Raw genomic sequence first — 72089 nt, forward strand, 5'->3', positions numbered from 1 at the left:
CCTGAGGGTGGGGGAGGGGACGGGAGAGAGAGGGAGAGGCAGGAGGGGGGGGAGGAGAGAGAGGGAGAGGGGAGGGAGGGAGGAGGGAGGAGAGAGAGAGAGAGAGAGAGAGAGAGAGAGAGAGAGAGAGAGAGAGAGAGAGAGAGAGAGAGAGAGATCTGACCTGGGAGTCCTTAACAGTTGTGTGTTGAGGACCAAAGACCAAATAAAAACCAAATGGGCCATGTTAGAAAGGGGAGATTTCTGTTCAGAAGTGTGCAACACACCACACGGTAGAAAGAAAAAAGACAGGACCAGATCTTCATGGTCAGTGAGGGTGGAAAACACGTCAGTTTCTCCAACATGGATGCTAAGAACAAAGGCCTCATTTGGAGAGAGGTTTACAAAGCCCAACAGTGCAACTCCAGACCATAAATGATCTCCACCAGTAGAAAGAGGCAGATTCAGTGACTTATCTTTAAAAAGCCACTATTGAGACAGTCACTGCCATTTCTGTCCCAACACAATGTCTCCTGCCTTTTAACGAGCCATAATCTACCCCGTGGACCAGAAATCAGTCTATGAATGGCAAACAAGAATTTTGTTGATTCTGGTTTAAGTGTATATGTATGTATGTATGTGTGTGTGTATATATATATTTCAGACCTGCAAATATTGTCATCACTTCCCCCTTTCTACAGATGTTTGGACTTAATTAGGAAATGTCCAACTTTTTACAAAGTTGGGGAATGCCACCTCAAAATCTGTTTAAGTCTGGTTTTAGTTACATAGCTATATATATGCATATGGAAGGTTCTCAAATGTCTCAAAAGCAAGACTTGTTTCAATTTGTATTCATTAGCCAGGAACAGATAAGGGTTAAAAATAAAAAACGGGGTTAGGGATTTAGCTCAGTGGTAGAGCACTTCCCTAGCAAGCACAAGGCCCTGAGTTCGGTCCCCAGCTCCAAAAAAAAAGAAAAGAAAAGAAAAAAAAAACAAAACAAAAAACAAAACAAATAATCTGCATTGTTCTTGATTATGACAACCTAGTTAGAAACATCACACACGAATCAGAAGACACTGACCTTTAGTGAAATGCATTTCAGTGCTATGTGTATGACTATTAAGAATATCTAACATTTCTTTAAAAACAAAGAAAATGAATTTGTGTCCAGGAGCCCAGTGGAGCGGTTTTGAGGGTTTTTCTGCATCTGGGGGAGGCGGGGAGGTGTTACTGCAGTATCATGAGCATCCCAGGGGCTCTCCCATTAGGCTCCTGCAGACAGGAGGGAATACCTCATTTTTCTGAGTCATTTAAGTGTGAAATGGAAAACCCACCATCTGCCTTGGCAGCACTCTGATTTATGGGTCCTAGGACCTCCTTTCCCTTCAAAAACCCTCAAGGTTTCAGTTTGTGCTGGTTTTCACTTACCTACATTAAATGTCAAGATGCATCGTTTCCTTGTTCTGAAACAGTTTGGGCTGACTTGGAACTCACCATTCTCCTGCCTCAGCTTCCCGAGTACGGGGATTAGAGGCCAGTGACACCAGGGCTCGGTCCAAAGGTTTTGTTTTTGTTTTTTTGTTTTGTTTTTTTAATATTTACCTAAAATAAGTTCATCACACGAATTTTTAAAAACATCTTTTAATAAAAGTAATATTTTTTCCAGGGCTGAAGAGATGCCCATGGTTAAGAATGCACACTGCTCTTACAGAGGACACAAGACTGGTTCCTAGTGCCCAGTTGGGTGGCTCACAACTGATGTCACTCGGAACTCCAAGGAGATGCCACACTTCCAGCTTTCTTAAGTACTGGCAGCCCAGTCACATATACATAATCAAAAAAAAAACAAAAAACAAAAAACATAAGAACAAGTCGTTTTATAAGCAACTTTCAAATAAGCAGAGAGAAGGTGGCATTCATCGTATTGGAGCTTTGCCAATCTCTGTGCCTTCTGGTTCCACCAAGGATGGCTGAGTCTCACTTCTCTTGGTCTTTTCTGGGGCTATGACATCACCTCATCTACCCCATGTGAAATGTGCTAAATAAGCTATGAGTGGAACTGAAAACAGTCACGGAGCCATAGCGTTCATGGACTTCAGAGGCTCTAAGACAAGTAGTCTTCATTTCACATTTTAGAAAGCTACTACTCCAGCGGTCAGGGCAGCAAGGAGGGAACAGGTACGCCAGGGATCAAGGAACCAGTCAGAGTGGCTAGGTCCTGGCACAGCACACATGCCTGACAAGTCCACCCCAGGGATAAGGATAGTAACCAATTACGTACTAAACTAAGCGAGCACAACAGGAGGCCAAGGCCTGAGCAATATAAACCACAGGAAGAAGATGCAAGGACCCAGGACAGTAACTACTAACAAACTCACTAGGTCTATACGTCACCAACGGCAAGCATGACAGTAAGAACCCATTCAGAAGCATCAGTAGACACCAGAGCACGTAAGGACAAACAAGGTATTTATAAAAGGTTAACTTGACGCCCCATCAACTTGTCAGCTACAACACAGGTTAGCTTTCGAGGGCGAAGCCTGGCAGGGCCACCACCTCCAAGCAAAGAAACATCAAGAAAAATAATCTGCTCCCTTCACAGTAACATCCTCATTTTTTCCCAGCAGGTTTGTGTCCACGTCGTAATGAGCGACATTTTATGGCAGCTGCCTGGGAATAGGAAGCAGTGAAGTCGTGAAGATCAAAGAAAGGGCCTGCACCGAGAAAACCACAAGCAGCTTAGGAACTGCCTGGGACTCAGCTACAGCGGACATTGCTGAGGAAGCTGCAAAACTGGAAAGGGTCTCAGAGGTGGACATCAGGGTATAGAAGCTCTTTGTTTAGTTCCATGTTCTCCTGCAAATTAATATGTATATAAGATACTGCATTTGAAAAGACAGTGCAAACTTATAGAAGCCACACTGAACCGCAGTATTTCAGAATGAGTAGGGGTCACTAGGCATGGAGGCACATGCCTTTGGTCTAAGCACTGTGAGGAGATGCTAACGGACCTCTGTGACTTACATAGTAAGCTCCAGGACAACTAGTAAGACTAGCTGTACATAGAACTACATAGTAAGACTCAAATATAGACGTGAAATGTTTAATGACTAAGTTTTAATTTCCTTAGAACAATATCTTAGTCAAAATCTAACAGACCAAAAGAAAATCTAGAAAGAAAAAAAGAGCCTGAAATTATGTTCTTGAAGCCATACATCAGAGTGCTGAGAAGTTACAGAAGGTACACCAGGCTCACCAAACAATCGAATATAGTCCCCCACGCTATAAACCACCGTGAGCATCACTTCCCCACATCAAGTGCTACCTCACGCACACAACTTGTGACCTGCGACAGAACACCTTAAAGTCAGTTTTCAAATAATTTTGGGAGTCTGACACTGGAGGAGGCTGTTAATAACCTAAACCAAGCATCTGGTCCGACATTGCTTTAGGACCCATGTAAGTATGGAGGGCTGTGGACAGGAAGCAGTCTGCAGTGATTAGTTACCTGAGTTATGACCCAGGTAGGGATACACAAATAGCAAAGTGTTATCTAGATGTGTCCATGGTCTAAGCCAGTCTCAACCTTCCTATTGCTGCGACCCTTTAATGCAGTCAGTTCCTTACATGATCTGTTTTTAACTGCAATTCTAATGAATTATAATGTAATGTACATATCTAACATGGAGGATATATATTCAACCCACCGGCTTAGGCAATCAGAATTTCAATCTTGTCTTACGAGGAAAGCGGACTGTTCTCATCAGTGTGAGTGGCTATCATAAAATCTGGTTTTGTCTTTAATTTCAGAAGGATTTTTCTGGGTTTTTTTTAGCCCAGGCTGGCCTTGAATTTGCTATGTAGTCAGAGCTGTTCTTGAACTCCAGATCCTGACACCTAAGTGCTAGGATTACAAGTGTGCAACATGACGCTTGGGAGGATAGCCTGAATGGAAGACCAAGTTCTTCAGCCTTTGACTGGCAGCACAGCTCACAGTGACACCTTGTACACCAGCATAGCTAATCCCATTCCAACAGTCCAGTCTTTTTAGCCTTGGACTGAAGCTCCATTAGCGTTCAGTTCTCCAGCCTTTCTCATAACAATGTCTGAATCTTATTGTTCCCATGCTCCTGGAGAATGGTGACTCAACACAAACCCTTTTAAGAGTTTATGCTAAACGAACATGGAGTTTCCAGTCTTTACACCATGGCTCTCCCGAGTTCTCATCCACACACCCATCAAGTGTCTGAGACCAGGAGTGGTGGAATACCTAGAATCCCACCTGAGGGGCTGGCGGAGGAATGGAGACAAAGCCACCCAGATTACATGCTGGTTAACAGGCTAACCAGAGCCATGTAATGAGGTGTACACTCATTCTTCAGTTTTCATCTAAGCCACACCTATGTTGACCGTGTACTTTTTGTCTCACCTAAAAGAACAGTGTAAGAATATTCAGAGGTCTTCATATTGAGTACTGCAAGTTATCTGCAGATAAAGCACAGGAATTGAGCAGGTTATGCAGATATTTTTATGTCAGTGGCTTAGGCATCTGGGGTCCTTGGAGTGCAGAGATCCTAGAAGCAACTTCCCATGGGTATCAAGGAAAGATGAGCAACCCACGGGGAAATGCTATCCATCATATATCCAAGGAAGGAAGCCCTGAAAACAAAGCCATTTAAAGGCAGTTAAACAGGAAACAGCTTGACTGCAGCAGAAGGCACAAGCCTGGATGACAGCTTTTCCATGTGTTCCTGGAGGATGTTAGGATGGCAAAGACCACACTACACCGCGTCTTCTTTGGTCTCAGGACCCTGGGGAGAACATAATCTGAGACCACAGTCACATGAGCTCCATAGATTCCTGAGCCTCCTTGCAGTTCCCATTACTGACAGTGCTTCTTTGACAAGTGCAAGCCTCTGCCCCACCTCATCAGTGCACTCCCCATTTCCTCTGCAAATCAGTAGCAGAAAAAGACCCTGAAACCCAGACAGTCAAACCAGCCAAACCGCTCTGCTCTTGTCTCTCATCCTGCACTGTGATTGCTGGCCTATTTCCAGGTGCACCTACTAATGCTAGTGTGCTCGGGACCAATTCTCATCATCCTATTCCAAGAACAAGGACTGTGAAGCAATGGAGAGACTTCGAAGCAACCCAAGGCCAGGTTAACATACCAGGCACAAGATGCTCCTAGTGGATTTAGGAGCTTGTGACATCCACATGAGAGCCAAAGTAAGTGAAGACCTTAAGTCATGTCTCAGCATGGCAAGATAGAAACCAGAGGAAGCACAGCCAGAGAACAGGAAAGGTTGAACATTTTCTGTGACAAATTAGGAGCTATTTTGTTCCAGTTGATCCAAGTGATCAGCAGCAAACCTCACTAGCACTTAACAGATAAATGAGCATATGCAAAACTACAAGGACAATGACATGTGTTTATTCCCACCCCACAGAACCTGATTTCAGTATTGTTTAAAAATGTGAAGTCTGTGCCTTGCGCCACTTTTAATCCCAGCTTTCGGGAGGCAGAGGCAGGGCAGCCTGATCTATACAGTGAATTCCAGGACAGCCAACGCTACTCAAGAAACACTGTCTTGAAAAAACAAAAAAAAAAAAAGGTAAAGACCATTTTGTGGCATGCAGTGGTAAACCAGATTTTACTTGTGTGGCTATTGCTTTCCAGCCTGAACCAGGAAATAAAAAAGTGTGATTGGGGGGGGGGGAGGATAAGGAGGGGAACACCCATATAGAAGGGGAGGGGGGGGGATTAGGGGGATGTTTGCCCGGAAACCGGGAAAGGGAATAACACTCGAATTGTATATAAGAAATACTCAAGTCAATAAAAAAAAGAAAATTATAAAAAAAAGGAAAAGAATTATAAAAACAAACAAACAAAAAAGAATCATTAAAAAGAAAAAGTGTGATCAGAGGTTTGGGGATTTAGCTCAGTGGTAGATCGCTTGCCTAGCGCAAGGCCCTGGGTTCCGTCCCCAGCTCTGGGGAAAAAAAAGTGTGATCAGGAGGTGCCCGCCCACTTGTCAGAAAGCGATCTCTGCTCTCAAGTTAGAGGTGCTATCACTTTTGGGCTGGGTCCCGGAAACGGAGGAATTGGTAATTCTGTGCCATCTATTAATTTAAATGCCTTCATGAACCTTTGTGAGTTATAGCCTATCAGGTATTCCACCACTGTGCCCATGTGCTAGCTGAGAACCATGACCCTGCAGCTGGCAGGATCAGCTTCTACTGAGGACAAATACTGGTGATGGAAACATCACTTCCCATCTAAGCTTGTATAGAAATCTTTTAAAAAAATGAGAAATGCAATATCAGGTGTGTTGAAAATACTTTATAGTCAATTCTCTGGAATCCTAGCCATCTAGTACAAGAAAACAGGGTGGAACATTTCAGTACTTTTAAACAAAAATATTTGACTAGAAGATGGCAAAATAATCGTACAAATATGAATTCAGGCTATTTCCAATAGAGTAGATAAACAACAAAAATAAGGATGCCAGCATATCTCAAATACAAGATGCAAAAGCCCAAGTCACCTCTATTGTTAAACATAGTTACCCAAACTATCTAATTCAGCAGTAACAGCACAAAAGCCGCTTTGCTCATGGACGGTGTTTCTGCTGCGGAAGGAATGGTCACACTGGCCCTGTTGTCCTCTGGGGAAATCATTACTCCTACTATCTGCAGGTTTACGTTCAAGGACAGAAGTTCCATGCCACCAACTTCTGCTGTCACTTTCCAAGGAGAGATAACAGCTGCTATTTTTACAAGCTTCCTGTGTCGTCTTATGCTAACATTCTGAGCAGTAAGGAGCAGTCAGACAAATGGAAGCATTCTCCTATGCCACTTGAAATGTGTTACCGTCTTCCCAACCCACTGCCGCTCTGTCCTCAAAGAATGTTGTAATCTGTGTCATTCTCCTAAGACATCAGCTCACATGATCCACTGTAAAGCACAGGGGCAATACAACATCCAACATCCTACCACGTTTACGGAATAAATACATGGAAGTTAAACATGGCACAGCATGAAGGAAAATCACGGTTTCATTTATTTTCATGAACAGGTTATGAGCACACGACGAGAAAGCTTAAGAGTCATCACCAAGTGGTGGTGGGCACGGGACAAGAGACTGTCCAGGGGGTCTGCAAAGCCATCTCCTTATACAGCATCAGATGGTGGGAAGCGTCACGTCCTTCAATAGTCTCCTATTGAACATTTATGTTCAGTAAAAGATTCGACAAATTCAACAAGCTGATACTGGGCCCCTCTTTACAATCAAATAACAATGCCAATGACGGAGTTTCCAAAGAAAAAGCAAGATGAGCAAATTCCAAATAAAAGCCAACACTGTGATTGAGATTTTTCTTTTAATATGCGACGAAATAGCTTGATTGTATATTTTCCAAAGTACTTTCCAGCCACATCTCCCAACCATACAAAAGTTTGCTCCCATCTTTGAATGCAGTAAAAGATGCTGGATTATAGTTCCACCCACCTTCTCTTTGAAAGCAATGTAATACTAATGGATTTAATGGCAATACATTCTTATCTAATAAAGAAAAACATCCACAAGTATCAGAAACCCAGTTTTGAAAGATGTGCGTTCATTTTGAACTGAATCAGCTTTTGTGGTGTTTTTAAAGGCAGCAGTTTGACTCACAACTTGCTGATCAAACACATTTCTACTAAGGAAAGGGGAGGGAAAGGGAGTAAATGCAGCAAAGTTTCTTCATTGGCCCCAAAAGTGCTAATTTCACAAAGGGATACACCGAAAGCAAACATGCAATGGTTGTTTTAAGTCTTTTACTGCAACACAACAGTGAAGTAAACAGTAATCAGACACCTACCAATCCCCCAAACAACACAGAATGTAAACAGGAAAATAACTCTGCCTATACGTGTACAGCTTCTCAAATCATGTTAGATAGAGGGGCTCACATTCAATAATCAAGAAATTTTAAAATAGCAGTAATTATTTTCATTTTAAGAAAAAGCCCCCTTTCTGCCCTCCCCACCCTAAGCACTCAACATGAAGAATGGGCTTCCTTCTGCATCAATTTCATACTCATGTGAAGCAGCAACAATGACTATCAATAATTTGGCATTTCTGTTTACAGATGCTCCAATGTTTCCCCCTCAATTTCAAAAAGCCATTATCCAGTGTTGCCATAAAACAGACTGTAGACTCTAGGTAGCAAAGATTCTTTCAGAAACCAATGTAAGTCAAAGAAAAGAGAAAGCAGGGCATCACACTAAATTTCTGGATCTAGTACACTAGAAAGAATGAAACCCAGGAAAAGTTACCTACTGCTTAGAAGAATAAAGACCTGTAAAGGCGGATGTTTGGTTGTATAGTATTTTACACTGTGTGGATCTGCAGCATCTGCTGATTGAAGCAGACATGCACTGTATGTATCCCTGCCCTATATCCTAGCTCCCCACCCCCACCCCCACCAACCTACTACCGTATACCAAATATTGTGGATATGAGCCCAAGTCACCCCAGACAATCCAGTGAACAAGGTTAGTGTAATGCACTGGTGTGAGTGTGAGGTACAAAAGAGTCCCTTCAGTCTTCATCAAAGTTCTGCTGTAGAAGAAAGTTGGCAGCCAGATTCTCGTTCTTCTCACAAGCAAAGTATGCTTGAATCACAAGTCCTTCAGGAAATCCTAATGCCTTTAACTGGAAAAGAAGGAAGCAATTAAATCCAGCTCATCAACTATGGTGGATATAAGTCTGCTTTACATACTGGGGATTGCGACAAAGAGCACCATGGAAAACGCTCAACAAAATCACACAAGGTCACTCTCACTGGAACCTGGATTCACTGTTCAACACTCTTAGGGTGGAGAGAACATTTATAACAAACCAAAATATTTTTTTAATGCTGTTCTGAGTTAAGGAGATTAAATTAACAGGCACTCTATGCTAAAAGTATGCTCTAATACCTACACTAAAAACCAGTAGTTAATTGTCCTGATTTAAAAGTAAATGAGCACAAACAAATATGGATATCAAATGGCTTTAGTAAGGGAAGGTTTAAGAAAGGGAGAGAGCATGTGGAAATACCTTAACTTGCACATCAACTTCTTGTAAAAGCAAATGTTTCATTTCTTTTTTTTTAATCAAATATATTATTCACTTTACATTCCAATATCAATGTTGCATTGCTTAACAGGCCTGTATATTTCAATGCTGCTCTTCAGTTCCTTGCCTTATCAACACTTTATAGTAGAAAAGTAGATGATCAATTACAGTACCATGATGTATTGTGAAATAAAGACAACTATGCTTAAATTTATAGCATATTTGAATCATCAATATCAGTTACTGAATCTCATTTAAAAACTCGACTAAAGCCCTTAAAACCTTCAAATCAACTATTTACTATATAGAATCATTATTTCTTAGATGAATACCCCCCTCAACTGTCTCAAAACCTTTCTCTGACACACTAAAGACTATTAAGAACTGGAAACAACAAAACAAAAACAAAAAACAAACTAAAAAACCCAACCCCAATTCAGCACAAGAAGCTATTTATAAATTAAAATAGAAAACTTCAAAAATGAATTTGTTAGAGTTAAGTTGTGTCCAACTAGGGTAGCTGAAGTAACAAGAAAGAGTTGGGACAATTCAATGACATACTGTGGTAAGACATAAACTTGAGACTTAAAGTCATACAATAACCAAAAGACAACTAGAATGGCTTTAGTTACTAGACAAATTTGTTACCAGAGATGAAGGACATTTTTACAACTAAAGGGAGGGGGCCAAGAAAACAATGATAGATAGATATAACGAGAGGCCAAAAATACACCAAACCAACAGAACTACCACAGAAGAGAAAAACCAGCAATACTGTTGTACCCAAGGACTTCAATGCCACCACTATTAGTCACAGGGTACAGTCAGACAGGGCACCAACAAGGAAATCAAAGAAAGTAACCAGCATTATAAGGCAACTAGTCTTGACAACAGGAGAATGTTTAATAAGAGCATATTACTGTCTCAAATACTCAGTGCGTATATGGATACATGTGTGTTTCTTTAATAATTGGATCTACCTTAATAAATTAAGAGTAAAACTAACCACTTAATATTAACAAGAAAATCAGTAACATTTAAAACAAAACAAAACACCACCTGAAAAGAGTGTGGCTGGAGTGGAGGGCAGGGAACTTCAGGAGAGAAAATATCTTTCAATGATAAAAACAAAAAACAAACAAACGAAACCCACAAAAAGATCATTAACTGACAAACATTTAAGATGACCAGGAGGCAAAGAAACCTAAAGATTCAAGGAATAAATTTAGAACAATTCCTACCTTTTTGACAAAGGAAAGGTGTAATGAAGTACGTAAGCACAGGAGTTCCCCAAGAAAAATGAAGGTTCGTATGGCAACTGATAGTCTATCAACTCCTTAAACAATCAACACCAATTCTTAAATTCTTCCAAAAAGAATTTAAAAAGTAAACACCCTTTACTCCTGTGAGGCCCCAATTCCCCAATATTAAAACAAGATATCCACGACCAAGAAACTACAAAGTAATAGTTGTTATGAATACAGGTATAAAACCCTCAACTAAATATTAGGAAACTGAACAAAACACCTTTATTTAATGGACAGTGGCCTTTATCCCAGGAATGCAAATGTTCCTCTATATAGAATAAATTATTTGTAAGAATGGAAGATGATCCTTTGATACCTAGAAAAAGTATTTAACCGTTATGAGACAATCCTCACACCGTGACACTGAAGGGGAACTTCCCTCACCATCGAACTCCATGGGAATAAACTAACACATGAGTTCAGCAAGTTTGGGGGACTGTAAGATCACCGTGCAAAACCAAGCTGTACTTCTACACAGCTAATAGTGAACATTTTGAAATTAAGAAGAAAAAAATCCCAACAGCATCAAAAAGAATAGCTCTTAGGAATAAACTCAAATGTAGTACACATTTTTAATTTTTAATTACTACAGCTACTGTATACCATAGAACAAGCCTTGGTAAGCATTAAGTTGTTTCTTTGTTTTGAAATGATCTTACTACACAGTCAGTCTCAAGGCTACAGCTCCCGGGTGCTGGGATCACAATGCTGCTCCATCTCACTCAGACGGTTTTAAGGTCTCAGGGGGCACAGTGCTGCATGCTGCAGTCCCAGCACTTGCAAAACGATGGAGAAGAATCAAGACTTCAAGGTTATCCTCACCAACGCACCAAGCTGAAAGCCCCCACAGGCTACTCTATATCAAGACTGCCTCAATAACAAACTCACAAACCAAAGAGGGGAGAAAAAGATTCAGGACATTTCTCATATCCACTTCCAGGATAAGTAGAATAAGGGCGCTAAAAACTCAGCCAAAACCTCTACCCCAGACAAGCTGATCTGAGATTTACACAGAAGAATGAGGGATCTGGAACAGTGCTCCACACCCTTTGTTTTCATACTTGTTGATAAATTATTCTCTGCCAGAAAAATGAGCCAATTCAAGCCAAATTAAAGTATAAAGGTAGGTTTCAACCTGGGGGGAGCTCTCAGGCAGGTTCACCAATCTCACAAGCGGGTAAGTGAAGTTGCCATGCAGATAGAAGACAGGAAGGCAGTGTTGATGAGATAGGGGGAAAGTGGGAGACAGAATGCAGAGAGGAGAAATGCAGAAAGGGAGAGAACCAAAACATCTGGATTATATAGTGAAGAGCCACTGGGTGAGAGGAAGCCCAGCCCATGGTGGGGTATGCCTGCTATGCCCTGAAACAGACAGGGCCTGAGAAGCCTGGTATACTTTGGTATGTTAAATATGCACTTATTTCAGACCACTTGTCCCAAGCCTGAAATTAAAAATCTGCAATAAAGGTAGTGAATGAGGAGTAAGGTATTGGCCTGGGTGGCTATGGATAAACATAAATCAAAGGACTGAAACTGAGCCCCCAAACAACCCTGACACATCCATGCACCACTGACATTTTTATAGGAACCTATACCTTCAAAGTCTTTTCAACAAATGGTGTTGGGATACATGGATATCCACACGCAAAATGGCAGACAGGCATACTCCATACCAAAAGAACTCACAAGGGATCACAGTCCTACACATAAAGGCAATCTGTGGATTCTTTGGATGAATTAATAAACCTGACTTTCACTTGGATTAAGCAATGATCTAGAAAATACCACAAAACAGACAAAAATCAGAGAAAAGAAAAGCTACAATGAGAAACCAACTGAAGCCTAAGTACAGAAGAAAATTAAAGCCAGACATGGGCATGCACGTCTTTAATCTCACAGCAGGAGAGGCAGAGATCTCTGTGAACACAGGGCTCTATCTGATTACCATCTCAAAACACTTCATAACAATGTGAAAACAATGTCAAAAGTGAGGGAGAAATGGGAGTTACTCATCACAGAATCACAAGGTAGGCTATTGCAGGGCCCAAGCCTGTACCAGTCCACTTGTTAGGACATAGAGTTATTATGTTTATTATCTCTCATGTTTATTATACACTACTCACATGTAATTCATATAGATATTTAACATTTTGGGGACAGTAGTAAAATCTGAAGTATGAAAAATGAATGATTTTGAATTAGTTATAATATTTAGTGCTTTAGCCAATTAACAGTCATACTTGATTTACTCAAGAAGGTACTTTGCTGCTATTGGGGCCAAGAAAGGACAACGCAGGGGATGTGGCTAAGAGTTATTAAGTCTTTATCGCAGTCCCTGGGGCAAGGGACAGAGAAATGCCACAGCTGCATGCCAGCAGGAGCCACTGGCCCAAGGTGCAGAGTGGTGTAAGTACAGTGACCAAGGAACTCAACTGTACCCAAACTCACCCGTTCTATAGCTTCTTTCTCCTGAGGTGTTACTTGGATGTAGTTCATGTGCCCACTGCCAGCTTCTGCAATTCCTCCACCGCCTCCACCTCCACCTCCTCCACCTCCACCACCTCCTCCTCCACCTTGACCACCAGCTTCCTGAACCGGTTCATTTAGCATCTGAATAAAATGCTCCTGGTGTTGGCTAATTTGCTGTAGTGATGTAAAAAACAGAAGAAATAACACATAATTACTTACTCCTAAATAAAAACAAGAAAAAGATTAGCCAGGCGCGAGGAACCACACTAATTCCATCTATTGGAAGGCAGAAACAGATCATCTTAGACATGCCCGAGTCCTATAGGAAATTGAATTTCAGACCAGCTCTGTCTAAAAGAGTCAGAAAGTTAGTTTTAAGTGATTTCTTACATTATTATTAAAGAAACCCAACAGTTCTGAAACATAAAAGGAGAGAATGCAAATTCTTTCAAATACTCCACTCAAAAACCAACAATAAAAAGCTACCACGGGCCTAAGTAGAGAGCTTACTCTTTATGTATAGTTTATTTTCCCCACTAGGCTATTCTGTGCCTATAACTCAACTATTTTCTGGTCTGGGCATGAAGCATGCCCACAGGTAAGTTTCTAAGAGGCAATGTCCACTAGTAGCAAGCTCATGAAAAGCAATTCACAACATTAAACAGCCTCTCGGATTCCCTAACACATAAATGTACCTGGGAAATCCGAGTGAGGAGACCAACCTCTCCCATTGCTAACGTAAGTAGTTAAGCAATGCAAGCTGATTAGTCTTTATCTCGGTTCGTTCCTCAGTATGCTTACCTAGAACACAGGCTCTGGTTTACCTGTAGTACAGAATAAAACAACATTCAAGCCCATTTTCCAAATTAATATGGATGAGTCACCTGCAGCAACTGAGGGTTCTCCCGGCCTATCTGCTGTAGCAAAGCAGGAAGCAAGGAGGGGTTCTGCTGGATAATTTGTCTCATCTGTTGAAACTGAGGCTGATTCCGTAAAAACTCAAGGGGGTGGCCTGAAATATAATATACAAACATTTCAAAACAAAAACAGTAAGTAGATGTAACAGCAGGTAGTTAAACAATGACTTAAGTTCTCGTGTTATAGAGAAAGTAAGTCACAAACTCTCCAAACTCCAATGTGCCTGCCACCATTGCTCTAAAAAGTTATACTGCTTCCTACTAGCAAAAGGATAGACTGCTGAGAGGCAAGCCCACCCACCATGCCCTGTGAACCATCACAAAAAAGATGGTGTCCTATATCAAAATAAAAGGTTGTCATGTTATTGCCTGTGCTCACAAACAAGAAACACATGCATGTTTATGGGTATCTAGTCCTATATTATGTACAATAATGAAGTGAGACTCAGGGACCACAGTTACCTAGGAGGTGGCATCCTATAAATCTGAGCCAGAGCTATGCCTCCTCTTTGCACTACATGAGTCTCAACTGTTTGCCAAAATGAGAGCAAGACGCTATCAACCTAAAAAAAAACCCCAGCTTTTTAGAAATCAGCTTGCTACCACCAGCACTGCCGCGTCTCTCTATGTACCCTGGCCATTTGAGAACTCTGCTGCGAAGACTACGTTCCCCATGTTCCCTCAACTCAGATGTGTGTCTACCTGTGCTTCCCGATACTGGGATTAAGGAGTGTGCCTCCACACCCTGCCTGAAATGGTAATTCTTAGCAAGGTAAGACATCCACTCAAAAGTCAAACAATTCAAACTGTGAATACACATTTTTTCCAGAGTGAACTACTAGTATAAGCTCTGACAACACTGGTATACACTAAAAGCCAGAGAATCTCTCCTCTTTGAGTGAAGAAACATAAAGCTTATCCAAGTGTTCTGGGAATGAATCTTAACCAGTGAAGTACTTTCCATTAAACAATCTTACACTAAAAGACCATTCTCCACCTAACAGCTACTTTACCTCCAGAAGTGGTGGTTGTCGTTGCTGTTGTGGTCGCTGCAGCTGCAGCCACTGCTGGAGACTGAGGAGTTCCAGTACTCACAGCCTGGGGAGGAGGATCAACCACGGCCTGACTTTCTCTGTCTCCAGGGATTCCCTGCCAACACAATTTCAAATTTTAATCAATCTCAATGTAAATCAATCAATCTCTCTCTCTCTCTCTCTCTCTCTCTCTCTCTCTCTCTCTCTCTCTCTCTCTCACACACACACACACACACACACACACACACACACACACACACACACACACACACAAACACACACACACGAATCTTACAAGTGGCCCAGATACAATGCTGTAGTGCAAGGGAGCATTGTTCAACAGAATTTTCTAGTGACAGATGCACTGTCCAGTAACAGCCACAACCCATGTTCAAATGAACTCTAAAAGTATCAGTAATTAAGGCGTTCAATGCCCATGGGTTCCAGGCGACTTTTGCTGCAGAGGTTTTCATAATCTGTCATTCTGTGAAACAAAGGACTGTGTTTACACAAACCAGGCAACTGGTGGATAAGCGACCAAGTCTCCTCTACTGACCTAATGCTTCTAAACAAGTATCACCTAGAAAGTGCCACACATAAAAAGAAAAACTTCAAAGATGGACAAATTGGTATGTAGTGTTAATAGTTTATATTTTGAATTTCTGTATGTTTCAAACATTTATCTTTTGAAATTAGTACAATTTAAAAGGTACACTCAGATTTTCTATTTTGATGCACAAGATTTGATGCACACAATTATACCCATTTAAAAATCCATCAAATTTTTAACTTTAACAGATGGTAATGAGTTCATTTCCTATTAAACCAAGGCCAAATTCCTTTTCTTAAGGAAGAAAGATCAGTGACTAACAGGGGCTATACTACAGGCATTCAAACAGCTATTTTTCACATGGAGTTACAAGACAATTAGATTCAGAGTACAGAACGTGGCATGAAATTCTCAGACGGAAAAGTTAATGCTGGCTCCTCCTAATTTTGCTCTAAGTACGTCATAAGAGACCTAAGGTATCAGTCTGTTCAATTAGAGTTGCCTTCACCTGCGCTTCATTAGCATGAAAGGCACCAACTACCCCAAACAAGAGTCACTTCCTAACTCACCTCACAGCATTTAAATCATTTCAGAATCTTTTCCAGAAGGTTACCTTATAGCAAAATCTCAATATTGGGTGGGGATGGGAACCATCCAGCATATAATGCTTTCCACTGAATTGTTAACTCATTTATTAAAACCTTAATTTCAAGAGTTTGAAAGAGACAAGTAAAACACAGTTCTCACCATTAGAAGATATTCCACAGCTCTATCAGGGTTGTTGAAGCTGGCTCTCAGGGCTGCAATTACTTGTTCTCGTTCATAGCCCATTGACATGATCTCAGTTACCATATTCTCGTAAGACTGACCTGTCACTAAACAGGTGTGTGGGGAACAAGGGGGGAGAAAAGTACAGGAACATTCAACATTCTCCTCATAGTTCTTGACTCCATGATGTTAGTGTTTCATATTGCTACGCTAGGCAAAGACGATTAACAATGTAGTAAGTCAACGTCACATTCTAACTCCCAGAACCCATAAATATGTAATCTATAAATATGTATGACAAAGGGAAGTGACCTTTCAGGTGGGCCCAATGTCATCAACAGGGTCCTTAAAAGTAAAGTGGGACAGAAACAGGGTTACAGACAATAAAGACAAAAGCACTGCTGTTGTTTTTTGCAGGTGGAGAAGGGGTCTGCAAGCTTCTAGAAGTGATAGGGAACTAGGTTCTCCCAAGTCTCCAAATAACATACAGTCTTCCCGATTCCTTGGTATCAGGCAGCAAGATTCAGGTCAAAGGTTCTGACCTACCAAAAATGGCCAGATAACTTTGGTAACTTACAAAAGTAATAGAAAACTAGGAGGTTTTATATGCATAGTAGAAATCCCAGGTACAGATACAAGAAAGAATGTACAGGTCAGGGAAGGCAGCCTGTCAAAAGAGACAGGGGAGCCAGCACCTGGGGATCATTCTTACACTCCCATTGGGAAGACTGCTGCTGTGCACTGAAGACCAGTGTTATCTACACAAGTTCAAGGACAGTATGAGGCATAAAGAAAAATGCTATTGCACAAAAAAACCAAATCCACAGCTATATATATTTTAAACAATCAATTCTGGTGCAGTAAGACTGTGTTTTATCTTTCTTTTGACACCTTGTATATTTCAAACTAATGGGAAACAAAGGTTGGAAAAGTTACAATTTCAGACCAGGTTGCAAGTATTGTACCTGAGTCACTAACATCCCCAACCTTCCCTGACGGACAGTAGCTTGCCCGAATGAGAGCTGCTCCCTCAACTCTCAACTCACCTGTCTGTAAAACTATTTTCTTTTTTTTCTTTTTTCGGAGCTGGGGACCGAACCCAGGGCCTTGCGCTTCCTAGGCAAGCGCTCTACCACTGAGCTAAATCCCCAACCCCGTAAAACTATTTTCTTTCCCACTTGTGTTATGGCACCACTGCATTGCCACGTCAGAAAGTGGATTCATTATGGTCTCCCTTCTCCACCCCCAACTCTGCCCTCTAGTTTAAGTGACCAGCAGCCATGTTGTCACCTATGAACAACAGCAAACACACTGGTGCAAGCAAGTAAGGGAACAAAGACTTGGAAGGTTGCAGATTTCCCCCTGGAAGTTTACATAAACAAGTCTGCAAGTTCAGAGGGAAATGAGTAGCATTAATTCATGTGGGAATCCCACATGCATGGTATTCCGCTATTCCCACAGCTTAAATGTTTAACTATGGCCTAAGCCAGAACCACGGAAAGCACATAATTAGTCAGGAACAATATTTTACTAGAGTGCTTGAGAAGAAGGGTTTGAGACATACACAGAACAGGAATGGGATCACAAAAGCCAAGTGGGAAGTTAAAGAAACGAATTCAGCAGAGCAGAGACCCAGGGATTATAAAGCTGCCGTGGAATGTCCAGTGATATAAAGGCTAAATATAAGGGGTACTAGCATTCCTGTGTGCTGGCTCCTTGATCAAGTCATAGATTGTTTTGCTTCCTACAGACTGAAACATGAGCAAAATATGCCTCTTCTTAAGATGTGTGTAAGTAAAAACATCACCAGCAGCAGCAGCAGCAGCAGCAGCAGCAGCAGCAGCAGCAGCAGCAGCAGCAGCAGCAGCAGCAGCAACAAAAGGCATCATCTACTTGGCTCCTGCTCAACAGCACCATCTTGGCGATACTGGCAACAACCAGAACCGTTAGTAACACTAGGGACAAGTACCAACTGGCTCCAGCTCTGAACCACAGAATGGTTACCATTCTCTAAGTACTCCTCTTGTCTAGTTCTTCCAATGCCTTTATAACAATTCTCTATAATTCATGGCTTCCTCTGTATGAAGTAGTATGCCTTCTGTCTCATGAAGGGATGTTTACTGAAAGTATTTGGTGGCAGTGTCGTCCCAGGACAGTTTCTCAAAGATGAAATTCTGAATTTAGTATACCCAGGTAATCTTAGGCTATTTAAAACATCTACATTTTTGTCTCTACATACAATGAGGGTATCAAGGAGTTAAAGCCCAAGTAGTTCATTCAGGACCAATGTGTTATCCCAGGGGTTTTTAGAGCCATTGGAATGCTGCTGGGAAGCCCAGAACCCAGTCAAACAGACAGCTTCAACTATCCCAGTCTTTTGACTACTATACCAAAACAGAAACATGAATAAACAATAAAAACATTAACCGTACTCCAGGGGTTTAATCATGGGAGGGAAAAGCTGACAGTTTAGAGATGAAGGGAAAGGAGAAAGCATTATTAAAACAGGTCAAATCAAAGACTGGGGCAAGAAGACCTTTTTACTATGTGCCCATGTAAGCAACAGGAGGCAGCTGGAAATCTAGAAAGACAGCAAAGTGAATGAAGACTGGAGGTGAACAAGCAAATATGAGGTACACAAAAGAAAATGACAAGGCCTTCCAAAGGCACTTCTGTAATAGGCCATCCACAGACCAAACCTGTTAAGACCACATAAAGTTCACATTGGAAAATAATTTGCTTCAAAGGAGGTACTTAACCGCAAGAAGAGATTTTAAAGAATTCAGTAAAGAATACATCAAAGTCTCTAGTACTAACAATATAAGTAAATCATTTTAAAGCTTAACTGTAAGTGGTCGTGAAGCTCACACTGTCAGTGTGGTCTAGAAGAAGACACTGCACATCTGACAAGGTGTTTTCTAAGACACTCACCAAGGGCACTTGTTGCATCTTCAAAAAGATTTGACCGAGAAGAATCTCCTGGTGTACTGTAAAGAGTTTAGAAAAAAAATCATTTCAAAAAGTTTTGCATAACTCATTTTATAGTTACTAATTTCTAAGGGATATGTTTAAGTATTAAAGTGTGTGGGCAATCCAGTCTCGTAAGAGGTTATGTCCAAAGTTGTACCTGTAGGATTTATAGTTAAGGAAAAAATTTCAATCTTAAGATTTCTGAGAATTCATCAATGCAAACAACATCAAAAGGCTATAAATATAACACCCTTAAAACTCTTGCTCTAAGAATGAAAACAGCACTGCAGCTAAATTACCCCAGGAAAACAAGCTGCAGCAGCAGAACATTGAAAGTAGTATCTGGGGGTTGGGGATTTAGCTCAGTGGTAGAGCGCTTGCCTAGCAAGCGCAAGGCCCTGAGTTCGGTCCCCAGCTTCGAAAAAAAGAAAAAAGAAAAAAAAAAAAGAGGAAAAAAAAAGAAAGTAGTATCTGATAAAGGAGCACACACATAAACCAAGTGAGGTGGCCACGTCTTTCAGTGAGGTTTTCTATGAAAGTTTTCAACAACTAATTGGGAAAGAAGGCACACAAGTTATATTGCATATGCAAAAAGAGGTGGTTGTATAGATCCTATGCTAACCTAAAGAAAACCTTAGGCATAAGGTCCTAGGTTAACCAGCAAAAACATGCATGCAGACATGCAAGTTTCTGTTCTGTTGAGAAATCGATGAAGTTCAAAATTAAAAGGCTGACATACAAGATTATAAAACACCATGGAGCTGCTGACAGTGGATATACACAATCGCTTGATGTGAAGCTACCTAGAGGAATGAAGAGGACAAATGGGAGGAGCAATTAAAGGAGGCTGAAGTTATGCTCAGTGTACAATATTTATGATATTAAGTAGCAGGTAATTACAATCCTTTATTTTCATATCCCAGAGTGTAGGTATGTGTACCGCATGTGTAATGCCTTGGAAGTCAGAAGAGACATTAGATTTCCTTGGCATGGAGTTACAGACCATGTGAGTGAGTCACCATGTGGGTGCTGGGAACTGAACCCTAGGCCCTCTGCCAAAGCAACTAGTGCTTATAATTGCTAGGCCATTTCACCAGCTCCACTCTTACAAATTTTAAAGTGACAGTAAGAGTAAAAATTATCACATGCACTCCATACATTTAAACTTCTCTCCAATTTCAGCTTTTGAGTTAAATGCGTTTGTGTTCATAGGTGTCTGCATAGGCACAATATACACAGTGGGCAAAGGACAATGAGCGGTGGCTGGTTCTCTTCTACCATATGGGCCAGGCAAGTAAATCAAACTCAGGTTGTCTGGTTTGGAATCCAGTGCCTCTATCCACTGAGCCACCTCCTCACCATCCCTCATTCCAACTTTTAAGAGCAGAAACAATGCACTCAGGAAAGTACCAAGCATAACACCCACAAGGAAGTTACTTCTTAAAACATTAAGTATGTGGAGGACAAAAATTTCAAAAGGCTCTTACAAAAAAACAACCACTTAATATAGCAGTTTTCTATTTTAAAAAATAACTAAGGGTTGGGGATTTAGCTCAGTGGTAGAGCGCTTGCCTAGCATCGCAAGGCCCTGGGTTCGGTCCCCAGCTCGGAAAAAAAAAAAAAAAAAAAAAAAAACTATCTTAGTTTTGCTTGTATAGAGTTTCTTGTTTTGTTTTCTATATTCCCTAGGCTGGCCTTGAACTTGTAATCTTCCTGCCTCAGCCTCCCAAGTGCTAGAACTGTAATCATGTACCACTACACATACCCTCCCAACTAGTTTCTAAAGTTTAACTTATAATTTATTTCATGTTAATATGCCCAGATCTATGTCAACATTTTCCTAGAAATGCTTAGCAGTCCATCTAGTGGGCCAAAACAAGCTCAAATAAGACACGGTGTAATTGGTTTCTAACATGTTTTATTTCCCCTCATCCTTTACTAGGTTCTAACTTTATCTAACATGGAATCTTTATTAGAATTGATTCTTGTTAGTATATAATGTGGAATCCCTGTTTCCCACCTCCAGATGATGAAGCATTTATCAACATTTAATCAATACTTAAAATACTATTCCTCAATCTTGATTCAGTCTTACCACTTCTTCCTAATTATAAAGACAATCAACCATTCATTACTGAATGTATCAGACCATACATTAATAAACATGCTCAGACCAGAAAGACTTGCCCTCCACCCCAAGCAAGAGGACTTGAGTTTGATTCCTGGGAACAAGGAGAGAGAACCAACTCCCACAAGCTGTACTTTGAATTCTCTATGAATGCTAAGGATGTTCACGCACACATACAAAAATGCAATGAAATTGTACAAGACGTACTCCAAGAAAATAAATATACAATGTTGCTTTATAGCTTGGCTTACATTCCACGGCCACTTTCACATGTCAGAAAGTACTAATGGTGTGGCACATCACTGCTATACTCTAGCAGTCAGGAGACCTGCTCCTACTTCAGCGACAGAACCCAAGATAAATTTTGAGTTGACTAATGTGTCCTTGGCCAACAATACTCTCTCACAAAGCACAAATGAAATGAATTTCTTTTTCTTCCTTCCTTTCTCTTTTGAGATTTTAATGTATTTTGCCTGCATATGTTGCTATGCACCACTACACGTGTGACTAGTGCCTTAGAAGGCCTAAGAGAGAGCATCAGAAGATTGTGAGCCACTATGTAAATGATGAACCTGAACCCAGGTCCTCTCACTGAGACCTCTCTCCAGCCCCCAAGTGCAGTTTCTTTTTTTTTTTTCTTTTTTTAAGATTTATTTATTTATTATGTGAGAGTACACTGTAGCTGTCTTCAGACACACCAGAAGAGGGCATCGGATCTCTTTACAGATGGTTGTGAGCCACCATGTGGTTGCTGGGAATTGAACTCATGATATCTCTGAGTCATCTCTCCAAATGGCAGTGATCAACACCACAATCTATATTGTTAACAGGTAGCCTTTGAAAACCAAAACTGACCTGAACAAAACAAATCATAGAAAACAAAACACCTGGCCAGCAGTGATGGAGAAGAAGCCTCCAGTATAGCTCCTAATGCCTATTCAAGTGCTGTGCTTTAAAAGGACACATCTGTCTTGTCTTCTAGACCCTCTGTCATACTCCCTGAAGATACACAATTAAGAAAAAAGACTAAGTAGCTAAGTGCTTGCTACAGCAGCACATATAATAGAACTCCTGAACAGCGATGAGTATAAGCTAGAGTATAAAGTCCAACTAGGAAGCATAGACAATTTTAGTGCCAGCACTCAAGAAGCAGAGGCAGGAGGATACCTGAGTTTCCAGCCAGACTGCTCTATATAATGAGTTCCAGGACACAGAGAAACCCTGCCACAAAATCCCAAACAAAAAAAGAAGTCTACAGTTTGCTTTCCTAGATCATTAAGTCTCCTTTCCTAACTTACTCTTGGGAGAATTAAAAGAATTAACAGTACTGCCTATATGCCCCTGGGTGTGATGCCATCCATTAGAGCTTGGACAATCCATTTGTGGCTATAACTGCCCCCTACCTGTAGAAAAATGACTCCCTTCCCCAGCAACCATCTACTGCCAGTAACTCCTCAGCTGGGGTAGGGCCACATGACCACCTCCCACCCACGCTAGAATGATGAACAGCTTGAGTTTAGGCAAAAAAATTAATCTAATTAGCACATTAATATTCTGTTCAGATGAGATATTCATACTGTGAGCTTTGTGAAGATATTAAGAAAGTCACTGACTACTAACTAAAGATATTAAATTTGTAATATCTAGATTGTGGGGGTAACCAATTTGTCAAATTCCTAAATTCCTTTCTACACGCAGACTTTGATGAAATGGTTTAACTCAATTCTGGTGATCTTCCAGAGAACAGAATGCATCCTAGCTGTATACTGGGAAACAGGTTTAAGTTAGGCAATGGCGCCACAGATGCTGAAAGAAAAGTATTCTAGTTTAACACAAGAAATTATTACAATGTCCCTTAAGCTTTGAGCTATTTTCTCAGCAAGGAACAGGAGATTCTAGACTCTTCCAAAACACAGCTGACTAGGTCACACATTGAAGTCACATTTGGGAGTAGAACATTTAAAACAAAGGTGTCCCATAACTCATATTTTTCTAAAACCTCCAGAAAGAAGCAACTCAGAAGCTGTTTCAAGCTGTGTGCCATTCTAAGCAGTATGATGAAATACTGTGCTCTCGGCTTCCACCCGAGTCACGAACGCCACGAATGCAGTGTGTCCATTATATCCATACTATATGTGTGTCTCCTGTAGTCTCAATTCCAAAACCACTGATAAGGTGCCACAGTATCGTGTTTAGGAGACCTTTATTTTAATTTTAATAAGGGCCCCAAATACAAGAGTAGTGATGCTGAGGAATGAAACACAGCAGAGAAGCTTCCTGAAAGTGCCACGATAAATGTTCTCAATGGCACTGGGGATGGAAGAGGTACAGAGTGACAAATTTCAAAGTACTTATTTTTGGAGACAGGGTCTTCTCTACATAGCCCCGGTGGCCCTGGAACTCAGAGAACCATCTGCCTCTGCCTCCCAGGTGCTGGGATTAATGGATGCACAATTAGGCTCACCTCAAACAACTTTTTTCTTTGAGACAGAACCTGACTATGTAGGCCCATTCTGACTCTGAAGTTGCAATCCTTGTGCTTCGGCCTCTGGAGTGTTCTGATTAGTCATGGGCCACAATAGCTGGCTCATGTGCAACTTTTATCCCAGTAAGCTTTTTTTTTTCCCCAGGAGCTGGGGACCAAACCTAGGGCCTTGCGCAGCGCTCTACCACTGTGCTAAATCCCCAACCCCTCCAGTAAGTTTTTTTAATTGTGCTAATTTCTAGTCATTAATCTCTTAGTATGCCTGATCACTTTACCAGGAGCATGTTTGTTTAAGGGGGGAAAAAAAAACCAAACCCAGCATAGCAGGTACCCACTGGACATCTGGAATACATCCTTGTATGAGGGGCAAACCTGTGCATATTGTCATGAACACCATAAATATTTGCTTTCAAACATGGCTTTAAAGCATTTCCAACTACTGCCCATTTTCCACTATGACAGGCTCTGACTCCAAGTTCACATAGCTCCTGCTACTGGTGTTATTTACAAGTTGTACTAAGTCAGAAAACAAAAATAGCTTATTAGTGCCATTTCAGGTTAGTAGTAACAGAAGTCATATTTTAGATAAGGCAGGAAATCTCTTCTATGATTTTTAGGCAAGTTACTATGACTGAACCATTTGCTTTGGCCATTATCACTATCAATAAAGAATGACCCACCACCGCCTGCAAGAAAAAAAAAAAAAAAATCAAATGCAAAACCACAATCCTGTCCAAAATACCTGCTCAATAATCCTTACTGCAATCCCTCCCCACTCCTCATCTGATTCACCAGGTTTCAGTGAGCAGTACTTTGGCAGTAAGTAATGAGGAAGCAGCTCTGTCGAGGAGGCGGTGGCTAAGAGTGTTACACAAAAGCCACAGGTGCCAGTCATCTCCTGTGACAGCACTTCTGAATAAATGAGTCTGCATTGTTCACAGCTGCTGGCTCAACAAAAGGCATCAGAGGAAACAGCTACACTGCTGACTCTTCCTCAGCAGTCTCTGCACACACGCCACTTCCCACTTGCTTTAGACTGTCTAACTTTGACCCACATTTTATAGATAAGGAAAACACCCAAAGATCTTAACTATACTATTCTAAACCTATCAGAACTAACAAACGCCAGAACTAAAAATACAGTGCAACACAGCAGCTGAGTTACTGATATGGAAGGATGCTTCTGTTCATATGTAAATGGCCACACACAACAAATAAAAATGACTGGCTGCTTTAATAGTTATTCTTTTTAAAATATATATTTCTTGAACATCTCTAGTCAAAATAAGTAGTAGCTTTCCAGTAAACTTTTAAATATAGAATATAGAAATCTACATAAAAATTTATGCCTATATTATTAATAGTAAACTATCAAAACAGAAACAAGCTGGCTGGGAAGATAGCTCAGGTGATAAACGGCCTGCTAGGCAGCCATAAGAAATTGGTTCAGACCCCCCACCAAAGCCATGACAAAGTAGGGTGCAGAGGCATGCCCCTGTAACCTCAGCAATGTGGATGGTAAGGGGTGGATCCCAACGCTTCATTGGACAGCCTAGCTGAGCTGACAAGCTCTGGATTCAGCCAAAGACCCTGTCTTAAATAAGTAAGGTGGAGAGCAATAGAAACACATTACATTAACCTATACCCTCCACACGTGTGCACATACACATGCACCAACATGAAAAACAGACACAAGTACATGATTCAGAGTTCATTTAGAAATTAAAGATGTAACATAGTAGTCAGTTTGTTTCTTAAAAATTAAAAATATGGCTACTTGTGATGTAATTCTTAAACGTAGTCCTTACCTGTCAGCTGGTGCTGGGCTAGTAAGCACTGGTGTCTGTGCTGGCTTTTCTGCAGGTTTCTCAGGCTGAGTTGCACCAGTAGGTGCAGGTTCAGAAGATGCTGTAGTTGAGGCTGGAGTCGTGGAGGCAGGTGTGGAAGTGGGAGCCAGAGCAGGGGTGGGAGCTGGAGCCTGGGCCACAGCTGCTGCAGGGGAGGAGCTGACTGTAGTGGTGCTGGGAGAACTTGATTGCTGGGTTGTAGCTGGCACTGCTGATGTCACTGCTTTGGGCTGGATGTGTCAAACAGCAAAGTAAATAAGGCATCACTGGACTTCAACAGCCACACAATCAGCCTAATAACCAGTAAACTGAACATCATTTTGTAAGCAGATGATAAAAGATCAACATTAGCAAATGAAAGCAATTCACTACTCTTCAAAGTACCTATGGAAATTTAAATATCTTAGCTATCAAGTGCAATTAGCATTAGACACTCATTCGAAGTCTTTACTTATGCACTTTAACTGTAACTTTAAAGATTACATTGCCACATAAAAGCATTAGCAAAGTTAAGTTTTGGGGTGTGAAGTAGACTGTCTATGAACATGCCCAACAATCTGCTGTATTTTAGGAGGAAAACCTCCTGCTGTAAAGCAACATAGGTAAGGACTCACACGTCTCCATGAGCTAAGGTGTAGAGCTAACGTATACAGAACAGACTAGCACTGATGAGGGAGAACATCCTTTTTTCCTTTCTGAGACTGAGTTCAGCATAACTTAATTCTAAGTCTATTTTTATGAAAATTTTGTGATTTCAGTTTTCTTTAGAACTGAAAAATATTCCGTTTTATCTATACTAGATTTTTATCATCCATTTCACTATTTCCCACTGCTATTGTTATTCTGTGACTTTGGAGAAAACTCACATTTAATCCACCACTGACTAATTTGATAAAGTAACTTTGACCATCCACTTAAACTTGCTTTCATTATTACCAAGAGTGCTTTCGATGTTTGGTCCCTCCCAAACTCAGGTATTTAAACCCTAAAGTCTTTGTTGTTGTTTTCAGTGAGTGCTGGGACTAATGACATGATGTACCACCAAACCTGGCATAAACCCTAAAGTTTTATGACAAACCAGTATGAGGAAGGCAGAAATTACATCTGACTGTGCTATTAAAAGTAGGGCCTTTTAGATTACATTACAGCAGAGACTCCATAAATAATTCCAGTGGCTTTATAAGGACCAAAAAACAAACAAACAACCCCTACACACTGATAGAAATACAAGTATCACCACAATGACAACATGCTACAAGGTGTCCTTGTGCAGTCTTCACCATGCTGTTCGGACTTCCAGTCTCCAAAACTGTCTGGCCTAATAATAAACCTTTTTCTGCTTTACACTTTTACCTTGGATATTTTTTTACAGCAAAGATGACTAATACACTGCTCTTCCCCAGATTATCCATTTGTAAGCACATATACAAAGCAGTCTCTTTAAGGAATCAATGTTGAAGTTCTGATCTGTAAGTGTGTGCAGGCAGGGCCAGATGTCAACTCTCAAGGGCCATCCATCTTTAAAAGAAAATCTCTCATTGGCCTAGAGCTCACCAAGTAGGCTAGACTAGAAGGCCAGTAAGCCCCAGGGCTGACCCTGTATGCCTCCCAGTACTGAGCTTCTAGCAGTGTATCTGAGCATCCATTTAATGATGGTACTGGAGAGACAGAACTCGGGTTCTTAGGAGGCTTGTAAGGTAAGCTTTACTTTACTGGCTTAGCTTTTCTTCAGTTCTCAAGCTGTACTTTAGAAAAAAGAGTTTATTTTCAAAAAATTACCCAATATATTTAATGTAGTTCAATATCATAAACCATAAAGCAATTCTTAAGAATTACTCCGGGGTTGGGGATTTAGCTCAGTGGTAGAGCATTTGCCTAGCAAGTGCAAGGCCCTGGGTTCGGTCCTCAGCTCCGGGAAAAAAAAAAAAAGAATTACTCCAAAAATCATTCCAATTTTTTAGTTGACTTTTCCTTTTTTATTTTATAAAACTCTTATCTCTTGATTGAAAACTGAACTTGCATTCTTTCTTTCTTTGGCCCTGAGCTTGTTAGGTCTAACGCATACCTGAAAGGCTACACATTAAAAGCTATACAAAGAAAGACATTTAATTTGATTGCTATTTTTAAATGATCACATGGTAACTTAACTATTCTGGCACCTCTTTTTAAGCAGTAAACACAGATAAAGGAAAAGTAAGAAACTCTTAAGGGGTGTCAAGGGAGAAATGCCCTTTTAAAAATGTAATACTTTGTTTTATCTTACATAAAGACAACTTTATGGCTACAAATACCTAATGTTACTTTTCTAAGGGGCTGAGGGAAACTTGCCTACATTTGGAAAGCAGGTAAGCACGCCGTGCTCTTTGTTACATATGCTGTGCAGGGTGCAGAAATGCATGAACTGTGTGTGTCCATGTGGACTTGGTCACCGCTTTTGAGATGATTCACAAGCATAAAAATACACAAGTAGCACGAAACTTACTTTTGTCACCATAACCACGACAAAGTTTTTCTCATCAATTTTATATTCTTTGAGAGCAGTATCATCACTGAGGATTTTGCCTAGTAATTCAGGGAGAAAAAAAGTTAAAGACTTCTTCTTACAAAGAAACTACTCTTTTTAGTGGTAACCATTTCTACCAAGTAAAACTCCTAAAGAAAACTTTAACAACCACGTGAGGTAAATATAAACAGACGTGTACTACTTTAAAAGCACAGGTGTCTTACAAGATGTCTAACATCTCTAGTATATAAAACACAAATTGATTTTGTTTTTAATTTATTAACTAACTCTAAGATTTACTAGACAAAGAAATTTGAAGTCCTGAAAAGAGATATTAAAGACAAAGGAAATTAAACATTTCTTTGTTAAAAAGATTTATTTATTTATTATGTATAAATATACTGTAGCTATCTTCAGACACACCAAAAGAGGGCATCAGATCCCATTACAGATGGTTGTGAGCCACCATGTGGTTGCTGGGAATTAAACTCAACCTCTGGAAGAGCAGTCAGTGCTCTTAGCCACTGAATCATCTCTCCAGCCCAAAATTAAACATTTCAATTGCCTAGTCACCCTTTGGGAAATAAGTTTTTTTTTCCTGAAAGAAGGAATGAATAACTTCTTATTCTGAAATACTAAACATGTGATGAAGCAGTTGTTCCAACATCATAAAAACAAAATACTTATATACAAAACAGGCCAAGTGAGCAAACAAAACCTTTCAGGGAAACAGCACAACACACAAGAAAGGGGAAGATTCTTGGAAGCCATGCTTAGGCTAGACACATTTAGAAGATCCACCTGCCTCCAAAGTGCTGGGATTAAAGGCATGTACCACCATGCCCAGCAAGAGGCCATCAAGTCTATTTTCCTGGGTTATCAGTGATGCCAATTAAATTTGCAATTTCCTAGTCATACTCTTGGGTACTTTTCTATTTGGGCCTCTTTTAATTATCAATTTCAAAGTACTCTATATAATTTGTACTTAATTCTTTTTTTTTTTTTAATACTACCATGAAGGTCTTTTGATGTCTGAAATAAAACAAACCTTCATTCTTCTGCTGTGGTAGTTTAGAAAGACATACTGATTTTCTTTGACAGGAACAATTTCATGCACATTAGTGAAGTAGTACACACGTTATTAATAGATTAAAAATAATGATGCTCAGTTTATGAACGGCACACTAGTCGGCCACAATGCTCACAGACTAGGGAAATCACTCCATGGACCAGGAGCCAAATGTGTGAAGAGAAGACTGATTATCAAACCATAATTAAATACCCATTTCCACTACTGTTATCTATGCAATCTTGTTTCTGACAGAATCAATTTGAAAATACTATCTTTTCTAAGATAACATTTCTAAAACTAAAACAATGTCAAACAGGCAAGACATGGCAATTAATCTCAGAATTGAATTCGTACCTGCATAAATTAACTTCTGACCTGCTACCGGAAAGGCATCTTTCCCCTTCTCAGATTCAATCTTCTCTTTCAATGCCTTTACCTATAGGAAAAGTTTAAAGTAATTAAGAAAATTAAGCCTAAACAAACAAAAAGTACAATATATACTGAAAACAGAATGCAAGATAAAAATTCTAGTTTTTTAATTAGTGCTTCAAGTACTCGGAAGATCTGATCTTCCCACTATTTTCCTCAAAGACCCTCCTTGTATTATTAGATGCCCCTGGTCTGAGCTTTCTTGTGCACTGTTACACATGCATTGATCTAAGACGCATGAGGCCTGGATTCACCCTTTAGAACCACAAACATCTAACGAAACATTTTATATTTTGACTTATCATTTTAAAATAAAAATCTCAAAACTTAAAGATTTTTATTTCACAAAACTTATGAGCTTATCACTCAGATTAAGAAATGTCTTCTAGCTGGGTGGTGGTAGTAATGGGGGCTATTACAATAAAATCCTTATATTGAAAAACAAAAACAGAAAACAAAATAGAAATGCATTCTTGCCTGGCATGGTAGCATATGCCTTTTATCTCAGCACCTTGGAGGCGGTAGATCTTTTAGAGCTTGAGCTGGCAAGCTTTATGTCAACTTGACATATGGCAGAGTTATCTGAAAGGAGGGACTTCAACTGAGGTCTCCCAGTTGGACCCCCAACTACCAGGGAAAAGTATGTTACTGAATCTGTTGGCTGCCTGTGGATCCTGCTCCCAGAACTGAAGGGCCCTGTCTGGCTTCAGTGGGAGTGGATGCACCTAGTCCTACAGTGACTCAGTGTGCCAGGGTGGGGCGATACCAGGGATGTGGAAGGAGGGGGCTGCGATTGGGATATAAAATGAATAAATGAGGAAAAGAAGATTTTCTTAGTGATCCTTAAGGGTGAAAGAGCCTGTTACAGATGGTGCCTTACTTGGGCTGTTAGTCCTGGTTTCTATAAGGAGAAAGCCAGTAAGTAGCAAGCCTCTGTGGACTTTGCATTAGCTCCTGCCTTCAAGTTTCTCCCTGCTTGAGTTCCTGTCCTGATATCCTTTGATGAGTTTTTCTGGAGAGACCAGGTTATACCAAGGCCTTTGCACACAGTCTGACTCCAGTCCCTACTAGAAAGTGAGAAGCTGCTGGGCACGGCTAAGCGCTACCTTACACACACTGGCTATAAAGAGCAATCAAAGGAGCTCTGCAGAGGCTTAAGTGCAGCCTATCAGAAACAGCTAGCTGGGGACAGGAAGACACTAAATTATACCTAGTGGTGGTGGCAGCAGCTGGAACTTTATTGAGTTCAAGGCCAGTCTGGTCTAAAGAATGAGATCTAGGACAGCAAAAGCTACACAGAGAAACCTGTCTTTGACACCCTCCCACCCGCCAAAAAACTAGACTACAATGTCAAAGTGTAAGCCAAAGAAACTCTTTCCTCCCCAACTTGCTTTTGGTCATGGCGGTTCATCACAGCAATAAAAACCCTAAGGCAGAGCTCAAGTCTGCTCTACACGGTAAGGTATATAGTGGAGCTTTAAAGAGAGCGCACTCGAGTAAGCAAGAGCAAGAGAGCAAAAGCTTTCTGGGGTTAGCAAAATGGCTCAGTAAGTAAAGGCACTTGCAGCTAAATCTGAGGACCTGAGTGAAATCCCCAGGACTTCTGTAAGTTGTTTTCTAAGCCCCTATGCCATGACAAACACACATACAAGAACAAAATATAAGTACAGGTGAAAACAAAAGCCTTTTAAGTTAAGCATTCTAAGAAATAAAATACTTTAGCTAAAATAAAATACATCAATACTAAAAGCAATTTTATTATAATGCTTTATAACCAACCAGAAGACCAAGGATATGTAATGCCATTTACCCAGCAGTGTTTTTTTAGCACGTCACGAGGTAATTCCAAGTTCATCCCAAGCTAAGAGCCACTGGGCCACTTAAATGATTCTCAACAAGTGACTGGGCCTCTCTCGCCATTAGTCTCATCTACAATGGAGGGCTGGAATGGATGACCTCTATGGCATTCCAATTCCTAGAACTACATGGTAACAAGGCTCATTTAAAGAATTAGAAAATGAATCTAATCAACTCCTTGACCCAACCAGAAAGTATAGAGGCTTATGACTTGAAAAGACAGACATGACTCTCCCTCATGTCTTCATGGAACTCTATTACTTTAAAGTCACAAAAATCAAGGACAAGATCAACGGGGAAATCTCATTCTCTTCAATTTTCTAGAATACTTCTGGAAACTGTCTAGGTTGGTGGTCCTGCCCTTTCTGTGAAAAAAGAGATAGTTTCTTTGCACAATTTATTTTTATGCACACGGGTGGGTGCTTCCCCTGCATGTATTGTCCCTGCACCAAGTGCATGCAGTACTCGCAGAGGCCAGAAGAGGGCACCAGAGTCCTTAGGGGACAGGAGTTGTAGATGGTTGTGACCCACCAAGTGGATGCTGGGAATCTAATCCCAGTCTTCTGGAAGAGTAGCCAGGATTCTTTACTGCTCAGCCACCTCTCTGGTCCTCTGTGTGGAATTGAAGTGATGCCATGGAGCTGGGCAGAGGTGGACACCTGTAATGTCAACACTCAAAGGAATCCTGCTCAAGGGTGATCTGGATTATGCAATCACAGTGAGCCACAGGCCAGCCTGGGCTACACAGCAAGACTGTATTTTATTGATGCTCTTTCCAAAATAAAGAAGATTGGAGCATTTAACTATACCTACACGAATGCAATACTCAAAACACTAAGATAATGGTATTTTACCCACTCAGTTTTATAAGTACAAAGGTTAATTAAATTGTCTGCCCTATGACTACACACTACTCAGTCTGGGATAGCTGGAACCCAAAGTGGTTCCCCATGACTCAAGCTTTAGTGCATTTTAGAAACATTCTCAGTTGCCTGTGTCACATTCACTTCCTTAAATGCTATTCTGATATAACACAACATCACAAAACTCTCGGTATACTATTTCCCACTGTTCTAAAATCCACCATTAAAAAAAACTCAGAAAATCATCTCAACATCAATAAACTCATAATATAAATTAAAGTCATTAGCCAATTAATATACTTTTCCTGTGATATAAAACCTAAGTGTGGGTCATCATGTCTTTCAGTCTACAACTAGTTTAACAACTTTGATTAATCTCTACGTAAGTCATTCCTTACTTCTTGTGTGAAATTTTACTCTAATTTTCCCTTGTCCTTATTGGCATGTATTATTCATTGCACGTGGCACTAGGCTGTTACATGACATCTCCATACAGACATACAATGACTACGCTTAGGGCTTGTTCCCTCATCGCCTCCCTTTTGGGACACCTCTCTCCTCCTGTCTTTTTTAAAGACAATTTCACCTCTACTTTTATGCCATATATACACATGATTCATCTTCAACAAATTTAGAGACCACAAATGAGAAAGCCTGTACTATAGGTATTTCTCAAACTGACTTAATTCATTTAAATACTGTTCTCTTGAGTTGCATCCACTGTCACACAAACAATACAGTACATAGTGTTTTGAGCTAGTGAGTGATCAGCTACCACATGCTGAATGAATATATTTTTATATTATATATTATATTTGTTATATAATAATAATATACAGCAATATGTGAAAAAAAATTGGTAAAACAAAGCAGGAATCTTATTCCTGACAGAAAATACTGGGGAGAAAAAAATAAGACAAAATTAGCATGCATAGTCACCTAATAAAAACAATTTTTAAAAAAACTTTCAATATTTGTGCATATTCATGTGTATATTATGAGTGTGTGAAATCCACAAGTTGACACTGAGTCTACCTTACACATTGAAGCAGGGTTGTTGGGTTGTTTAAAGATGTGGCTAGTCTAGCCAGCTAGTTCCAGAGATTTCCCCTTCTCCACCTCCTGGGTCAACGCAGAAAGCTACAGTACTTGCCTGGCAAACGTTTACATGGGTGATGGGGGTGCCAAAGGTGGTCCTGATGCTTTTGTTATAAGCACTGTGCTGGCTAGTTTCACATCAATTTGACATTAAGAGTCATCAAAGGCAAAGAAGCCTCAACTGAGAAAATGCCTCCTTAAGACTGGGCCGTAGGCACCATTTTCTTAATTAGTGATTGACTAGGGAGGGATGTGCTATCGCTGGGCTGGTAGTTCTGGGTTCTCTAAGAAAGCAGGCTGAGCAAGTCATGGAGAGCAATAAACTAAAGGATACTTATACTTCTCCATGGAGTCTGGTTCAGCTCCTGCCTCCAGGTTCCTGTCCTGATTTCCTTGAAAGATGAGTAGTGGTGTAAAGTAAGCCAAATAAACAAACCCTTTCTTCCCCACGATGCTTTTTTGTCATGGTGTTTCATCACAGCTGTGACAACACTGATAACCCTAAGACAAACTCTTAACCCATTGAGTTTTCTCATTAGCCCAAGAAACTAGTTTTATTTCTCATAAACACAACATTTTAAAAACTTTAGAGCAATGTACTTTAGATTCACTTTTTCTTTTTCTTTTTCTTTTTTTCCCCAGAGCTGAGGACCAAACCCAGGGCCTTGAGCTTGTTAGGCAAGTGCTCTACCACTGAGCTAAATCCCCAACCCCTAGAGCAATGTACTTTAAAGGCCTAAACAACCACCTTCTAATTTTGTATATGAAAGGAAAACAAGCAGAAACCCTTGTGAATTACAACAAAAATATGTACATAGGACCAAAAAGGGGGCTCAATTTTTTACTGTTACAACTTATGCCTGAAAGAAATCAAAACTGTGATTAAAAAAATATCAAGGGCTGGAGAGATGGCTCAGTGGTTGAGAGCACTGATTGCTCTTCCAGAGGTCCTGAGTTCAATTCCCAGCAACCACATGGTGGCTCACAACCGTCTGTAATGAGATCTGATGCCCTCTTGTGTCTGAAGACAGTGACAACTACTTGTACAACTATTCATACAACTAAAATAAATAAATAACTAAAATAAATAAATCTTTAAAAAAATATCAAGAGTCTGACAGTGAGAGCTCTAGGCATAAATATTATACCATTTGGCTAAAGAATCAGAGTAACAACTCAAACAGGAAAAAGAAATGCAAATGAAATAAAAAAGCAGTATGATGTAGTCTTGCACCTGCAGCAAAACAGTAAAATGACAGGAACAGATAATTTGGGTAAGTAGTGGTGAACCTGCCACGTTGACACCAGTGAAGAGCCAGTGTCACAATAAATATGGCAGCCATTTACACCTGCAGGCTGCACATCAAAAGACTCAACAACTGAAATATTTGTTTCTAGTCTCAGAGAAAGTCTTCCCACTACATACATAACATTCACATTATACTGGGTATTCAAGTAACCTAGAAAAGATTTACAGTACAGGAGTAATGTGAAATGTATGCATGGAAGGTTTTTATTTAGGGTTAGGGAGTGCTCTGGAACTGTCTGATAGAACAAGATAGATGCAATTACTTCTCACCTACATTACACCTCCATGAGATGTGGTAGCTGGATGCCAGTCACCACATCCTAGAGACACCCAAGCAGCCCAGGAGAAATTTGTCTGGGGTAGGGAAAGAAGTTTCTAGTCAATTGCAAGCACCAAGGGGTTAGCCATTTGAGGGAGACACTGTTAACACTTACGATTAACAATTTACTGATACAGATAGTTTAAAAGCAGTATGTAATAAGCCAGTAATTCAACTCAAATCAGATACCCCCATTGTCTTTCCGAGGCAGGCATACCCATTTTTAACACTAAAACCTGAAAACAAACTTAAAACACTCATCAAGCTGGGATAGTAATTATTGCACAAATATTCATTTGAATACTGTGCAGTATTAGTCAGTGAATGAATGACATATTTACAAAATCAAGAAAGGAAAAAGCCCTAGTGGCTGAACAATTCATTTTTGAAAACAAATCTAGTAAGGCAGAGTCTAAAGAGGTTACTCAACTAAAGACAAAGTTTCCACTTTACTATAACAAGCCTAGGCTACTTAACCAAGTAAAGGGAAAACTAGAGTTTGAAATAAAATGTTTTTATCACTCATCAACACTTATTAGCAATATACAAGAAAATTGCATTTTTAATTAAAAAAGAGAAAGTAGGGGTTGGGGATTTAGCCCAGTGGTAGAGCACTTGCCTAGCAAGCGCAAGACCCTGGGTTCGGTCCCCAGCTCCGAAAAAAAAGAAAAAAGAAAAGAAGAAAAAGAAAAGAAAAAAAAAAAGAGAAAGTAGGCAAAGGGGACAACTACCATTGTATAATCTAAAATAAAAATTAAAACAGCAGGCTGGGAAGATGGCTCAAAGAGTAAAAGCACAAGCAAGCACAGTAAACCTGAACTCAAACCTGACGGCGTGAATTTGGATTCCTGGAATGCACATAGCCAATTATACATGGTGGCACCTTCCTGCTATCCCAGCACATCTGTGAAAAGGAGAAAGGAAACTGCACACACGCACACCAGTACTCACAGGCCAGCTAACCAGAGTGAACTACATCTACACACAGAAGGGGACCTGCCTGGGACAGCAAGGTGATGGCTCAGCAAGTCAGTGCAGTGGTCCTGCACCCCAAGGACTTGGTTAGATCTCAGAAACTCATAAAGAGGGGAGAGTAAGTTATCCACTGATCTCCAATACACACCATGGCATGCTCGTGCTGTCCAAGGCACACACAATACACAGAAAAAAATTCCAAACTCAAATATGTTTACAAAGGACTTCAGATTTACCCAAATTTCTTTGGGTAGTATCCCTGGCACCTGAAAAGTCTGACATAGGCACTAAGGAGCATTTTCTAAATTTCTCTTCTAAAGCAGATTCTGGATAATTATAGAGACAAAATTGATTATAAGGTTTTTTACTGCTGGACAGTGGCAGTGCACAACCTTAATCCCAGTACTTGGGAGGCAGAGGCAGCTGGATCTCTGAGTTTGAGACCAGCATGGTCTACAGACTGAGTTCTAGAACAGCTAGGGCTACACAAAGAAACTGGTGTGTGGGGTGGTCGTGGGGAGATGTCTACCAACTGCGCAATGAAATCAGGAGAATCGCACCACTAAACTCAAGTGAAAAGATACAGTAAACAAAAGTAATCAATCCTCAGGTTCTGCTACCAAGGAGGGCAACCTAAAGCTTCATCCCCAGGAGCCAGGAGGCCAAACTAGAAAAGAACCAATTTTTCAACACTGCCTCCTGACAGCTCTGTATTTGTAGACAAATAAATAAAGGTAATTATTTTAAAAGGCAATCTTCATTGGAGTTATTATCCAAAGGGTATTAGTTTAAATCAGCAATCTATTATTTTTCTCACAGAAACTAAAAAACTATGTAAAATGTTCCTAAGTCAACTTACACACATCAATTTAATTGCTTTTAAAATGCATTCCAGATGTTACAATCTTAACACAATCAAAGCAGATAGAAATGGAAGTGTTGTGTGTGTGTAAGGTAAATCCCACACTATCTAGAGCTTTTAAAGTTTCTAGAAGAATAACAATAACCCACTTTATTGTGTGAGATGGGGAACCCACCTGCTTAATCAACCAAAGCAGGAGATGAGAAATAATCTGTCTTACTCAGTGTTGAGCATCTAAGATCTGATCACAGACAGTCACCTGCAGCAGATCTCCCTCCACTGGCTGAATGAGCTTATGTGCTGTGTAAAGAGTTCACAGAATTCATTCAGAAGTGAGACTGGCTTCACTGCCCAGGTATTTAGAAGGACAGATGGCACAGCCTCACTTGGCAGGATTCACTGTTACAGCACATTTAAGTTTAGCAAATTTCTTTAAAAATTTCATACCTTACCTATGGGGGGGGGGGGTGGATTGAAAACAGCACAATTTCCTTCAAAATTCACCATATACTTTTATGCACCAAATTACCTGGTTTTTTAAAAACACTGACCTCGAGGACAAAAGAGGAGTGGACATACACGTGAAGAGCAGGGTCACTTCTCTAGTAACACTGTTTAGAGCACGTGGAAGAGAGCAAGACACAGAAGAGTGAAACAAAACCACTGTTCAAGTTTTGCTGTCAGGTAGAACCAAGAAACAAAAGCAGAGCTCAGTTTTATTAATATGTGGACAATCATTTGCATACTCTAAAACTGGAAACCAAAGACGTTCTGGGGACAAATATAAAATGTTCCCCGCAGGTTCATGTGTTAAAATCAGCCTGCTACTAGTAGCACTATTTGGGGAGACTCTGGAAACTGTCAGGGAGGAAGTAAGACAGTGGGGGCATTCCTTTTAAAGTCTAACCCATAATTTCTATTCTCTGCTTTCTGATTCCATGAGGTAGACAGCTTCCTCCTCACTAGCTCCAGCTGCCATGATGTTCTACCCAAGTCCATGAGGCCAAGCAACTGTGGGATGAGCCCTCTGAAACCATGAAGGAAGTATCAGTGCTCTCTTACATTACTGACGTGGATGTGTTTAGTCACAGCCACATGAGGTGACTGATACAGGTAGGTAGTAATACAGATAGGTAGGCTATATCACCCTGTCAGAAGACAGGAGATAGGTAGAGTAAAAAAATGCAGGGACCAGTCTTACATGGTGCATACATAATGGAGACATGAGTCTGAGACAATTCCATGCAACTAAGTATTTCCCTGACTACAAGGAGAAAGGAGTCCAAGCAGAAATCAAGATGATTTTACAGCTTCCAGGGATTCCCAATTGAGAACAATGGTGTAGGAGAGGGACCATGCTGTCAAGCACTGTTGACAGCAAAATCTATGTGTGTATTATTTCATACTCACAGAATCTTCAAGTCTTCAAAAAGGCTATCTAGTAACACTTTCCCCACTGTGATGAAGACACAGCCCTGGCTGGGTAACCTGCCCAAGGTCACAAATCAGCTATTTGGGCAGGACTGACTCAGGCAGTCTGGCTTCAGGTATGCTATGCTGAGTCTTCCAAACATGTGAGTATAAATGCCAACCCTACTACTTTCGGGAGGTAAATGGAGAAGTGACAAGAAATGACAGCTAATGAAAATTGTTATCAAATTCCTTACAAAAAATCCCAATAGAGTTGGAATCAGAAATAGAAAAGAGTGCAAAGCTAAAAACATTACTAAGTGTGGTGTTTTAAATGAGAAATGTCCGATTGGCTCACATGTTTGAACACTTGGACCCTAGTTGGTGGCAGTTTGTGGAGGTTATAGAACCTTTAAGAAGTAGAACCTTGAGGAAGTACATATGGGATGCCTATAAGAGTTTATAGCCTTGGGCTGGAGTGGTTAGGAGCACTGACTGCTCTTCCAAAGGTCCTGAGTTCAATTCCCAGAAACCACATGGTGGCTCACAACCACCTGTAATGGGATCTGATGCCCTCAGAGCAACAGTGTGGTCATATGCATAAGATAAATAAATAAACCTTTAAAAATAGTTTAGAGCCTCACCAGTCTTGATGGCACATATCTCTAACCCCAGCACTTGTTAGGCGAGGTAGAGGCAGGTTAATCTCTGAGTTAGAGGCCAACCTGGTCTATAAAGGGAGCTTCAGGACAGCTAGGGCTGTTATACAGAGAACTCCAGTCTCACAACAAAACAAAAAGTTTATAGCCTCACTACAGTTGCAGTTCGCTCTTAGCTTCCTGCAAGTGTATGCATAAACTGTGGTCTTTCATTTTCCTGCTCTGACCTTTTGCTGCTGTCTCCGTGGCCACTATGAATTCTCCCTCTAGAACCATAAGCAAAATACACTTTCTTCCATAAGCTGCTCTTGGTCACGAGTGTCTTGTCACAGCTGCAGAAAGTAACTAATACACTTGAGTGGAGGACAGAGGCAGTTAGCAGTAATACCAAGAGCTAACTTCTAATAAAGGAACTGAGGCTGAGACAGAATAAAGACCACTAGTACACGACAGAAAGAATAAAAGGAAAGATACAGGCAAGACCATCTTTCACAGATAATGAAACTAAGGCCATTTACTTTTCTTTCCCTCTTCTTAAGACATGCATTAATCAGTTTTTAGCAATATGATATTCCTTTTAAAATAATGAATCCTCCAAGGTTATGAGGCTGAGAAGTACTCTGCTCAACTTATTTTTAAAACCACAAATAAGAAAAAAAGATAAACACTATCTACCCATAGCTACTATTCTACTTCCGCACATGCCCATTCATTTCAATCCAGTGTCTGGCTCCATTTCTACTAGGATACTACTCATAGGGTCAATGATGACCTAAAAGCTGCCCAAACTATCAGGCCTGTTTTTAATCCTTTTCATTTCTGACCCCCTTTCTTTCCTTGAAACTCTTCTTAGATTATCCCTGTCTCCAAGATCGCTACTGACTGACCTCTGCTCCTGCGCACATCAGAGCACCCCAGGATCCTATCCCAAGCTTCATGCCACTACTACTTGCAAGGTCTCAACCACAGCTCCCAACACCAAAGCACAGAAGGCAAACGACTTACCAAGTATACCTTAACCATACTGCTCAGTTTTCTCAAAGACCAGGCCCTGAAAGACTGACAGACCTTAGATCCACTCACATGAATTAAAGTAAGGAGTATATTCGCTATTTTCACATCCCCATGTAATCTCTGTAATCCAGACTCAACAAATAGCAATGTTCCCACTCCAACCCCCAATTCTGTTTTCAGCCTTTCACATCCTTGGGAAGAATACAAGTATTCACAAATTTACATTATCAAATTAACAAGGCTAACCCAACCAAAAAAAAAAAAAAAAAAAAAAAAAAACATGATTCTACTTTTGCAAAAAATTATTGCATAAGCCCTAGCTAACCTCCCTGGCCTTCTTTCTTGTCCATTCTCCCAAATCAAGATCAAGTACCCTTTAGTTAAAAGATCGTAAGTTAGGCAGGTGGCTCATGGCCTTTATCCCAGAATTCAGGTAGAATAGGACTACCATAGGTTTGAGGCCAGCCAAAACTACAGAGTTGAAAGAACATGGGCTGGGGAGGGGGGGGAACCATAAATAATAAAGGCTTCTCATCTATCTTTGAAAAACTCTACCCTTTAACAGTCTACATGCCCTGAGCCCTGTCTAACTCTAAGCTCCTCACATTACCCCAGAAACACTGGCCTTACAGATTACCCAAACACATTATTAAAATCCTAAGGTCTGTACATACTGTAAAGGTTCCCCACAGAAAAAATTCCTTACCTTGCTTTGTGCTGTATGTTCAAGACCTCAGCTGTACTCTCTAGAACGAACTTCCTGGCCTCTAAAGTGCCATCCAGTAAAGGCCCACCACACCATCTCACCCTATTTCAGTTTCTACACAAGTACTTACCATTAAGTGTTTTTCTTTAATCTGCCTGATCTTAACAGGTTTGCTTTTTTAAAAAAAAAAAAATATGCATTTAGGTATTTAGCCTGCATGTATGTCTGTGAGGGTGTTGGAACCTCTGGAACTGGAGTTATAGACAGTTCTGAGCTGCCATGTGGGTGCTTAGTATTGAGTCTGGGTCCTTTGGAAGAACAGCCAGTGCTCTTCACCCGAGTCCTCTTTCCAGCCCCTCTTTTTAGCAGTTTTAATAAACAGCAAGACCTTTGAATGAACTCAGGAACTTGGATTAAAAGCTGTTCTGTCGCCTGCTAAATGTTTACTGACACCAAACTGTAAGACTTTAAAGCAGTGGTTTTCAAACTTCCTAATACTTTGACCCTTTAATAGTACAGTTCCTTATATTGTAGTTACTCCAAACCCATACAATTATTACAATTATTACAGTTACTATGTTATAACTATAATTATGCCACTGTTATGAATTGTAGTGTAAATATCTGATAAGCAGGATATCTGATATACAACAATTGTGAAAGGGTTGTTTGACCCCCACCACCACCACCCCAAAAGAGGGTCACAACCCATAAGCTGAGGTCAAGCCCGTGTGGTCTATACAGTTACTACAGACCCTTAAAAAACAAAACCACCACATCAAAAATATAACAAAAATTTACATTAGATATTTCAAAATTCACTAGCATGTGATATAAGCTGCTTATATTTATCATTTTTACAGTAACAATCTACTTACAACACTATAAAAATGAAGCAAATGTCTAAAAACCTCTCTTCTCACTTGCAAGAGTTTTCATTTTGTTTTTTAACGTTTAAAACTTAGAGCCTTTGTAATAGGTAAAAGAGAAGACACTGTAAGGTAATGTCCAAGTAAATGGCACAAAATAGTACTCAGAGATGGCTCAGGGGTTAGGAGCATTTGCTGCTCTTGCAGAGGGTCAAATCCCAGCACCCACTTGGCAACTAACAAACGTCCTTAAGGCAGTCCAGGGGGTCTAATGCCCTCTTCTGGCCTCCAGGGCACTACACATAAGTGGCAAGTATGAGAAAGACAAAGACACCCAAGCACAAGACATAATCTTATAAAATACTGTTTTAATTTTTAAATCTTGCCATTTTAAAAAGCAAGAGCCAAAACCAAGAGCAAACCAAACATGCCCCTTGCCCTTTAGCCACTGAGCCTCAACTAGGTGAAAAAGCTCCCAGAAACCCAAACCATTGCTGCCATGCCCCTGTGTTCAGCACCACCAGCAGAGCTACCTCAGCCCCCAGCAGGTCCAGCAATGAATCACTGTAGAGCTGACCTTAGCTCTCAATCCTTTCTCACTGTGCTCATGTGTGCCTCAAGCTCCTAAGAGTTTCTACACAAAGTAGCTTAAGTCATTTCACTTCCTCAGTCCTTTCTAAGTAAAAACTAGTTAAAGGTAAACCTGAAACCACAAAATATAAGTTTCCAAAGACTAAGTTTGTAAATGGCAGGCATTCCTAAAATCCTAATTTTAAATCTACTTTAAAACATAGTCACTCATTTATTTATTCATTCATGGGAGTCGGGGTCCCCAAGTACACAGTGCTCAAACCAATGAATGAGTCAGAAGACAACCTTTTGGACTCAGTTCTCTCCTACAATGTAGGTCCAGAGGACTGAATCTAAGTCATCAAAGCTTGGTGACATGAACTTTTATCTGCTGATTCACTTACAAATCCCCCAACTGATCGTCTGAAATCCCTGGTTACTTTTTATAACAAATTAGAAACAAAGTATCTCATGTTATCTATTTTTATTTTTACTGGAATTCTAAAGCACTCCATCAGAAAATTACCAATTAACCTAAACTCTACCGGGAAGTGGCCACAGCTTTAACCTCAGAACAGGGGGAGACAGAGGTGCTTTTCTGTGAATTCCAGGCCAGTAGGACTACACAGTAAAAACTTGTCTCGAATGAATGAATGAAAAAGAGAGAGAGAGAGAAGATATATGTGTGTGTTTATACACTAAAAACTCCCAATAGATGTAAATAAAGGGGTGAATACTGGCACAAAGCTTGTCTATGTGTGCATAAAGCCCAAAGTCCTTGTACTGGATCCCTAGCAAAATGAAAAAGGAGTTATGGAATAGGAAATCAAAATATTTCACAATACTTACTGGTTTTTATATTACATTAATAGCAACAAATTACATTTGTTCTAATAACAAAAGTTGAGGAAGTCACTAACATTTTACCAAACATGTATTTCTAAAAATATAAAATATTACATTCCCATAAATAAACTTGTAAACAATAAGGGAAGTCAGGAAGCCTTGGCTCAAAGATAATAACAGACATGTAGAGGGCCTAAAGTGAAGCACAGTTTATACAGATATATACATATGTACATATTTCAGTAGTGTGAAGTTACTATACAACTCCAACACATTCACATATTAAAGAAATAAAGCAAAACATGTTTCTCTGTGTTTTAGTGGTTCTGGGATAAGTTCATATTATAAGCCCAAAACTTACCATGATTTATCTCAGCATTTACCACCTGCAAGGGGCCAAATGCCAAGGAGGCATTTTACATATTTTGCATACCATCACTAAAGAGATGACTGTGCTATTCCTTCTCAAGGTGCTGGAGATGAGCTCAGGCTCTCACACGTGTCTGACACCCAGGCCTGCACTATCATCTTTCAGTGTACTATTCTGAACTATCTTAAGTAGTAAAAGAAAATGGTGGCATATTCCCTTAATCATACTCAGGAGGCAGAGGCAGACTGACCTCTGAGTTTGAGGCCAGCCAGGACTAGAGTTGAGTTCCGGGACAGCCAGGGATACACAGAGAAACCCTGTCTCAAAAACCTAAAGGAAGGAAGGAAGATGGGAGGAAGGAGGAGGGAGGAGGGAGGAAGGAGGAAGGAGGAAGGAGGAAGGAAGGAAGGAAGGAAGGAAGGAAAAAAGGAACTCAATTTACTGGGCTTCTGCCCACCAAGTGTTAACAACTGCTTCTGAGAAGACTGCAGAGTTCTCAAATAATTTTTTTTCTATATCTTTAAGAATTATCGCAGATGTCTGGAAAGTAACTAACTTCTTAGAAAATCATTTTGTGCCACACAATTTCAAAAAGGTCAGGAATTTTTGGCTTCTTATTAAAGACTGAAGGAGACTTTAGTAGACAAGATAGATAAAACAGAACACCTTGTCTTCACACAAACTTATATTGATTAAATAGTAGGCCTCATTTAGGAACCAACCAAATGCCATTTAATCCTCACCATCTCAGATGGTACTGTTCCCATTTCACAAAATCAAACAGGGTAATTTGTCCACATCGTAGTAAAGGAGTAATAGAGCCACAAATAGAATTCCAGTCTCAGGTCTATTTAATTAACACCACGTCCTGGTTCTTCAGCCAAAATTCAATCACAAATTCAATCAGTCATAAAAAAAATTAAGAAAAAAAAAAACACCACAAATACGCGGTAATTGCTGGCTTACGACAATCTTAACATAGTGTCACAATTCCACGTGAGGAAATTAACACACATGGCATTTTTTAGATTCCTGACATAAAGTTGTATTAAAGTTAATATAGTAGACCTTTTTACAGGCAAAGCCGGAGACCACAGCATTAGAATTCATCACGTGAACTCGTTAAGTGAAGTCGGCTTTAACTGTAGATCATCAAGTTTTATATTTTTTTTCCCTCCCTTCAAATACTACTATTCTGGGAGTCCGAGCGGCGTTCAGGTTCCCAAGACGACGGAGAGAACTCATTTAAATCCGGATCTGAAGGTTTCTAATGCAAAATTCTTCACCACCAACGTGGCCTCTGAGCGTAATCCACCTGTGGGTGTGGGTTCGGTGGCTGCGAGGGAAGGATCGTAAAAACTATCCAAAATAGACACAAATAAAAGGGTTCCTTCTGGGAGGCAAAAAAATTATTTCTCCCCCACCGTCTCTCCTGGCTGCAGACAAAACTAAGCGCATTTAAGGCCCATCGTCTTGGGTAACCGGACCCTAGACCTCCGCACCTAGCCAGGTCGTAGGAGGGTGGTGGCGACGCCTGGGTCTCCCTCCCCCACCTGTGCACTTCAGGCCAGGCTCCAGCGCCCAGGCCGCCAGGCCTCCCCTCCCCCTCCGTCCCCACGACCACGCGCTCCGGGCCGCGGCCTCCAGTGCCCGCGCGGGCCGGTGCTGCTCCACGCCATCTGCCCCCAGGCCTTCCTCGTTGTCGGCCCACAAAGCCCGCAGTGACCTGACGCCCCTCTGGGGCCCTCCCGCGTCGCCCCGACCCAGGCCCGCGCTCCCCTAACCCTGCGGCGCATACCGTCTCCTCCGGGTCGATGTCGATCTTGAAGGTCTGCTGCTGAAGGGTCTTCAGGGTGACCTGCATGGTGCCTAAGCCGGGGCCTGGCCGCCCCGGGGTGGCCGCGATCCTCGCGCTCTCGGGAGGAAGGCGGTGGGGGTGGGGGCTTGTCACATTCGCCCGGAGTCGCGCTCACCCCGGGCCCCGCGTCCCCGGGCCGCGCCGCCGCTTCCGCGCCTTTCCCCGCAAGCTCAACCCGCGGTGCTTCCTCACGCGCCAGCCACCGGGCCCGCAGGAGGCGCGAGGGACTCCCGGAGAGACGCAGAGAATCCGCTACCTCACCACAGGATGGTGGCCGCCATCACCGTGACTCGCCGAGACGTGCCCCCTCCCCCACCAGAAAAAACCCGGAGGATGGGGCCAGACTCGGGCGATCTGAGCAGGCGCAGGGTGCGGCGACTCAATGCGCAGGCGTGAACAGGAACTCCGCCCGGGAATTGGAGGCGGGGCGATGGGTGGTGCTGGAATATCGGCGGCGCGTCGCCGGCGTGCGCAGGCGCACTTCGCAAGCAGCGGCGCTCGCGCTGGCCTAGTCGGGTCCGCCGGCTTGCATTCGCTCCGCCTACATCCAGGCTCCGCCTAGCGGCGCGAGTTGCGCAACCCGTAGCCGGGGAACGGCTACGTGGAGACCCAGAGCTTAGTAGCAGCGGAGCTATGAGAGGGCGGTGGAGAGGGCGGAGCCTTAGTGGAAGGATTGTCTAAGGCCCGCCCAAATGGGGCGCGCGTTGCCGGTCGAGCGTGTGTAATGCCAGTTCCTGATTCTGAGACAGGCTCCAGCAATGGACTGCTTGCTTGCGAGTCTTGCGTTCTCTCACTAGCCTCTGGACCTCCCACATGTACAGAAAGGCGGATTTAAGGAGGCCTAGTTGTGTCACGCCTTTCACTCCTTCGTTTTGCTGTCCCTGTTGAGGGGTAATTGTTGGTGGGTATTAGGAAGTTGCCCTCAGTCTCATCCCAAGTGCTACTTTCCTTTGCATTTGGACCCTTCTAATCTTTGCTCAAATGTCGCCTTCTTGAACTCTACCCTGCCTACCCGACTTAACGTAACAGCTTCTTCGGATACGGTTATCGAGCTCCACTTTTCTCATAATATTTATCACCTTCTGATTACTACACAATGTGTGTGTTTAGTATGCGTGTCTTCTCTTCCTTTACTAACCCCCAGGCTGAAGCTACACAAAGGCATGCATTTTGTTTTGCCCATGGTGTACCCCCAAAGCCTGTAAAATACGTCTAGCATGTTGTAGGTACAAAGGTTAATATTAGAAGGATGGGAGGACGTGCTTCTGGTTCCTTGGCAGTAAGGGTGAAATGTCACTCAGCTAGTTGGTGGTTGGAGAGAGTGGGATAATGCATGTAAGTCTTAGTGTCAGGAACACAAAGTTAAGTGCTTGGCTGTAGCAATATGTCCATTTACACAGAGATAAGACAGGGTGCAGAGGTGTCGGGTAATAAGCACCCAGCCACCACAATAGTAAGTGATACTTTGTGTGCTTGTCTGTATGCTGCCTCTTAATAATGCAGTGACCCTTGCTAGACTTACAAAGTGAGAATAAAAAGCAGTTACCATCAGACCACAGTGAGGACAAGTACAACCTCTTTGAGCCAGCACCGTCAATGATTACAGTATCACTATTTGGATTTTCATGGTTCCAGAAGCTAGGACATAATTTTGTCATGGAACTTTCCCTGACCAAGTTCCCTCTCCACTGACAAGGTATATCCCTGCACTATGATAAATTTTGAATTCTTTGCCTTTTGTCTTCCTGTGGAACTAGTCTTAGTCACCAGGTGTCCTTAACTTTTGCCCTGAAAAACTGGGAGCTGGGATCTCTCCCTTTAGCTGTAGGGTCAGCCAAAGGCAAAAGCAGTTACTGTGTCCAATGTAACCAGATGCTGGGGAAAAAAAAAAAAATGGGTAAAGGTAGCGATTGACTTCCTTGTGGACTTTACCTTCAAACCATTTCTCTCCCAGTCTTCCCTAATTCATGACATCTCCATCTCTCCAGGTACTCAGATCAAAACATAGTCATCCTCCTTAAGTCCCTTTCTTTCCTGGCTCCTGCTGCCTAGCCACCACATCCAAACCAGTGTCAAATCTTATCAATTTTTTTCTTTTTTTTTTTTTTTCTTTTTTTCGGAGCTGGGGACCGAACCCAGGGCCTTGCGCTTCCTAGGCAAGCGCTCTACCACTGAGCTAAATCCCCAACCCCAAATCTTATCAATTTTACTCTCCAATCTGTACCCTCAAGTTCAGCCACTTTTCTCCAATTTCTATGTCTACAGCCATCATCAGTTGCTGTCTCCTAAGGAGTCTTCAAATCTAATCCCCACCCCCAGAACAGTGCAGCAGGCAAAGCACCCAGTATGTTAAACTGGGGATTTTAGTTTTGATTCTGTTTCTTATAACAGGGTCTCAACTATATAGCCCCCAAGCTGAACTGAAACTTTCAATTCTCCTGCCTCCGCCCTCTGAGTGCTGAGATTACAGGTGTACACCTCTATTCCTAGATCGAAGTTGTCTTTTGAAAACATAAATCAAACCATGTCACATTCTTAGTATTTGTTTTACTTTCATATATGACAAAATGCCACAGTGGTCAACATAGGCAGAAAGATCTCTTCCTTTAGCTCACGGTTTCAGAGGTCTTAGTCCGTGGATGCTTGTTCATGTTTGGGGGGTGTGGCCACACAATATGCTGTATGGAGGGCCAGGAGGGAGCATGGCAATAGAGCTGCTTGCTTTGTGGTACCCAGAAGCTAATGGAAGGAAGAAACAGGGATCTCCAACCCCCTTCAAGAGCACATGCCCAGCGATTTAATTTCCACCTCACAAAGCTGTACTGGCTGGCAGCCTGACCTTTATTTACCACACAAGCCTTTGTGAAACATTTCAGAACCAAATGCTAACAATATCTATTTGTACATTAGAATAAAATGGCCTTCCAGAGCCCTCATCACCTGACTTTTGCCAAATCCTCCAAGCTTGTGTCTTTCCCTCTGTCTCCCTCCCATTCACTGCCGTCATCTCTCAAACACCTGGTTTTATCCTCTGGGCCTCAGTGCATGAGGTTTCTTCAGCCTGAAACTCTTATCTTTCCCAATAGTTAGATGACTAATTTTTTTCATTTTTAGGATCCTTCTCTAGTTTTTGTCATTAGTTCTTCTCTTAAGAGTTTTATTTTTAGGCTGGGTGAAAACATAAATCAAACCATGTCACATTCTTAGTATTTGTTTTACTTCCATATATGACAAAATGTCACAGTGGTCAACATAGGCAGAAAGTTCTCTTCCTTTAGCTCACAGTTTCAGAGGTCTTAGTCCGTGGATGCTTGTTCATGTTTGGGGCCTGTGGCCTGTGTGAGGGCCTTTAATCCCAGCACTTGGGAGGCAAAGGTAGGCAGATTTCTTGAGTTCTGGGAGGCCAGTCAGGTCTATGAAGAGAATTGTAGGACAGCCAAGGCTACACAGAGAGAGATCCTGTCTCTAAACAAACAAACAAACATACATACATACAAATAACAAATATTTTTATTTGTGTGTGTGAGAGAGTAGATGTCACATGTGTGGGGGTGACTTCAGAGTCCAGAACAGGGTGACAGATCTCATGGAGCTGGTGCGACAGGCCATTGTGAACTGCCCAACATGGATGCTGGAAACTAAACTCTGCAATTGCTCTTACCTGCTAAGCCATCTCTGTAGCTCCTTGCTGTTGTTTTGAGAGAAACTCTGGAACCAGGCTATGTTCCAGAAACTCTGGAACTCCAGTGGTGTACTGGAGAATTTTTGTGTGTGAATAGAGTAATTTTTTGATTTTGGGAGACACCACATATTACTATACTTCAGAACTTCTAAGAGAAGCTCCATCTAGCTATGAAGGAATAGTCCCGAAAGGGATCTGTGTCGGCAGAGAGCAGCTGATTAGAATCTCAATACTGTGCAGAGACTGGAATGTTGCAGGTCTAGAAGCTAGTTACCTTATCTCAGGCTAGTCCTAGCCTTCCAGAACAGCTTCTCTTTGCCCGTCTGTGTTCTTAGTAACACCTTGGAACAAAGAAAAACCTTTTAGAATCTGTTGACTTAGGAGGCAGCTAGCACGTCCCGATCCAAACACTAAGAATGCCTTCAGACAGCGTGTGGCGCCTGTAGATGGACTTCCCCATCTCACCGTCCCTGCTTCTTGATGTACCCACCAATATATCTTAAACTTGCCATGGTTTATGACTTTCTCAGTTCTGTGAAAGTATAAATACGTCATAAAACTGCTTCCATGTTGGAACATGGAATTTGGAGTAACCCAAATCTGTGTTCCTGGGCCACGGTCACTCAGAATGGCTACAGAATAAATTATCTCTCATTCCCTAGAAGATGAGAGCTGTGGAGTTCATGTGGGCATTGCACATACCTACTATTGACCCAATAACCCAGGGCGAATGCACTGTTTGGGTCCTTATAGGGTGTAGCGCCCAAGCCCAGAGTACCATAGTTCACGTGCCATATAATAAAATGTCATCCTTATGCATAACAATCTGCTAAGTGTTAAGAGGAGGTATCTGTCACCAAAGGCTGTTCTGTAGGTTCTGTAGTTACCGGTCTGAAAAAAGGGCGAGGCCACCAAAGTACGGGGTTTTACTAGCATTCTCAGAAGGTAGCTACAGTACCGCTATACCGCCAGTGCCTCGCCACTGTCAGTTACGGAAACCACTCAAATGGTTTCAGAGAATAGAATTAGTAGGAAGATATGCAGGTAGTTATGTTAGTCCATTTTGCCATTACCATAATGAAATGCCTGAGATTCGGAAATAAGCTTGCTTTCATGGTTTACTTTGGCTCTGATGTATACAAGTAGAAGGTCTAGACACCTCATCTGGTGATGATTTCCCTGCCAGTAGTGTTGGGAGTAGCACAAAGCATCACTAGAAACAAGTGGAGATGGGTGGATGGGTGGGTGTTTCTGTGTCTGTGTTGTTTCTCCTTATATAAAGCCATTAATATCTCATAGAGGCCATACCCTAATGGCCCCATGGAGTCCTGATCACATTGTTATGGTGTACACCAATTATCCATCTGAGAAGCTGACACAGTGGATCTTGAGCTCCAAGCCAACCTGGGCTATGTGGAAGGCAAGACCTTGTCTAAAGGGATTGGGGATTTAGCTCAGTGGTAGAGTGCTTGCCTAGCAAGCGCAAGGCCCTGGGTTTGGTCCTCAGCCCGAGGGGGGAGGGGGTTGGAATTTTTAGACTTTGTCTAAAAAAACAAAAGTAAATCTGAATATACTTGAAATAGCTTTCTACCTTCTTAATAATGCCTCAAAATGAGAATTAAATGTCAACATAAAAGCCGTTGTCAGACACATTCAAATTGTATCTAAAGCGCTGTCGGGGAGGTCCAAAGGGCTATGAGGGAAGCATGTGGAGTAAAGGAAAAGTCTGTTAGAAAGTATTCTTTTTGGGCGTGGTGGTGGTGCTGGTTTTAGATATGGTAACCATATCTAAAACAAACAAAAACAAGTTTCAATGGAAATTTAAGCATTACGGAGAGAGAAAGAAACATTTTTTTTAAATCATTTGTTCTAGTAAGGATCGACCCTAGAGCCTATGCATGTTTGACAGGCATTCTACCACTGACCTTTATTACTGTACCCCAAGAATGATTCCTAAGTGTCTTAACAATAGAGATATATAAGATCTGAAGAGGTTTGGTAGTGACAATATTTAAAAGATTTAAAAGGACTAAGTGAAATGTTGCAGTACACTTCTTTTTTTTTTAATCTAAACCACTTTAGTGAATACGATTATAAGATGCTTTATGAAGTACATTGTACAAATTAACAGGCCAAAAGATAAAAATGTAGGTCAGAAGAGAAACTCCTTCTCTGCATGTCACAGGCTTGTGTTTTCACTGTGAACAGTTCATAATCTTGTTTCTGGGGTTTTAATTCTTAGTCAGCAGAGTGAAGCACTACTCTCTCTCCCAAGTCCCTCTTTTTAAAGATTTACTTATTTATTTTACATGAGTACACTGTCGCTCTCTTCAGACACAGCAGAAAAGGCCATCGAATTTCATTACAGATGGTTGTGAGTCACCATGTGGTTGCTGGGAATTGAACTCAGAACCTCTGGAAGAGCAGTCAGGGCTTTTAACTGCTGAGCCATCTCTCCAGTTCCCAAGTCCCTCTTCTTTTCCTTTGCCTTTTAGTGCTAGGATAAAAGTGGTCAGACTTGAAAAAATTCATTCACCGGACAGTTTCTCTCTCTCTCTCTCTCTCTCTCTCTCTCTCTCTCTCTCTCTCTCTCTCTCTCTGTCTGTCTGTCTGTCTCTGAGATAGGGTTTCTGTTTAGCCCTGGCTGTCCTGGACCTCACTTTATAGACCAGGCTGGCTTTGAACTCACAGAGATCCACCTGCTTCTGCCTCCTGAGTGCTGGTATTGAAAGGTATGCAGCATCAGGCCTGGTTCAGTGTTTAGTTTCTTCTTGCCAGGAACTGTTCTGGCTTTGGGGATACAGAGACTAAAGAACCTTTCAGAGTGTTATATTCTAGAATGATTAAAAAATATGTATCAGATAAATCAGTGAAGCTAAAAACCAACATGTATGTAATGCATCAGACGGTGGTGAGCACACTTTTTCTGCAGAAGCACATGGAAAGGGTCAGTCATGCTCAGGAAAGGGAATGCTACTACATAATATTCTGGCTGTGTTTCATTCCCTCCCCAGCCCCAAGTCTTGAAGCATCAAGAGATAGGCCCTTCTACAGTATTGAGGTCCTCCCACCCTAGCATAGGTGTAGCCATTTTGTTCTATACCTGCTAGCTATTTCATATCGTTGCTGTAATACGGCTGCCAGTCATTGACATAGAAAAATGACTCGCCTCAGAGCAGGGTCATGCTGACCACATACCCTGTTATGTTCTATATGTTTTGAGGTTTGTTACTCCTAAGAAATTCCTCAAAGCTTCTACGTAGGACCCACCAAATTAAAGGCCCATATGAACCGTTATGTCTCAAATGGCTGGCTTGAGTCAGAACTGATCACTGGGCATCACTTCTTGCACCTGCATATGAGTGCACACACAATGGTGTGTGTGTGTGTGTGTGTGTGTGTGTGTGTGTGTGTGTGTGTGTGTGTTTCCTTTATAAGCTCACAGAGAAAGATGTTGAATGCCAGAATTCTGAGCTAGGGCCCAGATATATCAGTATTAGTTTGTGAGTTCAATAAAACATCCCAGTCTGACCGAGATCAGTGTTTGTTTGCTTTGTGGGACACCTCATATACCCCACAATAGTAGCTCACCTGGCTTCCTGGGGTTTTGCAGAATGTTGAATCTAAATCACACAGGGATTAATTTGACAGAGGAAATTTTAAGACAGCATAACATTTAGGCTTTGGCATGGATATTGCTGGCTTTGTTTGGCCAGCTTTACAGCGAGAATTAGGAGCAAAATGCAGAGTATAGTTTTTGGGATTGGGGGGTCGGGGCATTCAGGTCAACCAGAAAAGACTACTTTTCAAAGACAGTTCACCCAGTATGGTGGTTTGAATATACTTAACCCAGGGAGTGGCACTACTGGGAGGTGTGGTCTTGTTGGAGTAGGTGCAGCTTTGTTGGAGGAAGTGTGTTACTGTGGGGATGGGCATTGAGACCCTCCTCCTAGCTGCCTGGAAAACAACAATCTTCTGTCTGCCTTTGGAACAAGGTGTAGAATTTTCAGCTCCTCTAACACCATGTCTGCCTGGACACTGCTATGTTTCTCTTGATTATATTGTCCTGAACCTCAGAACCAGTAAGTTACCCCAATTAAATGTCCTTTATAAGAGTTGCCTTGGTCATGGTATCTCTTCACAGCAATGGAAACCCTAACTAAGACACCCAGGGGCACAGGGGCATGCAAATAAGTGTTTGACAGTATTCAGCCTTCCAGGTACTCAGAGGCCACTCCTGTGTTGGTTTCAAAAGGCCTGACTCCTGCTCAAGATGGCTGCAATCTGGTTACCATCCAAGTGGTGCTAGTTTGCCAGGCATGTAGAACACAAAAGTCACAGGGTCATGGAAGCTGCTCTCTGCCTCTCAAAGGCAGACAAAGCAACTTATTGCAGGATCAACATGTCTGAAGGAAGTCCTGACCGTCTGGCTTGCAGATCTGTGAAGATGAAGCCTAAGCCACAGTGGAGCCCCAAGAACATGGGATGTCTGCCATGAAGTGTGCAGCCAATGAATGGAGTCAACTGTTGTTTTTAACAGAATCTCATATGTTTGATTTTACCAATAAATACTGACCTTTCTCCTCAGCCAGTATCCCAAATGGAAAAGCAAGCTCTCCTTTCCACATCATCTCAAAAACTCCTCAAACTAAATGTTCCTCCCTTCTACTTCCTGTTCATCTCTCTGTCCTCCTGACTGCTTGCTGTCCATGTTTTTTGTTCCCTATGTTCACTCTCCTTCTACTTGCTGAGTGCTCCACCTTTTGACCTAAGGTTGACCTTATTTAATCCTGTTTACAGTAAACAGAAAGCTCTTGGATTAAAGTTGTGTGCTCTGGCTGAGCCACACCACAACTAAAGAATCAGGTTTTTCCAGTAAACAATACAATCTAGGACTTCACAGTGTGGTCAAATACTCTGCAACAGTCAGCCCATGACAACATCTATGTGGGCTGTAAGTGGCAAGGACATAAGGGTAAGGCTGCCCAAGCCTGTTAGAGCTCACACCATTCTTTGATATGCCGTAGACGTTGAATATAGAGCTACAAAATTGTATGACTGCCTTGCTAGATTTGCATCTTGTTTGGTCCCTGTCTATGTCCCCATTGTTCCCTTTTTGAAAGTTATTGCCTTTGTGTGGTTGTGTCTTGTTTTAATTAATTAATTAGTTAATTAATTAATTAACACACACTGAGTTGCATATAGTCCGGGCTAGCATTGAACTTGCTATGTTGTAAAAGATAACCCTAAACTCCAGGTCTTTACAGACACACACCCAGTTTACTTGGTGATTGAATTAGAACCCAGGGAGGGAGTCATACATGGTAGGCATATGTCTGCCATTTGAGCTACATCCCTAGCCCATGTGCCTCGGGACAAATATAATTTTCTTTTCTTTTTCTTTCTTTCTGAGCATTGAGACATAAACTCTTCAACAACTGATTTCTGAAGATTCTGGAGAGCCGCCAGGCAGTGGTGGCACACAGTTTAATCCCAGCACTTTGGAGGCAGAGGTAGGTCAGTTTCTATGAATTCAAGACCATCTTGGTCTACAGAGCGAGTTCCAGGACAGCCAGGGACACACAAATCCTGTCTTTAAAAAACCAACCAACCAACCAACCAACCAAGAGAAGAATTTGGAGGCTCCTAGAGATAGACTAAATATATTTTCATCATGTATGTATAAATCCATGAGCCTTTAGAGGTGCATAGAAGAATATTACAGCTTAAAATTTGAAATGTACTCAGTGGACTTACATGTTGAATGCTCGGACATGGGCTGGTGGTTCTGTTTTAAGGTGGTGTAAACTCTAGGAGATAGGATCTGGATAGAAGAAAAGTATCACTAGGGGTGTACCTTGCAGGGTCATTTCCTGCCATGCCTCTTTCCTGTACCCCTGCTTCTGGTCCATCATGATTTGAGCAGCCTCTGTCATCCATTTGTGCAGCCATGCTATTCTGCTTTGCTCTAGGCCTAGAGCACAGAGCCACATGACCACAAACTGAGTCCTCTGAAACCATGGGCTAAAATCAATCTTTCCCCTTCACTTATTATTCTCAGACACTATAGCGATGGCAAGACTGATTCAGTTGAAAATACAATGATGTACAAAATCTGATTTGATCCTTGTCTGAAAAGGAGCCAATTCTTCACTTAAGCTCTGTCATAGGAAACATACACTGAGATAAGTTATCGTGTTTTTAAACCTGATGTAAGTTATTTCAAACCCAGTTATATCACCTTTGTTCTACTTAAAACTTCCCCTCCCCATTTGAAATAAAGTTCCCTATATTTCCTCATCCCAGCGATTCAAATACTTACTCCCAACAGCCACAGGGCACAATGAAACTCTAAGGATGAACACGGGAGTCCTGTAAACAAGCAATCCCCCTTTGCATGAGTTCCTTTAATAAATCCCCTTAGTAAATGGTTTTCTTTCATGGTGTCATCAGCAGCTACTGGGGCAAAGGCCTGGCATCCTCCCACCCCCTTTTTATATTTAAACAGTACTGTTTATACAACTCAGCATTCTTTTTTTTCTTATTTGAACTGATTTTCTCATCAGTTTTGCAAGAGAGCTAAAAAACCTTATTGGCAATGCATTGTGAAATAGATCTTCTGCTAAAGTTCAGTGTGTTTAAATGGTATCCCTCCGTTCTCAACACCTCAAGACTTTTTCTCATTCCAAACAGCGGTCTCAGTTTTAGTTAAAGCTGACTCTTGCATGTAATTTATTTCAAATGTACCTGGCTTATTTCTCCTTAGCCCCAAACCATAGCTGGCCTTTTGCTTAAATGGTGTGTATTTGCTAATTAATTTGTTATCATTTAACTCTCTAGCACTTATACAGATGTGTTTGCATGCTGGGGGCCATATCAGACCTGAGGTGCTTAGCAGAGAAAAAAACAAAACAAAGTAAAAGATTTGTGTTTCACTAGAGCTGTTGAGGTTAAGGAATGTTCTGGAAAGTCAGAAGCCTTGATTGGCTCTGAGAAAGCGGGGATGAGTGTCCGCTTCCGCTTTTGGCCTTTCACAGCGGGCTGTCTAACCTATAGGTGTTGGCAGAATGTTCTGAATGTTCTACTGGAATGAGAATATCACCCTCTCATAAAGTAAATCCTGAACAAATTTACATAATTCTGTAGCTTCCTGGAAGAAGTGCTTTAGAGTGCTAAAAAAAATTAATTTTAAATGAATAGTGCAGGTTCCTTTTTTATTGGCCTAATAGCACTGTTTGTGTTTTTGCAGTGTAAATTTGCTTGTGTTTTGCAGGGAGGCTCCACTCTGTATGAATTAAGAACAGCTTCAGGACCAGGTGTGGTATGTAATTGGTGCCATTAATACGCGTAGTAGTGAAGATCCCGAGTTCAAAACAACCTAGGCTGCAGACAGGAAGGCTTTGTTCCAAAGACAGAAGAGCCTTAAGTCTCCAAGTGCACGACATTCAGCTTGACCTGCTAGTCTACCTACCCTTGATGATCATTGTTAACTGAGATTAGTTGTATAGTTTGTGGGTCCCTCTTAAATTTATATGTCTCATTTTCTCTGTCCCTTCCCTGAAGCTTCGAGTTATTATAAGGTAAATATTGTCTCCATTATAGTTTAATTGAAATCAAGGGAGCCAACAAGAGAGCTCAGCGGGTAAACGCTCTTGCCACACACATCTGGTGACCTGCCTCAGTCCCTGGGATCTATGTAAACTTCGTTGGGAAGAGAGAATTGGCACCACAAAGACGTCCTCAGTGCCACATACTCACAGAGGCATGATTACCCACTGGCATCACGCACGCTTGCACACATACAAGCACATTTTTGTTTGTTTCTTGTGTTCTTTTTGTTTGTTTGCTTGCTTGCTTTTGAGACAGGGTTTCCCTGTCTAGCCCTGGCTGTCCGGGAACAGCTAGGCAATGGAATGGTAGTATGCCTTGCACTTTGGGAAAGACCTTTATACTGCAATTACAGAGAGGACGCATAATTCATTGCTCATTATCTTAAGGGGAATACAAAGGGTTTCGGGGTTAGATTTGGCTCAGTGGTAGGCGCTTGCCTAGAAGCGCAAGGTCCTGGGTTGATTCCCCAAAAAAAAAAAAAAAAAAAAAAAAAACAAACAAAAAACACAACCCCAAAACAACCAAAACGGGCTTACAGTTTATCACCAGATGTAACTAGATTAGCATTTTAAATCTGTTTAGAGGTTTAGCTACCTGGGCTTTATTCTATATTTTCTTTTTTTTTTTTTTCCGGAGCTGGGGACCGAACCCCGGGCCTTGCGCTTGCTTGGCAAGCGCTCTACCGCTGAGCTAACCCCTATTTTATATTTTAAGACAAGGTTTTTCTGTGCAGATCTAGCTGTCCTAAAATTCACTTTTTAGATTAGGCTGGCCTTGAAATCACAGAAATCTACCTGCCTTTGCCTCCTGAGTGCTGGGGATTAAAGGCTTGTGCCTTTGCTACTGGGCTACAAGCACATTTTTTGCACACACACACACACACACACACACACACACACACACACACACACACACACACGGGGGCTGTGAATGGAATGCGTTCCTAAACATATAAAACACACAGCTCCTCTTTCTCTTCCAACATAACATCATCTGCTTGGGACCAGGAATTTGGAACGTGAGACTGTGTGGGATAATTTCAGACTCAAGCCATAATGTGGTCCATTCAGTTTGGGGTAATCTGTTCTGCTAGGTGTAAGAAACTAATGCAAATGTGGTAATGCGCGAGCCATACTAGTAAATCCAAACAAAAACAAACCGTAGAAGCAGACGAGGTTTAGCAACAAATTTCTCACAATTGCCAGCCAACATCCCAATGTCAAAAACCCTAAAATAGCTAACTACAAAAAAAAATTATTATTACTGTTTGTAGCTCCTATAGTCCCAGCACTCTGCGGAGGCTGAGGCAGAATGATCTTGGTTTAAGGCCAGCAAAACCCTAGAACAAAACAAAACAAACAGAAATTTATTATCTCATTATCAAGTAAGAATATAAACAGAAAAATGAAACGAACCTAAATTGTTTCCTTTTTTAAGATTTATTTTTATTTTATGTGCACTTGTTTTCTGCCTGCGTGTGTATCTATGTGAGGATGTCAGATCCCCTGGTACAGGAGTTCCAGACAGTTGTGAGCTACCATGTGGGTGCTGGGAACTGAGCCCGGGCCCTCTGAAGGAACAGCCAGTGCTCTTAACCACTGAGCCATTTCTCTATTCCCTAACCTAAAATACTTCTAACGTGTGACAAATGAAATGTAACTATCCAAGTTGTTCACACAGATGGGGGGAGGGGGTGTTAGGAGTCAATTAGAAAATAATCACAAAAGCCTTATATACAAAAACCCATAGGAAAAAGACAATTTGTCAATAAACTCTGTTGATAGATAGGTATTTCTGTAGTCCTACTATGTCCCTGAGCTGTTCTAAGTCTTAACTCTTGTGACGATATGATGATTTTTGTGTGTTTCCTTGGTTGCTTCCTCCATGAGACAAACAAATGAGGGAGAGATCTGCTTTGTAGAGAATTTATATTTTAGAGGCCTTACCATACATGAGGTTCCACATCTACAGATCCATCTTGCTGTGGACCAAAAATATTTGCAAGGAGCTTGAGAGATGGCACAGTAGTTAAGAGTGCCGACTCTAATTCTAGAGGACCTAGGCTGGATTCCTAGCACCCACATGGCAACTCCAGCTCTGAGAAATCCACCACCCTCTTCTGGCCTCTGTGGGTTTCGATATGCAATCGAAACACCTCTATACATAAAAATAAAAGTTGTTTTTTTTTTTAAGTTGCCCAGAATGAAAATGTGGAGATGCTTTCTCTGGTTATCATTTCCTAAGCGAGGAGGTACAGCAAGTGGTTACACAGAATTTACATAGCATTAGGTATCCTGTAACCTAGAAATGAGCTACAGCACGCGAGGAAGCGATCACAGGTGACAGTATCCCACGAACTATAAAGGACCTGAACAGCTGTAGATTTCCGTATACGCAGTCCTGAGGACTGACGCCTGACAACGCTGGGAGAAAATAGTTATTGACATATAATATAGAAAAGGAAAGAGAGAAAGAAGGAACAAAAAGGAAAAAAACCCCCACAAAATTGGGAGCTGAGGCATTGGCAAATGCTAAACACATAACCATGAGGAGTCAGATGCGGTCCCTAGAATCCATATAAAAAATCCAAGCCTTGTAGTACATCCCTGTAATTCCAATGCTGGGGAGTCAGACCAGGGCTCTTGGGCCAGCTAGCCCAGTCTTCAGGCTAATGAGAAATCCTGACCTAGAAAATGGGATGGACACCTTGTTTGTGATGTCTTTCCCAGTCATCTTTAAGAATTACCCAGAACTTCTCTCTTTGTTGAAACTCTTCCCAGGCTGTCTCTAATGCCATACATGGAAGCCCATCTCAGTTCTCTCTAGGTGGTTCCCTCCCCTACTTTCCATCTGTTTTCCATTTGTAATCCTTGGCCAGATGAGCTGGTCTCTGACTAAACACATTCTTTTCAGTCTTTGAAAATGATCTTTCTTCTTAGCCAAATAGCCATCATTCCTACTTTTGAAACAATGACCTTGAAATGAAAGCCAGCACCCGTCGTCTACCTAATCATTCCTTTCTCTTTTCTTTTACTTGTATTTCTTGTTTTCAACATTTATTCACTGCAAAGTTTTATTTTATCTATTAAATTTCACAGCATCTCAAGAGGCTTCCTTACTGGTTGGGTGTGTTTTTGTTTCCTTGACACTTAGTAGTTGACGTCACTCGGCAACCTCAGTAGGTTCTGCGTAAATCGATCTTTACTGTCCTCAGCCTACATTCCTTCCTTTCTTCCTTCCCCACGCCCCCATAGACTATTCATATGTATTCCATGCTGACCTTGAATTTAGAATGTTATCCCAGGCTGCCCTTGAGCTCACCGAAATCTTCCTGTCTCTCTAAAGTGTGATTATAGGTGTGCACAACCACACCCAGCTGAAACTTGCTTCCTCATAGAACAAGGTGGTGCCAGTCGCGGACATTATTGTGTCCTTCACAAGGACTCTCCAGGTTCCGGCATGTGACTTTCTTTCCATAGCCTTCCCATTCCATAGCTTTCTCTGTGAGAAAGTCACGTTAAGTGGGGAATTGCAGGCTAGCAGAAACGAAGCTTGTTTTAATGCTTTTGACTGGGTTGCTAACAAGGGTAAATAACTAAATGGAACTCTGTAAGCCTCAAGACGTTCATCCATCCCGAGGACATTGTAGGGAGCTTGAAGAGTTGTTGGGGTGATTTCATATGATCATGTGTGTGAAATGTGGTGTACACTAACCGTGATACCTTCATAGGTTTCAGGTTTGATATTCATTTATTCAGTTTTTCACAAACCTGCTGTACTGGCTGCTTTTCTACTGCTGTGGCAAAATATCATGACCAAGGCAAATATTGAAGGAGGTGGTTTATTGGAGTTTGCAGTTGTAGAGGAATAGGAGTTCATCACCATCATGATGAGCATGGCACCAGGCAGGCAGGCACAGCACAGGAGCAGCACCTAGGAGTTCAGGTCTTGATTCACAAACAGGAAGCAGAGAGCACATTGGGAATGGTGTGGGTCTTTGAAAACCCCAAGCCTAGTCCCAGTGATACAACTCCTTCAACTAAACCACGCTTCTTCTTTCTCAAGTAATCTCACCAACTGTAGGCCAAGTATTCAAACGTGAGGCTAAGGAGATCATTTTCATTCAAACTGACCACCCCTTGCAGGACCCTTTTCATAAGCGAGAAGTCACCAGCGTTTGTCCAAACCCATATTAACATAGTTATTGAGCATGTCTATTCCCTAGAGAGTATGCTAAACATTGTAACAGTCGGCAGCTACTGAATTCATTTCCTGGATTTTAATGTGCTCACGTGTCTTCTGCCATTCCAATAGGTCATCACAACACTGTACGAAATTTTGCTTATATTTTAGAACACCATGTCATTCAGACCTCCAGTTCCGGCAGGATGGACCTTAAGTTCATCTGTCAACTCACACCATACCTGTTTCTTACCTTAACCATGATCAGAAAAGTAGTTACTCTAACTGACTAGTGGGACAATCATAATGGTATTTTACCATGAAACAACAATTGTACTTTTTTACATGTTGAACACCTACTATGTGTCACGTGTGTTATCAGGCTCTTTACATGTGTCTTTGTTTTTTAATTAAAAAACTTTCTTTACGGTTTGGATATTAAATATTTTCAAAAAGGCTCATGGATTGAAGGCTTTACCTACAGCTGGGTGGCACAATTTTGGGTGTGCCAGACAATTTAGGAGGTGAGGCCTAGCTGAAGAAATGAGACCACTGGGCCAGATCCTTATTTTAGTCCAGCCTCCTCCCTTTCTCCCCTGGCCGCCTTTCTCTGGATCGAGTGCCACCATGAGTTGGCACCTCTGCCCTGTGATCTCATGACTATGATGGTCTGCCTCACCCTGGGCCTAGAATGTCAACAGAGCTGAAGACTGAGGAGGGCAAACTCTGAAATTTTAACCCAAGTGAATCTTTCCTCCTGTAGGTGAGGTCAGGTATTTATTGCCAGCCACAGAAGCCTTTGGAACTGGCCAGTGGGAGGAATTTGGGAAGTTTCACAAGGTAGAGAAGCCCTGGAATGCTGTAAACAGAGCTTGATGGATGATGCTGGTGGGAGGTCAACATGCCAACAGAAGGTCTGGTAGTGAAGACTTTGTTCATGAGATTTCAGATGAGGACAGTGACACCACTGGGGATATAAGGCCATTCATGTCACAGTCTGGCAAAGAACGTGTCTGTATGTCTTCCGCGTCCTAAGACTGGGAGGCTGAATTTAAGGGTGATGAACTAATTAACCTAATGTAAGAAATGTCAAGGCGTTACAGCATTCGGGTGATGGCATAGCTATTGTTGCCTGTCTTTGGCCAGATTTACAGTGAGAAACAGGACCACCACCACCACCACCACCAACACCAACAACGACAACAATAAAAACCGGAGCAGAAAGACTTGACAGATTTATAGTTTGTCCATAAAAGCCTGTGTAAAATTGGGGCTGAGGAAGTCCTGGTTAACATTAAAAAGAAGCCAAGTACTTTGCATAAAAACAATAGGAAAGACGCTATGAAGGCAACTCTGAAGCTGGCCAACTGAACCCAACTCGAGCTCAAAGGTTTAAAGTCTTTTCTTTAGGAACTCATTTAAAGTTCCTGCTTGGAGTAGAATGTTAGTGTCACTGGCCAGAGATGTCTAGAAAAGTGTTTGCCATTTTGAGGCACCCAGGCACTTAGAAGCCACAGCGATCATGGTTCAAATGAGACTAGCTGCTGCTTGAGTTGGTTGAGGGCAGATCCCGGCATCATTCACTTACTGCTGGTTTTATATGTATACAGAATGCAGATTAAGGGGTCGAGGAGGCCAGGACCCAGATCTTAAAGGAAATAGCAGAGGCTGAAGCAATGTCAGAAAGGAGAGTCAGGATTTTCAAAGGGAGCTGGTGAAGTGTGAAGCTCTAATGGTGAATTCTAAACAGTTACAGAGACCCCAGGAAGTTAGACATGCTAGGAATGTGGAGTATCTGCCAGGAAAAAGCCATAAGCAATGAATGGAGTTAGCCTAAGAGAGACTCTGTATGTGCTGCAAATGCTGAGGCCATGTGAGTGTACCCAGGGCCCTCTGGGGCCCATATCTCAATGCCATGTGCTTCATACCAGCCGGGAACCTACAGGATTAACGTTTGTCCTGCAGGTGTTGTGTTCTGCGCTCATCTAATTTTTCTTTATTCACTTAACTGGAGGGTCCCTTACACTTTTGGAGGTTTAGTTCATCATCATCATGATGGGGGGCATGGTGGCATGTGGGCAGGCACGGGAGCAGTAGGTGAGAGTTACATCCCTATCTGGAGACAGAGAGTGTGAGAGAAAGCTTGAACCTGACATGGACTTTTGGATCCTCAAAGTGCACACCCAGAGACACGCTTCTTCCTACACACCTACATCGACAAGGCCACACCTGCTAATCCTCCTCAAGGAGTGTCACATCGATGAAGACTAAGCATTCAGATCTATGAGCCTTTATCAAACCACCACATTTTCTGATTTTTTTTAAAGATATGGTCTCATTATATAGGTTAGGCTGGTTAAAGTCACTGTGTTGTCCAGTCTGGCTTTGCACTCTCACTGTTCCTGATTCAGTACTAACATGCGCCCTGTACCTGGTTTTGTTTTCTGATTTTTATAGGGGCTCACAGTTAAGGGTTGGCCTTGAGTCTCAGAGGAGGTAAAGATCTCGGAGGGCAGATATATTAAGACCACGGGACCCTGGGAGATGTGCAGAATGAATTGTGTAGTATGAAATGGACATGGGCCTTTTTAGAGGCAAAACATTCTGGTTTGGAAGTCTTCTCCTGCTCTAAGTTTTGAGGTGATAAGTATTTTTTAATTACATTGATTTGTATATGGTGTGTGTGTGTGTGTGTGTGTGTGTGTGTGTGTGTGTTGGAAGACAAGCTAATGGCTAAGTCCTCCCCTTCCAGTGTGTGAGTCCTAGAGATGAAACTTGGGGGATGTCAGCCTTGGTAGTACATGTCTTTACCCCTAGCCATTTTACTAGATTGGTGCTAGAATTTTTAGAGATGGTGACAGGCTAAGCTGCTGGGGGCAGGTCCTTGGTGCACCTTATCTTTGTCCCATTCTTGTCCATCATGGTCTTTGGCACCTTCTCCTACTGTAGTTATGTTCTTTACCTCGGGTCCAGAGTCAACCCCCTGAAATCTCTGAAACTGAGCACAGATAAACCTTTCTTCTTCTCAGCTGTGCATGCCGGGTATTTTTGTCACAGTGGCTTCCACATTATTGCTCCTCTAACAAGCTGTTCAAGATAGTTTTCATAATCGAACTCTCCATAAGATTCTAATACCACAGATGCACAGTTTATTTACTAAGTGTGATGTGGAATTAATATACAAAACCAGTGAGATCATCTCTGTGTGTGTGTGTCTGTGTGTGTGTGTGTGTGTTTGCTGGATGTTAAGTCAAGAGTCCCTTATATCCTAAGCATGAGTTGGGCCACAGAACCACTCCACTAAACCCTGAAGTGAGATTGTTGTTTCTCAGAAAATTCAATGTTTACCTTCTCTCGTGGTTAATTTGAATTGTCAATTTGACACAACCTACAACTGCCTGAGAAGAGAGTTTCAATGGGGGACTGTCTAGATCAGATCGACCTTTAGGTCTATCTGTGGAGAATTGTCTTGTTAATTGGGGTAAAAGATCCACCCATTGTGGGTGGAACCATTCCCCAGGCAGGAGACCTGTATAAGACCTGAATAAAGTGGAGAAAAAGAACGAGCACAAGTATGCATGCATTCTTTGCTCTCTATTTCTGGCTGAGGATGTCCCTCAAGCTTCTGGTCCTGTGACTTCCCAGCTATGATGGGCTCTCACCTGGAACTGTGAGCTGAAATAAACCCTACGATGCTCCTGTCAGGTTTTTGAATTACAACAACCAGAACAGAAACTAAGACACATGTCCACTGAAGGTTGGATTATTTTATTTCCACTGAGTTGTCATTATGTGTGTAACAGTCTTATACACACATGCACATATATACACATACACACACATATGCATAAAAACGTGTTCTTCTTCATCCTCCTCCTCTCCGTCCTCAAATAGCTGATAAAAATGTTCAATCTTTGGACATATTACACAACTCCTGACCTGTGGGAAGGACCCTTAACTTAAAGAAAAGGCTACCCCTTTCCAGATAAAGCCCAGCTCCAGGTCAAGCCTGGATGGATCCAGCTGAGGGCTCTGTGCATACTGCTTTCTTTCTGGCCTCCTCCCCTAGGCCTTTGAAGTGGATGCTGGGCATTCCTTGTGAGAAATCTAAGAAGGAAACTAAAAGGCAGCCACAGCCTACCAACTGCTTGCTGCCAAGTTTCGTGGGAGCCTAGCTCTTAGAGTAGAGCTTTAAAGATCATTTTTTAAATGTATACTGAAATTTCTAGGGCTTCAAAAGCTTTTTAGTTTTCTGTAGGGTCAAAAGGCTAGACAACGTGGTAATAGGGAAGGTCTCCAGAGGATCAGTGAAAGAAAGGAGAAGGACTAAAAACCATGCTGGGGAGCAGGGGTGGAATGCTGTGGATATAAAGTTCCCTCTGCCCCAAGGCTCCTGTATTGAAGGCTTTCTCTCCAGCTGGTGGTTCTATTTTGAGATGAGCTAGAAACTTCAGGAGGTGGGGCCCAACTGGATGAAGTGTGGGGGCGATGATCTGGTCTTGAAGCAGAGGATGGAGGACTCCTGGCCAGATAGAAATGGCAGGAGAAACAAAAGCAGAAGAGGTAGAAAGTACATTGGAAAGATGAGGGCCTTGGCATCCAGCACCCAGCTTTGGTCACCTTGTGACCATGGGCAAGTTATGTTACTTAAATACTCTCGGTTGGTCATAATTTCCACTTCTGTAAAGGATATGTGTGTATATATATATATATATATATATATATATATATATATATATATATATCCCTTTTTGGGAATCTACATGAAATTTACACATACAATTTCTGACATGAGAAAGGTACTCAATTGGAGAGTTTTAGTTTCTTTATATAAATATAGATATATTAGACATAAAGAAGATTTGAATAAACTAAATTTGTTAAGTGATATTTTCTTACCTTAGAAAGGGTTTATACAGCTTGTACTGATACATACGGGCCCAGTCATAAGGCATTCAGGAGCTTCAGGAGCAAAGGATGATGAGAGGGGATTTATAGACTCTTGAAGGGGGCTCAATAAAGACCACATTAGTTTGCTATTCATGTTTTGAACTAAATGAGAAGTGAAACAAAGGAGTGAGCAGATAGAATCCAATAGATGGCACTCATTAGTGGTCAATGCTACTCCAGAGAGGGAAGCTTCCTTGTCTGAGGAATGGGGGTCCTAATGCTCAAATCCTGGCTCTGATTAACCTACCCATTGGTCTTCAGCAACACCAAAGGAAAACAGCTCCTGCTTTGAGAAGGATCACTCTGAACAGATGAGACAGTGCTAAGTGATGTCCCAGTTCTTCCAAACTCACCACCAGTTCGTGCCGCTCTCTGGAGGAGTGTGGGAAGAAGTCCCACACAGGTGTTGTGCTAACTGCTTTACATAGAAAAGAGAACTAAGAGTTAGTCACGTATGAACAAACAGGCTCCAGGTCTGTATTAGAAGTCAGCACAACTGAGCGGGTTAGGGACACTTTAAAATTGGCTCCACAGCAGAAGGAAAATATGAAGGAGTGCTTGAAAATGTCTGAAAACTGGCTTGCTGGGGCAGCAGGTGGGGTGGGGGTGGGGCAGCACACGGGATGGACACAACCTTATACTTTATATAAGGGGTCATTTATATACTTGATAAATTACGGACCAGTTATTATAATGGTAAAGACCATTTAAGATTCAAACGGATGGTTGATTCTCACAAAATGTTTTCACTTTTACTGAATATTTGTTTCCAAAGTTAACCAGTGTTAGCAGTTCAGTAGCTTAATGTAGTAGATGGAAATTATCCAAGAACATGGAGGATAGGAAGATGTAGGAAGGTAAACTAAGAAGTGATGGACTGGGCACGAAGACACATACCTTTCATCCCACCTCTAGGGTGACAGAGGCAGGCTGACCTCTGTGAGTCTGAGGCCAACTTGGTCAACATAAAGTCCCAGGACTTCGAGAGTGACAGGGAGAGGGCCTGTCTCAAACAAACAAACAAACAAACAAACAAAAAAAAACAAAACCAAAAAACAACCAAAACAAACAAAAGTGACAGGACTTCTGATTTTAATATAAGCTCCCTGTAAGTGTGGATAACTAACATCTTTGTTTTTCTAGACAGGGTTTTACTATGTATCCCTGGCTATCCTGGAACTCACTGTGTTGACCAGAATAGCCTTGAACTCACAAAGATCTGTGTGTCTTTGCCTCTAGAGTGCTGGGATAAAGGATAAAAAGTTCTGAGCTTTCAATAATAGTTGTATTTCATACTCCAGCTTGCAAACATTCCTTAAGCTTGATCACTGAGCAGTACTGCCTGGTTTCCCACTGAAGTAGTAGATTAGCATCCCATTCCATGCTATCCCAAGGGTGATTCTGTGTGCCCACATGGAAGATGCTCACAGCATGGCCAGAAGGGAACAATGAGGTACACTATGGCCCCTCATGTAGGTGCCAGAGCTCAGGCTGTGGTTACTGGAGGAACCGAGAGAAGCCTAAGGCAGGGCCTCTTCCTGGTTGTGGGCCGGGGTGGAATCAGGAAACTAGAACTGAAGCCTTGAGGTGCTGTTGTAGAAGAGAAGCAGCTTCCTGCTCTTTGCGCCCATTTGACTAGAGGCAAGGCCATAAGGCTTACTCTCTTCTACCCTCTGACGTGGATAGGGTGGAGGACCATTCTGGTTGGATGATGTAGGCCCAGAAGCTGGTGGAACAGAACTTAACTGGTCTCTGTTGGAGCAATCCAGGAGGTATGACAAACAGTGATGACTAAGCAGAATTTTTCTAGTTAAATAATTTAGAGCAGCAGTTCTCAACCTGTGGGTCGAACAACCCTTTCACAGGGATCGCCTAAGACCATCTGAAAACACAGATATTACATTACAATTCATAACAGTAGCTATGAAGTAACAATAAAGTAATTTTATAGTCGGGGTCACCACGGCATGAGGAACTGTGTTAAAGAGTCACAGCATTAGGAAGGTTGAGAACCACTGACTTACAGTCTTAGGGAAATACAAAGTCACAACAATCCAGTTTCTGAAGTGCTGGTTCCTATCTGAGTATGGTTACTCCTGAAGGCCAGGAGAGGGTATCCAGATTCCCTAGAACAATTGGGAACTAGCATGGGTGCTTTGAGGAGCTAAACTTGAGTCTCCTAGAAGAGCAGCAAGTACTCTTAACTCCTGAATCAAATTCTCCAGCTCCCCCAATCTTTTCTTAGCAGAGATTTTCAAGATATCTAATTATAGAGACCAGCATATAATAACCCCCAAACCTCGCCAGGCTTGTTTTATCTACAGTTTTACATCTGTCAGCAAAACATTTCATATCTAAATCTAGGACTTGAAAAACTGCATGCCACTGTACCGTCGAAGAGTGATTACAAGCGTATCATTGTAACTTTCAAAAACCGGTCAGTGCTCAACTATTGCCTCATGTTCTTATACGTGCAGGCCCAGAGTTGTTTGGGAACACAGGCATGTGCACATGCCTATGCCTGAGGAGGCCACATATTTCCTTTTGACCTTGTGGGTCATGAGATAGAAGTCAGATCATGAGACTTGGTCATAAGTGTCTTTACCTGCTCACTCATATCTCTCTCTCTCTCTCTCTCTCTCTCTCTCTCTCTCTCTCTCTCTCTCTCTCTCTCTCTTTCCCTCTGCCCTACTTGTTTATTTCATTAAGAAAATCTAGGAGAGGGGCTCAAGAGATGGCGTAGCAGTTGAGAGCACTTGCAGACTTCCAGAGGACTGAATTTGGTTCCCAGAGCTTACACTATCACAGTTGCCTGTAACTCCAGCTCTACGGGATTTGATGTTCTCCTCTGGCAACTTCACACACACACACACACACACACACACACACACACACAGTGTGCACTTGTATATACATACAAATAAATAAATATGAATCTATGTTTAAGAGCAGAAAAAAAAACCAATATACACAGACTTGCTGAACGAAAGAACTTTTCTTACTCTCCTCCTCAATCAGTGTTTTCAAATGGTCTGCCTTGCTTCCAAAGAGAGGAATTTACTTCTAAATCTGATTTAAATTTTAGTCTCCAAAATGGAGGATGCCTCCAGTGAGTACTGGAGTCACTTTTTACGGAACTCCGTAAACAGCGCCTCTCAGAACTGAAAACACAAGGGGAAATGCATGGTGTTCAGGGTTGTATGGCAGGTTTAACTGGAAAGTGTCCTTTGGCCTCAGTGACCTACCTTTCTGGCTTGATGAGTCTCTAGCTTGAGCTGAAAATTAAATGCTTTTAAATGACTGAAGACAACCTTAGGGAATGTTCCTTCCTTCTACAATGGCTGTGCTCGAAGAGGAGGACTACGATAACATACGTCTTCAGGAAGGCAGGCAAGGGGACTGCTGATTCCACCGCTTCCTGGGAAAGCCACCCAGGAATATGAAATGGGATTGAATGACTTGAAAGGGGTAGGGTAAAAATGGAAGAGGGTTGACAGTGAGTTGACAATGATGGGGGTTAGGTGCCAAGTACATTGTGGCTCGTTTCTCTCTAATTTTGGGTGTGTTTAAAAATCCGTGGCCACAATAAAAGGTTAGAAGACTTCTCACAGCAATACGGCCAGCCCATGGCCCTGTGTCCATGAGTAGAACTTCTTCAGTGCCCCCGGTACAGCTCTCAAAGCAAGCGTGGTTGAAGGAGATATCACAATAGATCACTGTACTGGGGATGTTTTTAAAATAGTAAGTCTTTGGAGAGATGTCAAGTGATAGTCCATAGGAGCCTATATCCCATTCACTTTTTAAAAGGTAATGAATGCATCGTAGGAGAACAATTTGGAAGGCCAGATATAGCCTCCATGATGCTGGAGGATCTTACCTTGGACACTCTACCAAGGGAACCACTTCTGTATGGCAGTCTTTACAACTGAGATAAAGGCCTACAGGATGGCTTAGTCGGTAAAGGCACTTGCCACCAAGCCTGAGGAGCAGAGTTCAATTCCTGGGACCCACATGGTGAAAGGAGAGGAGAGAGTTGACTCTCATAAGCTGTTCTCTGCCTCCAACATGTGCATTGGGGTGCGGCTTCACCTCACCTTAGAACAAAATAAAAAAGTAAATACATAGGAGAATCAATTAAAAGTAATGCATAGGCCTCTAATTATAAATGAAACAAATGGGAATGATAACAAAAATCTTTGCTAACAGGAAATTCTTTCTTCAAAACCTGGAGTACAAAATCTTGGATATAAAAGATAACACCAGCAACACCGATCCTTTTCTTTGTAAACATCTATGAAGTCAGAGATCCCTGAAGGCCTTAGAAGTTATGTATGGAAAGCCATAATCCACAGTGCTGGTAAAACAGATGTCTAAAATTTTAGTTGTAGAATGAATCCTATAACCCAGGGGGAAAAACTTACGACATAATGAATATTTGTATATATTATATATTTGTATATGTTATATATACAGTGTTTTGACTTTTTAGGTCCCACCTCATAGGAGGATTAGGATCAGGTATTGAAAATGCAGTTAAGTCACTATTTCAGTCAGGGTTTCTATTCCTGCACAAGCATCATGACCAAGAAGCAAGTTGGTGGGGGAAAGGGTTTATTCAGCTTACACTTCCACATTGATGTTCATCACCAAAAGAAGTCAGGACTGGAATTCAAGCAGGTCAGGAAGCAGGAGATCATGCAGAGGCCATGGATGGCTGTTTCTTACTGGCTTGCTTCCTTGGGCCTGCTCAGCCTGCTTTCTTATAGAAGCCAAGACCACCAGCCCAGGGACAGCACCACCCACAATGGGCTGGCCCTCCCACCTTGATCACTAATTGAGAAAATGCCTTACAGCTGGGTCTCATGAAGGCATTTCCTCAAGGGAGGCTCCTTTCTCTGTGATAACTTCAGCTTGGATTAAGTTGACACATAGAACCAGCCAGTACAGATAACTGGCGTTGATGCTGGTTATACAGCAGCAAGAGGGAAACGCCTAGAAAAAAGATGGAGAGAAGGAATTATTTACTTTAAATCATATGTGGCATTGGAGGAGTATGTTTACAGACCAGAAGAGAGAGACAGATCCCCTTGGAGAGGTGGTTATAGGCTATTGGGAGATACCTAGTGTGGGTGTTGTGAACCAAACACAAGTACTCTGCAAAGATCAGTACACACACTTACCTGCTGAATTATCTCTCTAGTCTCAAAGTGCCATTTTACCAGTCAGTGACCACAAGCAAATAGATGGTTGACTTTGTGTGTGTATTCCTATATCCTGTTAATAAAGGTAGAAAACTTAAAATACGTTATGGGTATAACTCAAATCTTGATTATAAAAGTCCTCATTTCATTAAATAGTAAAGATTTTTACTTACATGTAAAACAACAAGGACACTATTATTTATGGTGCAGGGTCTTTGTGAGGATTAAATACTAACATTTTTGACCATTTACTCAGTGCAGGTACTATTCTTGGTACCTCTCATGTCTTAGCTCATTTAATGCTAAACCCTTAAGTGAACATCACAAAAAAAAAAAAAATCAGAAAAATCCTTGGCACATAGCAAATGCCTACTAATTATTATTTTCTCATTTATGAGCTGAAGAGGTTAACTGAGATGTTGCATGTTTACACGCTGCACACTTAATAAATATTCATCATTTGCATATAAAAGTGTTTGTCTAATAAATATCAAAGATTCATGTGAGTCTTTATGGGAAGTGGGGACTTGGGCAAAAAGGTAACTGAGAGGGATATTCATTATGGGGGAAAACATTATAGAAAAAAATTATACATAGTATTCCCGTTTCTATCCTTCTCTGCTTTTTCAAAAGCTAGGAAGCTAAGGGAGCTCTTTGAACTAATTGGGAGGGCCACGAGGGTAATTAACTACCCTCTAATTAAGCTGATAATAGCTGCCCTCTATTGGCAAGATCAAAAGCCAGGGAAGCCCTGCCAATGAGGAATTTTGAAGACAAGCTGCTCCCAGTGGTGAGAGCCTAGGAGCTTGTACGAAGTCGCTGAGAGTCTGACACATCTGCCAGTGCCTAAGAGAAGGATGGGAAAGACACAGAGGATCCAGCCTGGGATTTTTCAGGAAAGGGAAAGCTCTGCCACTCCTGATGGTTTTGTAATCTTGCTATGGATGATGCCACTGAAAATAAACACCCACTTAGCAGTTGCCCCGCAGTTTCCTATAAAGTCTCTGTCCCTTGGGAAGGGCTTTGCATGGGAGCATGAAGTCCTTCCTCAGCGAGGAACAGACATTCAAGTCTCCTAGTCACTATCTGTTCCCAGCTAAACTGACCACTGTTCTGTATCCCCGCCAAAGGCCACCGACTCCCTCTTGTGGCATTGTGGAAGTGATGACCATTTTCTTGGTCTGGGCCTGATCCTGGATTTCTTTTCTTGGTCTTAGCTTTCTCTTGAAGGTCCCGTAGAAATAAAACATAAGCCACATACGTGATTTTTAAGCTTTTTGGTAGGCCATAAAAGGAGTAACAAGAAATGGG

General features: G+C 41.7%; 1 protein-coding gene across 1 annotated transcript; it reads right to left on the bottom strand.

Moving 5' to 3' along the window:
• Window positions 1-7328: 7328 nt before the first annotated feature.
• Window positions 7329-45506, bottom strand: Rad23b (RAD23 homolog B, nucleotide excision repair protein). The gene is made up of 10 exons (XM_032903892.1): window positions 45093-45506; window positions 29493-29574; window positions 28046-28125; window positions 25525-25793; window positions 19065-19120; window positions 16113-16240; window positions 14795-14930; window positions 13749-13876; window positions 12844-13038; window positions 7329-8683 (listed from the first exon to the last, which is right to left on the bottom strand). The coding sequence occupies exons 1-10, from the start codon at window positions 45156-45158 to the stop codon at window positions 8570-8572; spliced, it is 1254 nt and encodes a 417-aa protein (XP_032759783.1). The 5' UTR covers window positions 45159-45506; the 3' UTR covers window positions 7329-8569.
• Window positions 45507-72089: the final 26583 nt, after the last annotated feature.

The sequence above is a fragment of the Rattus rattus genome, chromosome 1 (genome assembly GCF_011064425.1).
Source record: "Rattus rattus isolate New Zealand chromosome 1, Rrattus_CSIRO_v1, whole genome shotgun sequence".
Lineage (NCBI taxonomy): Eukaryota > Metazoa > Chordata > Mammalia > Rodentia > Muridae > Rattus > Rattus rattus.

Bases quoted from the DNA above. Each gene is read 5' to 3' on its own strand.
- Rad23b (XM_032903892.1), bottom strand. From the start codon at position 45,158: ATGCAGGTCACCCTGAAGACCCTTCAGCAGCAGACCTTCAAGATCGAC. The intron at 16,241-19,064 runs GTGAGTGTCTTA...ACACCTGTTTAG, and splicing joins AGATGCAACAAGTGCCCTTG to TGACAGGTCAGTCTTACGAG. The intron at 13,039-13,748 runs GTGACTCATCCA...ACATCACTACAG, and splicing joins AGAACCCTCAGTTGCTGCAG to CAAATTAGCCAACACCAGGA.